The sequence below is a fragment of the Triticum dicoccoides genome, chromosome 7A, assembly GCF_002162155.2.
Source record: "Triticum dicoccoides isolate Atlit2015 ecotype Zavitan chromosome 7A, WEW_v2.0, whole genome shotgun sequence".
NCBI lineage: Eukaryota > Viridiplantae > Streptophyta > Magnoliopsida > Poales > Poaceae > Triticum > Triticum dicoccoides.
Window position 1 is genome coordinate 552,197,595 of NC_041392.1, and position 72,089 is coordinate 552,269,683.

The following is a 72,089-nucleotide window of genomic DNA, read 5'->3' on the forward strand; positions in this document are numbered from 1 at the left end:
GCAACGCCCTCTGGCAGGGAGACGAATGGCCACAAGGCCTGGGAAACACCTTGCATCACCTGCCGAACTTGTTCGTGCAGATGTGAGAGCTCGGATAGAAGATCAACCGCAGACCCAGGCATTTCCTCCGCAAGACGACCCGTCAGCATACCTACAGACATAACGCTGTTAGTCGGCTTCTTCGCTAAACTCCATCAAAAGGACTCGTTCAAGCACTTACTGAAAATGTCGCGCCGAAGCCGCTTATTCTCCTTCTCGGAGTCTGCAAGCTGGGCTCGAATGTCTTTTAGTTCCACGCTCAGCTTGATATTGGCGTCTTGGAGATTGTTTTTCTCCCGCCTAACCTCAGTCAGCACGCGTTTGCCAGCCTCTAGCTGTCGCACAACATGCTGGTCCTCCGAATTTTCTCCAGATTCATCTGCAACGTCTATTGTTAGATCTGCAGCCACGCCGCACACTATATGTTAACCATCATTCTTTAAAGTAAATGTTACCAATGGGAGACTTTTTCGGTTCCTGCAATGCGGCAACAGCGGCCCGCAGTTGGGTCTTGCATTCCTCCAGCTCCTGTGACAGCCTAGTATTCTTCTTTGTAAGAACATGCACAATAAAGATGATCCTTAAATCAATTCTGCTAACTGTTTCAAGTCTCAGGGGCTACTGATACATATAAATCGCCAGATTTACTTACCCGTACATCCATTACATACTGATCCGTGGCTCTGGCTAGACCATCTTGAGCAGCACGGAGTTATGCCTCTCAAGAATTGAAGGCATCAAATGCCTCTGGTGAGAAACAAGCATCATGGAGTATGGCCCGGCGGCGCCTATGATTCATGGCACTTTCCACTTCTGAGTTTGTAGCGGATAATCTATCTGCATCCTCTGTAGGGGGATTATCCGGCGCCCGCCCCATATCGGCTTCCGCCTCTACGCCCAGTCCTGGCGCCCGACTGGTGGAAGCGTGATTAGTACCATCGTCGGACATATTCCGGCGAGCATTTTTTCTGTTAAAGAAACACGGGTGTCATTACATTTCGAGAATGACGACAACCACGAAGCGGGGTTTTTGTTATACCTTTGCGCCGGTGTCTTCGTCCTGACCGCCTTCGTTTTTGGCCTACCCGGCCTCGGCGCCTCTTTTTGGCGAGTTGTTGCGGGTTCGGCAGGGCGTCCCGAATGCCTTCCCTGTAAAAATGCCATATGTATATGGTGGGTGAAGTGTCTAAAGGGGATCCTAGTTTTGGGAGTTGGGATTTTTGGTTTTTCTTACGTGCGATGCAGGAAGCAGTCCGGGATAGTCGGCCGTAATGGCCACCATGGCATCATCACAACTTAACTGATAGAACTACCGGTCTGTCAGCTCCACGAATATAACCGGATCTTCTTAAAGTTCGGAGTCGAAGGCCCGGTCAGGGTCCTCTGGTTGTGGAGAAGGGCTGCTGACCTCCTTTATGGCTTTTCGCAGTTCCTGCCGCAAAGTGGCAAGGTGAATACTTACGACAAATAATGCGGGAAAAATGGGAGTATGGTGATATAACTTACCCAGCTTGGAGGATTGTACATGGATAATTCGTCCCGTGGCTTGATGCGGATGAACTCCTCTCCCTCTCCCTTGAACAATTCGGACAGAATTTTTGCTAAAGCGATAGCATTGTCCGGACCCTTACGCCCGCAGCGGGTGGCATCATCCGCCTCGTTAAAACACCACAAGGGGTGCCCACGATATTGAAGTGGTTGCACTCCCCGCATTATGCAAATCGACATAACTTCGATTACTGTCAATCCTGATTGAGCCAATGCTTTAATCCGGTTCATCAGGTAGAGGACTTCTCCATTGTCTTCCACCTGGGGGCTCCGTGGGCGCCAACTTCGGCATTTCTTCAGAGGAGCATTGCTGAACTCAGGAAGACCCCGCCGAACACGGTCCGGAAGGGGAACGTCCTCCATATAAAACCATTCCGGAGGCCAGTCTTCGGACGACTTCTTCGGGGTACCGGACAGGTATCCGGTATCAGTGATGCACCATATTTTGGCTCCGCCCACTTGATAAAGTGATCCCCTCTGTGTGCGACGGACGAGACAAAATAGTCTTTTCCACACCTTGAAGTGAGCCTCGCAGCCCAGGAACAACTCGCAGAGAGCAACATAGCCGGCGATATGTATAATGGAGGCAGGGGTGAAATTGTGTAATTGGAGGCCATAGAACTCCAGGAGCCCGCGGAGGAACGGATGAATTGGAAATCCAAGTCCCCTCAATAGATAGGGGACAAGGCATACCCGCTCCCCCATAGGGGGTTGGGGAAGCTCTCCGCTTGCTCCCCGCCATTGTAGGTGGCGAGCCCGGCTCGGACGGGCATCATATATGCCGGAGGGAGAAATCCCTTGGTCTGCAGTTCGACCAATCGACTGTGTGGGACTGAACACCTCTCCAAATCACCGGGCTTAGGGCTATGGGGGCGGGAGGAGGAGCTGCGGAGGTTGGCCATGCTGGAATGGATCCTTCCGAAACGCGCTCTGATGGATTCTCGCTGGGGGAAGGATGGTACGGATCGGATCTAAGAATCCACATCCCTTTAATAGACAATTTATTTGTCTAGCTAGGGGGGCGAATTTAAAAACGCCCTGGCACCTCGTATTCATTCAACACGTGGGAGATAGCCCTTATTGGGCACAGAAGCCAAGAGGTCCGAACATTTATGGGACCAGACACTGCTTTACAAACACTCGAAAATTGGAGAAGAACCCACCCTGCAATGCCGAAGACAACACTGCGTGCCGGACTCATCGTCATTGAAGCCTGGTTCAGGGGCTACTGAGGGAGTCCTGGATTAGGGGGTCTCCGGACAGCCGGACTGTTGGACTATGAAGATACAAGATTGAAGACTTCGTCTCGTGTCCGGATGGGACGCTACTTGGCGTGGAAGGAAAGCTAGCAATATGGATATGTATATCTCCTCCTTTGTAACCGACCTTGTGTAACTCTAGCCCCCTCCGGTGTCTATATAAACCAGAGGGTTTAGTCCGTATGACAACATACAATCATACCATAGGCTAGCTTCTAGGGTTTAGCCTCTCCGATCTCGTGGTAGATCAACTCTTGTAATACTCATATCATCAAGAATAAATCAAGCAGGACGTAGGGTTTTACCTCCATCAAGAGGGCCCGAACCTGGGTAAAACATCGTGTTCCTTGCCTCCTGTTACCATCCGCCTTAGACGCACAGTTCGGGACCCCTACCCGAGATCTGCCGGTTTTGACACCGACAGTCCCCTTCCCCCCTCTTCACCGCATACTATATGCTCTTGCCATAATATATGTACAACCCAGAAGAATCCTCATCGATGATGAAATTAATTAACCTCTCCCGATGTAGGTCAAAGTGATGCATGCATGCATGCATCGACGATGGCCTCGTGGGCCCACAGATGGAAGCATCACACATGAGTGTCCTAGCTAGGATATATATGCATGTGGCCCAAAAAGGTGTTGTGTGATGTTTGAATAACCAATTTCACAATTTTGATGTGGCACGTGCCTCGGTAACCAAAAAGTCCCGACACTGAGTGAGGTGTACTTGTTCACGCACGCGTACGTATAGTATATATGCTAGTCCCCTCCCACCTCTTCGACGCGTACTATATACCACCATAACACAAACAAAAAAGATTCTACCTTGCTGGTCAAATTAACCTCACTATCGGTTGTTCATCAAAGTGATGGACGATGACCTTGCGGGCCCACAGAAAGCGTCACACACGAGTATCGAGTGTCGTGTAGGACAACCATCGACTGCATGTGGCAAAACATTTATTTATGAAAGGGTTGTGTAATGTTTTAAATAACGATTTCACGACTCTGATGTGGCACCAGCCTGCCTAACAAAACAACCAACCCACACGGTGGCTCACAACTCATAGTGTACTACGAGCCACCCGCCACCCCCAGACGCACACCCCCCCACACACACTATGAATCCACCGCAACTACGATGCATGTTAAATTAATTATCCCACGGATGGACGTTTTAATTTCAAAAAAGTCACAAAGATCATTAAGACGTTTTAGTACATTGATTGATCGATTTTCTATGGGTATAATGTGCAAAATCAAATTTGAGCTGCATGCACACGTGACAGTGCACCTGAAAGGACTGCAAAAACACATGTGTCTCACTGGGTGCATGTTTACTCCCTGTGCAACAAATTTCAAACATTGAGAATCTTGATTTTTAAATTCTAGTACATCGAAAACTTATTTCAAGTTCATGAAACTTATCGTGTTGTCATATGGACACCAATACAAAGTGGTATTGTACTTTTTTGTCAAATTTGAGAGTAGTTTTGATGTAATCTTTATCTAATTACAGACGGAAGATTATTAATAATTAGGAACCAATATCCCAAACGGATTATTTATTCGAACCGTGAGCATTAGACCAACAATGGATACGTGCCATGCTTCGTTTAAGCAATAAAGTGGCAGCATTAATCATCCAAATAGAAAAACAATATATGTGACCCTGCGCGACTCATGTGGCATGCGAGCAGGCGTGAGTTGATGGGACGCATGCGGGCAGTCTGCTGCGCAGGCAGATGGGGAGGTGTGCGTGCAGGTATGTGAATTGACGGAGGCATGCCTGCTGCGCAGTGTCATCGGGTGGCGTGCGAGTAGCTGTGTGAAACTTTGGTAGGCATGCCAGCAGTCCAGTGCGCGGGCTCACCGGGAGGCGAGCCATCGGTTTGACCGCCGCCCGCCTCTCTCCCACAAGTCCCACTACTCCATATTAATGGTGCGCCCTCCCCCATCCTCGCCACACACAAACAATCCTCCCTCTCCGCTTGCATCCTCGACGCCGCTCTCAGTCCTCAAAGTCGTCAGTGTATGAGGATGCCGCCGAAGCGCCCCATCAAAGGGAGTGGCGACGCCGGGGCTGCTAAAGCACTGGAGCATGGCCTGGAGATGGAGACAGAGGTTGCCGTCACCGCCGGCAAGTTATCGCTACACCCTGACGTCGTCGACGGCATCGAGCTTCCACAGCCGGAGGCGGAGTTCCACACCGACTCCGATGACCACTCCAGCGACGACTCCGACGACCAGTACGGTGACGACTCTGACGACGACGGACAGCTGGTTAGTCATCTATACCCATTTATGTGTCAAATAGATCATAGGGTTTCTCTAGTTACTCCTGCCTCCCCCTTTTTGGAATAGAAATCCTGTGGTTATGTTCTCCCAATCCATGAAATCTGAGTAAGTTTTGTTAGATCCATGTAGTGTATTGATTGTTTGAATGGTACATGTGATAAGTGATTAGTTGTTTCATCTGTGCAATTGATTTCTGCTAGTAATCCGACTATGGTTAGTGTTTGTGCTAATAATTCCTAGCCAGAACTTGACAATTGATTTTGAATGACCTACCTATGTTTCTGCCATTATTTTCTTCAAGATTGGTCTGTACATAGATGACTGTGCTTAAAAATTGAACCATAATCTCTGGATATGTATAAATAAATAGCCATAAATTCATAATCCTACTCCACGACATGTAATCAGTGATTTGATGCCAAATTTGTTTTACTATTTGTATATGTGTTGTCTGACGATGTGGACAACGAGGATCAAGATGCCCAGAGGAGGTACAAGACGCGAATCCTGAGGGAGCTTTATGCGGGAATGCATAACAGACGTATTAGGACCTGGAACGGCGGCTATGGATGCCCATTTTGCCACCACAAGATTCATGACGCGTATCTAAGTGTTCTGGCGCATGCAATAGGACGGGCCATTGGCTCCTTCAAGCAGAAGTATTCTCGCAGGGTGGCGCATGGCGCGTACTAATAATCCCCAAGTGCAGGGAATCATCATAGCAATTTACAAAGGTGGAAGTGATAAGTATGGATTGTCGAACCCACAAGGAGCTAAAGGTAAGATCAATATTCTCTCAAGCCCTATATGCCACTGATAAGACTCTACGTACACCGAACGTTTGCTTCCAACTAGAAACGAGAAATAAAACTACGTTGTGGGTATGAATTGGATAACTTTGTATGATATCGGAGAGCTAAAATATAAAAGTAGGTGATGTTATCATAAATTTAGAATATATTACTAAATATTATAAATAGCGAGTGTGGAATAATGGTGGATCGGTGTGCGGAATTGTCCTAGGCAATTGTTAACAAGACCGGTAATCACTATTGCAGTTTCATATGAGGGAGAGGCATAAGCTAACATACTTTATCTTCTTGGATCATATGCACTTATGATTGGAACTCTAGCAAGCATCCGCAACTACTAAATATCATTAAGGTTAAAACCAACCATAGCATTAAAGTACCAAGTCCTCTTTATTCCCATACGCCATGTCCCGCTTATCCGTGTTTATGTTTTAGTCACTCACGCAACGTAGACAAAAATCATACCATGGACATATTGCAACACCCTACAGCGGGAATCCCTCACTCTTGAGCAACACGGAGGGCACCATAGGACAGCACCAAAGTAAAACATACAACTCATACCAATCTAGATCATCAATCAACCCAAAGACAAAGGATATCTACTCAAAACATCATAGGATGGCAACACATCATTGGATCATAATATGTGGCAAAGCACCATGTTCAAGTAGGGATTATAGCGGGGTGCGGGAGAGTGGACCACATAAAAGAGATGAGGGTGATGGTGATGATGGTGATGTTGATGAAGACGATCATCACGGTGATGATTCCCCTCTCGATGGCACTCCGGTGCCACCAAGAGAGAGAGGAGGAGAGGTTCTCCCCCTTGTGCTTCCTCCTCCATGGCCTCCCACCTGAATGGGGAGAGGTTCTCCCTCTGGTCCTTGGCCTTCGTGACGATGATGGCCCCTCCGGGATCCTCCTCCATGCCCTCCGGTGATGATGGCCCCCTCCAATAGGGTGCCAGAGAGGGCCTAGATTGATTTCTCGTGTCTACAGAGGCTTGCGGCGGCGGAACTTCCGATCTAGGTTATTTTCTAGAGGTTTATATATTTATAGGAATTTTTGGTGTCGGTCTCGCGTCAAGGAGGTGCCCGAGTCGTCCACGAGGCAGGCCCACGCGCCCGGGGGGCATCCCCCACCCTCGTGGACGGCCCGGGACTCTTCTGGCCCAACTCTTTTACTCCGGAGTCTTCTTTTGGTCCATAAAAATCGTCAAATATTGGCACGTCAATCGAACTCCGTTTGGTATTCCTTTTCTGTAAAACTCAAAACAAGGAAAAAACAGAAACTTGCACTGGGCTCTAGGTTAATAGGTTAGTCCCAAAAATCATATAAAATAGCATATAAATGCATATAAAACATCCAAGGTTGATAATATAATAGCATGAATACTTCATAAATTATAAATACGTTGGAGACGTATCAGCATCCCCAAGCTTAATTCCTGCTCGTCCTCGAGTAGGTAAATGATAAAAGAGATAATTTATGAAGTGTGAATGCTAGCAAGTGCATAAGTTTCATCAATGATAATTCCAATCACCTTTTATAGCATCATTATATATCATAATAGTAGCTCATTTTCATAAAAAAATCATGATCAAGTAACAAGCTATTCACATGTTAAAGTATAGATCATAAACTTTCTTGAAACTAACAAACTATATTCTCAGTCATCAAACAATTGCAATTCATCTTATTTTCAGGAAGGGTCTATGTCAGAGCTTTGATTTAGAAAACTCCACATACTCAACTATCATTTAATCTTTCACAATTGCTAACACTCACGTGATATTTATGGGTTCAAAGTTTTAATCGGACACAGAGAAAGATAGGGGCTTATAGATTCGTCTCCCAACCTTTTACCTCAAGGGTAATGTAAACAATAATAGTTCATGATAACTTACATCCAATTGGATATATATATATATCAGGATCTTTCCAACACAATGTGCTTGCCAAAGGATAAAATGTAAAAAGGAAAGGTGAAGATCACCATGACTCTGCATAAGGGTAGAAGATAAAAGTAAAAGATAGGCCCTTCGCAGAGGGAAGCAGAGGTTGTCATGCGCTTTTATGGTTGGATGCACAATATCTTAATGGAAAAGAATGTCACTTTATATTGCCACTTGTGATATGGACCTTTATTATGCAGTCCGTCACTTTTATTTCTTCCACATCACAAGATTGTATAAATCTTATTTTCTCCAAATTAATAGATCATACATATTTAGAAGGCAATTTTTATTGCATGCACCAATGACAACTTACTTGAAGGATCTTACTCAATCCATAGGTAGGTATGGTGGATTCTCATGGCAAAACTAGTATAAGGAATGTTTCGAAGCACAAGTAGTATCTCTACTTGGTGCAAAGAATTTGGCTAGCATGAGGGGGAAAAGCAAGCTCAACATGTTGGATGATCTAAGACAATATACTTTATTTCAGATATAAGAAAACATAACCCATTACGTTGTCTTCCTTGTCCAACATCAACCTTTTAGCATGTCATATTTTAATGGGTGCTCACAATTACAAAAGACATCCAAGATAGTATATTTATATGTGAAATCTCTCTTCCTTCAATATTCTTTCATGAATTGTTCAAGTGACCAATTCTATGTTTGCTAACTTTCAATAAGTTTACTACTTATACTTATTCTATGTGAAGTCATTACTCCCCATGGTATAAGCATATGAAACATATAAATATCAGATTTATGATATTAAATTATTCAACCATTTACTCATAGGATATACGTGAAGCACGTGAGTAAATGACAAACTACTCCAAAAGATATAAGTGAAGGACACTGAGTATTCAAATAATTAACTAGCCATGGGAGGATTCTTTTTCTTTTAAGATTTCAGATCCAATGATTTTATTCAAACAGCAAGTAAAATTGAAAATACGCTCCAAGCAAAACACATATCATGTGACGATTAAAAATATAGCTCCGAGTAAGGCATACCGATAGTTTTTGAAGACGAAAGAGGGGATGCCTTCCGGGGCATCCCCAAGCTTAGGTACTTGAGTCTTCCTTGAATAATACCTTGGGGTGCCTTGGGCATCCCCTAGATTAGGGTCTTTCCACTCCTTATTCTCCTCATATCAATATCCCACCCAAAGCTTGAAAACTTCAATCACACAAAACTTAACGGAACTTTGTGAGGTAGGTTAGTATGATAAGGAGTAAACCATTCATTTTGGTACTGTCAAAGACAAGGATCATAAATGTTCTCACACAATGCATATTGTACCATATCATTTCTAAAATTTATATTGAGAACTATAAGCCATGGAAACTAGAAAACAAGCAAACTATGCAATGAAAACAGAATCTGTCAGAAACATAACAGTCTGTAATGATCTGAACACCAACCATACTTCTGCTACTCCAAAAATTCTGAAATAAATTGGTGGGCGTGAGGAATTTGTCTATTAATATTCTGAAAAAAGAATCAACTCAATCGCACTCTTCTGTAAAGAAAAGGCAGCTAATCTCGTGAGCGCAAAGTTTCTGTTTTTTACAGCAAGATTACATTAAATTTCACCCAAGTCTTCCCAAAGGTCTTACTTGGCACTTTATTGAAACAAAAGCTATAATACATGATTAATACAGTAGCTTAATCATGATAACACACAAAAACATTAAGGGTGAATATTGGGTTGTCTCCCAACAAGCACTTTTCTTTAATGCCTTTTAGCTAGGCATGATGATTTCAATGATGCTAACATAAAAGATAAGAATTGAAACATAAAGAGAGCATCATGAAGAATATGACTAGTATATTTAAACCTAACCCACTTCCTATTCCTAGGGATTTTGTGAGCACATGATTTATAGGAACAAGAATCAACTAGCATAGGAAGGAAAACAAGTATAATTTCAAAACTTTAAGCATATAGAGAGGAAACTTAATATTATTGCAACTCCTACAAACATGTATTCCTACCTCATAATAATTTTCAGTAGCATCATGAATGAGTTCAAAAATATTACCATCACATAAAGCATTTTTTTCATGATCTACGATCATAGAAATTTTACTACTCTCCACATAAGCAAAATTCTTCTCATTCGAAATAGTGGAATCATTACTAACTAAAGTTGACACTCTTCTAGATCCACTTTAGATTATAGCATTATTCATACCCAAAATATATAAGTGAAGTTCATGGAGCATTCTACAATTAATATAGACTAACCAATATCCAAGCTCAAAATATATAAGTGAAGCACACGAAGCATTCTATAAAACCATACTCAAAAGATTTAAGTGAAGCACAAAGAGCAATTCTATAAGATCATACTTAAAAGATATAAGTGAAGCACATGAAGCATTCTATAAACCAGTGAAGGGATATCTCATACTAGCATGGTTCTTGAAGGAAAAACAAAAAACATAAAGGACACAAATCATGTGAACAAAGCGAAAACCGAGGTATACCGATAATTGTTGAAGAAGAAAGATGGGATGCCAACCGGGGCATCCCCAAGCTTAGATGCTTGAGCATCCTTATAATATTTACTTGGGGTGCCTTGGGCATCCCCAAGCTTGAGCTCTTGCCTCTCTTTATTATTCTCACACCGGTAACTCCTTGTTCTTCGAACACTTCATCCACACAAAACTTTAACAAAAACTTCGTGAGATCCGTTAGTATAATAAAGCAAAACACTACCTTTATGTACTGTTGCAAACTCATTCCAATTTCATATTAGAACTATATATACTGTATTCCAACTTCACCATGGTTCATACCCCCCGATACTACCCATAGATTCATCAAAATAAGCGATCAACACATAGAAAACAGAATCTTTCAAAAACAGGACATTCTATAGTAATCTGGAGGATTAGGAAATTTATGTAACTCCAAAAATTATGAAATAAATTTGAAAATTTGAACAATTTGAACATAAGTAATGTGCAAAAAGTTTCATACCCATTAGACTTTCCAGTAAAAAAATGTAAAATCACGCGCTACAGCCAAAGTTTCTGTTTTTGTTCTGCACATAGTAAACAAGCAATCTAATCATCCTAAAACCAAAGCTTGGAACATTATTTTTATAATACAATGGATATATATATAAGGGGATAATTATTTACAGAGAAACTGCCATGAAAAATTCTACATTGTTTCCGTGAGCATGAACACGAGTGCTCAAGGTCGACCCTCACTTCTTCAATGCATAACTTTCCAATCACTTCTATTTTTGAAAAACTTTTTAGGCATGAGAGGCAAGTAATTTTTTTTGTATTTTCATTCTTTAAAAAAATTGTATGTTTCACCCAAAACTAAACAGAAACAAAAAAAGGAAAAACAAAATCTACTTAGTGAAGAAAGCAAACAAGCACACACAAGAATATCGACCCCACGCTATTGCTCCCCGGCAACGGCGCTAGAAAATAGCTTGATAATCCCCAAGTGCAGGGAATCATCGTAGCAATTTCCAAAGGTGGAAGTGATAAGTATGGAGTGTCGAACCCACAAGGAGCTAAAGGTAATATCAATATTCTCTCAAGCCCTATCTGCCACTGATACGACTCTACGTACACCGAACGTTTTCTTCCAACTAGAAACAAGAAATAAAACTATGTTGTGGGATAACTTTGTATGATATCAAAGAGCTAAAATATAAAAGGATGTGTTGTTATCATAAAGTTAGAATATATTACTAAATATTATAAATAGCGAGTGTGGAACAATGGTGGATCGGTGTGCGGAATTGTCCTAGGCAGTTGTTAACAAGACCGGTAATCACTTTGCAGTTTCATATGAGGGAGAGGCATAAGCTAACATACTTTCTCTTCTTGGATCATATGCACTTATGATTGGAACTCTAGCAAGCATCCGCAACTACTAAAGATCATTAAGGTAAAACCCAACCATAGCATTAAAGTATAAGGTCCTCTTTATTCCCATACGCCATGTCCCGCTTATCCGTGTTTGTGTTTCAGTCACTCACGCAACACAGACAATAAGCAAACCATGGACATATTGCAACACCCTACAGCGGGAATCCCTCACGCTTGCGCAACACAGAGGGCACCATATTACAGCACCAATGTAAAACATACAACTCATACCAATCTTGATCATCAATCAACCCAAAGACAAAGGATATCTACTCAAAACATCATAGGATGGCAACACATCATTGGATCATAATATGTGGCATAAAGCACCATGTTCAAGTAGGGATTACAGCGGGGTGCGGGAGAGTGGACCACATAAAAGAGATGAGGGTGATGGTGATGATGGTGATGTTGATGAAGACGATCACCGCGGTGATGATTCCCCTCTCGATGGCACTTCGGTGCCACCAAGAGAGAGGAGGAGAGGTTCTCCCCCTTGTGCTTCCTCCTCCATGGCCTCCCACCTAGATGGGGAGAGGTTCTCCCTCTGGTCCTTGGCCTTCGTGATGATGATGGCCCCTCTGGGATCCTCCTCCATGCCCTCCGGTGATGATGGCCCCCTCTGGCAGGGTGCTAGAGAGGGCCTAGATTGATTTCTCGTGGCTACAGAGGCTTGTGACGGCGGAACTTCTGATCTAGGTTATTTTCTGGAGGTTTCTATATTTATAGGAATTTTTGGCGTCGGTCTCACGTCAAGGAGGTGCTCGAGTCGTCCACAAGGCAGGCCCACGCGCCCGGGGGGCGCCCCCCACCCTCGTGGATGGCCCGGGACTCTTCTAGCCCAACTCTTTTACTCTGGAGTCTTCTTTTGGTCCATAAAAAATTGTCAAATATTGGCACGTCAATTGGACTCCGTTTGGTATTCCTTTTCTGTAAAACTCAAAAACAAGGAAAAAACAGAAACTGGCACTGGGCTCTAGGTTAATAGGTTAGTCCCAAAAATCATATAAAATAACATGTAAATGCATATAAAACATCCAAGGTTGATAATATAATAGCATGAATACTTCATAAATTATAGATATGTTGGAGACATATCACATACGCAGAGTACCTGGAGAAGCTTCAGGATCGTGTCGGGCGCATGTGAGATGAGATGTGGGATGGATAGAACTATGTACGCTTGAGTATGATTAATGACGGTTGAACTATGTACTTATGGTTTAACTATGCTTATGTATGTGTACCCTTATTATCTATGTCTGAGTATGTTAAATATTTTGCCAAATTTTGGTAAAAATTACAATGGGGGACCAATAAACTAGGACGGAGGTAGCACGACAATCACACACGGTTCCCAAAATTGGAACCATGTGCAATGAATTTCATTTTGCCTGCTACGTCAATCACACACGGTTCGCTATAGCAAACCGTCACCCCCAAAATTCTTTGTGGGACAGAAAACCATCACCACCCAAGTCAAAAAAGAAAAAAGAAAACCCTCACCATCCCCACGTCACAAAAAACCCCACCCCGCCCGCCACCCCCTCGGCCCCTCCGGCACGTTCCCCATTCACACCTGCACAAGCTCCGTCTATGCCATGGCACCGCCTATCGCGCCGGTAAACACTTAGCTCGATGCCTGCCGCCGCCACCAGGCTGCTAGCAAAGCCCACCGCATTTCGCCACTTCCGCTTGCCGCCTATCGCCATCAACTTTCTTGACGCTGCTCGCTATCGACCCAGCTTCACTCGGTTGGGGAATCTGCCGTATTGAGGGTTCTTTCTCATGGACGACAAGGTAACTAATTTAACGAGATATTATCTCATCTCTTATCCCAGTTCATCTGCCTCCTTTAATCACCCGGCGGAAATCGCCGTGAATTCATTTTTATTCGAGCTGATTTGAGGGTTTTCTTTCATTCATAGAATGTACAGTGCCCCGACACTTCAGGACTTGGCGACCGCCGCCAGAGATTCCATCTCATCTTACCAGATAACTTGAGGACGCGCACAGTATGTTCAATCTCACCCTAAATCGGTTGGCATGGCCTACTTTCCTGAACATATTCTAAATATTGCTACATTTGGATAAAAGGTGCCACACACACCATATATGTCTAAGGGGATTTTTCCCCTCTTCTGTCTATATTAGGCAAATTAATGATGTATTGTTCTTTCGATTACTATCATATTTCCATGACATCATGTTTACCCTATCTGTTTAATTATAGACTTTTGTCCTTCGATTTCAACTGTTGTACAGTTCTTTCAATTTGGCCCATATTTGCATGTTACCATATTTTCTTTAACAACCCTACCATGTTCTGCAGGACATCCCTCGCTATGCAACAGATAATGTAGTGCACAAATTTTCCCTTTACATACATCAAGGCTCCACGAATGTCATACTGCACACAAACCATGGATTTACAACCGTTGTTATTGTAAGACTTGATGAACGTGGTGACTCCTATTTTGGCACTGGCTTTTGGAATGAAATTGCAAAGTTTTATGTACTGAAAGCTAGCACTAAAATTGCACAGAAGGGCCTGATCATGAGATATATGCTAACTTCCCTGACAAAATCATCCATCCAGACTTTGTTTGAAGTAAGTTTTCTTTTCAACTATCTGCATATGTTGACTTACCCAGCAAAGCCAAATGAATTGTGTAGTATTTAAGCAACCAATTGCTATTCCCTTTTCTTACTATATCCCTACCTAATAACTTCTAGTTACCAATACACTTTTCTATTGCCTTGTTTTAACTAAATATTCCCTGTACTGCCATTTCTATCAGAAACCGCCGCTGACAAGGAGACTCCGGAGGTTGAGAACGGGGCTGCCAACAAGCGGAGGCAGGGCGAGCTAGAACCGCAAGCGACTCCAGCATGCCTAGACTTAATCAGCAGCCTCCTCGATGATATGTTGAGAGTCATCATCTCCCTCCTCCCAATTAAATATGGGGCACGGACAACCGTCCTTTCCCGGCGGTGGTGCCCCCTATGGAACTCCAACCCTCTCGACCTCATCGACACCGACGAGCTCTGCCATGGCTATCGCAAAAGCTTGGATGCGTTCTCCAAGATCCTTGGCAGTCACCTTGGCCCAACCAAAGGCCTTAGAATGGGAAAGTTTCATTCCAACGGCAAGGACCGAGCCCAGCTTGACAACTGGTTCTGATCCCCCGCCCTAGATCAGCTCGAGGAGCTCACTTTTGATGATGGGCATATGTGGTCGCTGCCAATGTCTGCACTCTACCTCGCACCCACGCTGCGCGTCGCCAAGTTCAGGAATTACCATTTCCCGCCCCTTAATGACGCACCCACTCTTATTCTACCACGACTGAAGCAGCTCGAGCTCGTCGTCGTCTGCCTCTCAAAGGGTAACATGGAGCGCCTGCTTTGTGGCTATACTGCACTTGAGTACCTTCGTCTTCAGGTGATCAATGGGTTGAGTACCTTCCACGTCACCTCCATGACTCTCCGGACTATTTATGTGTGTTGCTGGTGCGGCAGGAAGACATCACAAAAGGTGGACCACGGTATGGTCATCCAGGACACACCTGCACTTGAGATATTACTTGTAGTTGATCAAGAAGGTCCAACAAGAATCAATGTCATTTCTGCGCCGAAATTGAAAGTGGTGAGCTACTCGTCTGACAAATACTCCGAACTTGTTATTGGATCCACACCCGTTCAGGTACGACAACCGCCTTCTACCTCCCCTTCTACAAATTAACATTATTTCTGATTTTGAAGATGTTTGTTCATCTGTAATTCAGAAAATGATTCCGACAAGCTTGACCCCGAAACTGCGCACAATGAAGGTCTTGGCACTAGAATCTATCGGGCCCGACCTGGAGCTAGTTTTCAGTTTCCTGAGATGCTTTCCGTGCCTGGAGAAGCTATATATCGAGGTGAAGTTCCTTTCCTGTTAAATGTTAACCATAAGAGAGTTCAATTTGTGACACCTTTTTCCAAGTTTACAATGACAATGTACTACAATTTCTCAAGGTTCTTTTGGAGGATTTCAGTACATACATGCCCCCCTCGATATTAGTCGCTTGATCCATATGGTTACATTCAATAAGCATTTCTCCTTTGGATTCAACTGTACTAGTTTTCTTAGGGAACTTTTCATCCACTCCAACCTCTTGTGAAGAAGGCTACATTTTTCTAGAATGTAATCAAATGCCCATGTTAATCATGTCAGATCAAGATGGCATGTTAGTGCATTTTACAAATCCTGCAAACCAAATAGCTAGTCTTGTAGTAATGTTCAAAACTGCATGTAGGCACTAACATGTTTTCTTCTTTTGCAAATAAGATTAGGCCCAGTGGTGGATAACGTGATACAATATAACAATCACATCGAATGCCTAGATCTGCATCTCTCAGAAATTACTTTGAACTCCTCCTGAGGGACCTTTACTGGAGATTATATTCGCCAGGTTCTTTGTTCTCAGAGCAAGGGTGTTGAAGGAAATGAGGTTTGCCCTACATTTATTTTGCAAAAATGAATGGTTTGTTGATCAGCGCCGGCGCCTGTGGCAGAATGGAGTAGGCTCCAAAAATGCTGAATTTCATTTTGGAACTTCAGATGACAGAGTAATTGGAAGTCATCGGGTCAACCCCATACATGACTTCTCAGGGTTGACCCCTTTGCAAAAATTGTGCGGTTTCGAAGCCATACTTAGAAGCGGTGATATTAGTTTGAACCTCTCTGATATCCATGTTCAGCGCATCAGCGCAAGCATTTGCAGATGATGAGCTGAATTTCATTCCTAATATCAGTTTGAACCTTGTAATCTTCGAATTTGAGCCATATAACTCTGGAATTTGAACCTTGTAACATTTCAAGCTTTTGTGGTACAGTCGTTGAAATGGCATCGTATGAGACTCGTATATTGCTAGCACTATTTTGACATTAATATGAAATGGTCTTAGATTTTATTAACCATTCTCGAATCAGTTTACCTTGTCGATCTCAAAGAACACAATCTGTATAGCTAACTCGACTGCAATCTTCGACCGTGTGCACTGTAGAGCGCAGAATTAATTATCGCACTCGAGTGTCCATCATCACCCTTCTATGTAACTTTGAGCTCATCACCCAAGGGTAAACTTATGTCAGAAGTCATTCCACACACTTCGTTTTTACAAAGCTTTTTGCCAATAAACGCCCATGATTTGTCCCTCTTCTAGCTGACGCATGGCCAAACGAGCCGGGCGGGAAGCTTCCGCAGAAAACAGCGTGGTAGCGCGGGAATAGGCTCTTCGAGCCCACGCCTGGGGTGCGGTGTTGTCAAGTGTGCACTAGATTCTGGAGTCCTTCGCTATGAATGCCGTGACAAGACATGACGATTATAGGCCGACCAGCCCCCATTTATTGTAGCGGCCATTTAACCTACCCTTGTGTCTCTTCAACCTTTCGATCGTGCCCCACCATTGCAAGAAGCACATCCACCATGAGAAATTCTTAGAGGGTATCCTGCACGGATCTAATGGCGCTCCAAGCGGCTGCCGACGACGAGCAATAGTTCACCGTGCGTGTCGTGGTGGACACCCACAAAAGGTTCATGGACCTCTTGGTGGTGTACACCAACGACCCGGTCTGGGCGGAGCACTCCATCCACATCATGGAGCTGTTGCTTGCCGAGGAGAAGTACAAGGTGGTCGGGTTCGACCTCGAGTACACCCGCGCTCGTGTCAGGTCTCGTCCCAAGGTCATCGTCACCCAGATGTGTGTGTGCCACCGTGTCCTCGTCTACCACTACTACCTGGCCACAAGGCCTTGCGAGCGTTTTGCCAGGTTTGTCAATAGCCCCCACTACATGTTTGCTACGGTGGACATCACCAACGATGTAAAGGCGCTCGAGAATTCGGGCATCGCCTGCCAGAATCTTGTCGACATCCAGGGCCAATACAAGATCAGGGGCAGCAAGGAGCATGAGAAGGACTCATAGGTTCACCTCGCCGAGGCCATCATCGAACCCTACTACAGAGACATGAAGGATTCGTGCAACAAGGACACGCATGCCTGGCACTCGGCCTGGATGGAGAAACTCGACAAAGCTCATGTCGTGTACACAGCCAAGGAGGCGTACATGAGCTACGACATGTACAGGCGGATCATTGACATGAGGAAGTCCCTCCGTCCCCAAAACGGCCAGGGATCCAGCCAAAAGCAGAGCAATGGCAAGCGTCGTCACAACAATAAGTAGATGATTAGATCGTCATTTCTCCTACTTTAGTATGCATGTAATTGCTTTCTTTGGTGTGTGGAAATGTTATGTGTGTAGTCACTTGTGTAATTATATGCTTAATTTGGTTATGCAATGCTGTCTTTTTAAGTATATATGTTGATGTTGTAGACAGAGCGTAGATGTTGTGCGGACAAAGAAAATCACATCGCACACGGACTAAACAATGGAACCCGGTGATGTTTTCATCAATCACTCACAATTGTATACCACCAATCATTTGCTCACAACACACACAGCTTGTTAGCAGTAATCGTCTGTGTTGTTATCGGTCTTCGGACACGTCTCCGATTAGAGACTTGTTTGCCTCGTATCACACACATCGTGTTCATTTGAACCGTTTCTGTTCATATGTCTCAACACAAATAGTTCATCCGAGTGAACTGCATGTTGTATATCGCACACACCTTTGATCTGGCTGACCGTTTCTTTTGTGTTGCCTAATCACAAACAATTCATCCGAGTGAACTGTCTGCTGTGTATCGCACACGCCTTCATCTGGTTGCCCGTTTCTTTTGTTCCTCCTCATCACAAATAGTTCATTGAACTGAACCGTATGCCCTTCATCGCACACGCAAATAAAACCTGAACCGTGTTTGATGCATCCGTCATCGCAAACATTTTATACATTTCTGATGGTTTTCATACAGCATCGTTTGCGATTATTACATCGCACACAGTTTCTCGAAGGGTCTCTGATCGTAGCGTCGCGTTAGCAGCATCCTGCAGTAGTGTATAGATTTGGTTTGGCCAACTAGATTGGTTTTTCTTGCAACGGGAGAAGTGCTTAGCTTTGGGTTCAATCTTGCAGTGCTCGATCCTAGTGACAGAAGGGGAACCGACACGTATTGTATTGTTGCCATCGAGGATAACAAGATGGGGTTTTCATCATATTGCTTGAGTTAACCCCGCTACATCATGTCATCTTACTTAATGCGTTACTCTGTTCTTTTGAACTTAATACTCTAGATGCAGGCAGGAGTCGGTCGATGTGTGGAGTAATAGTAGTAGATGCAGAATCGTTTCGGTCTACTTGACACGGACGTGATGCCTATATTCATGATCATCACCTTAGATATCGTCATAACTTTGCGCTTTTCTATCAATTGCTTGGCAGTAATTTGTTCACCCACCATAATAATTTCTATCTTGAGAGAAGCCACTAGTGAAACCTATGGCCCCCGTGTCTATTTTACAACATATTAGTTTTTCATCAACTTGCCAATTTCTGTCGTCGTTCCCTTACTTTGCAATCTTTTACTTTCCATTCCATAAACCAAAAATATTACCATTTATCCATCTCTATCAGATCTCACTTTGCGAATAACCATGAAGGGATTGACAACCCCTTTGTCGTGTTGGTTGCCAGTTGGTGTTTGTTTGTGCAGGTATTCGGTGGCTTGTCAAGTTGTCTCCTACTGGATTGATACCTTGGTTCTCAAAACCGAGGGAAATACTTATACGACTTTGCTGCATCACCCTTTCCTCTTCAAGGGAAAAACCAACGCAAGCTCAAGAGGTAGCACAAGGCTTATTATGATGTGCATTACCTAGAGGGCCCAGAGATACCTCTCCGATACTCGGAGTGAAAAATCCTAATCTCGGTCTATGCCAACCCAACAAACACCTTCGGATATACCTGTAGAGCATCTTTATAATCACCCAGTTACATTGTGAAGTTTGATAGCACATAAGGTATTCCTCCGGTATCTGGGAGTTGCATAATCTCATAGTCAAAGGAATATGTATTTGACATGAAGAAAGCAATAGTAATAAAACTGAACTATCAATATGCTATGCTAACTGATGGGTCTTGTCCATCACATCATTCTGCTAATGATGTGATCCCGTTCATCAAATGACAACACATGTCTATGGTTAGGAAAGTTAACCATCTTTGATTAATGAGCTAGTCTAGTAGAGGCTTACTAGGGACACAGTGTTTTGTCTATGTATAGACATATGTATCAAGTTTCCAGTTAATACAATTCTAGCATGAATAATAAACATTTATCATGATATAAGCAAATATAAAATAACAACTTTATTATTGCCTCTAGGGCATATTTCCATCAGTCTCCCACTTGCACTAGAGTCAATAATCTAGTTCATATCGCCATGTGATTTAACACCAATATTCACATATTTATGTGATTAGCACCCATAGTTCACATTGCCATGTGACCAACATCCAAAGGATTTACTAGAGTCAATAATCTAGTACACATCGCTATGTGATTAACACCCAAAGAGTACTAATGTGTGATCATGTTTTGCTTGTGAGAGAAGTTTAGTCAACGGGTCTGTCACATTCAGATCCGTATGTATTTTGCAAATTTCTATGTCTACAATTCTCTACATGGAGCTACTCTAGCTAATTGCTCTCACTTTCAATACGTATCTAGATTGAGACTAAGAGTCATCTGAATCGGTGTAAAAGCTTGCATCTACGTAACCCTTTACGACAAACTCTTTGTCACACCTCCATAACTGAGAAACATTTCCTTAGTCCTCTTTAGGTACCTAAGGATAATTTTGACCGCTGTCCAGTGATCTACTCCTAGATCACTATTGTACCCCCTTGCCAAACTCATGGCAAGGTATACAACAGGTCTGGCTGATGAAGCTATGTACCTAGGGTAGGGTCATGGACCTGTCCCAACTGCCCTACCCAAGGACATCTCTAGAAGAAATCACCTTTCAATCGACTTGGAGGTGTTCCACTCGACAGACTCGAAGACACTCGACCAAGAAGCAATCACTCGACCAAGATCCAACCACTCGACGGCCAGGAGACCTAAAGTCGCTCTGCATGCTAACGGTCGGTTATTAAGTAGCCTTTATGGTCATCATAGCACTTTATTAGGAGCGTTACCAGTAACGCCCAACCTTAATGTATTTAAAACCCTGCATAACTGAGGGCCGGAGGGGTCCGGCGAACTCTATATAAGCCACCCCCTCCTCAGGTAAAGGGTTCGCACCCCTATAAACCATACACGCATAATCCAATTGACCGCCTCCGGGCTCCGAGACGTAGGGCTATTACTTTCTCCGTGAAGGGCCTGAACTCGTAAACCTCGTGTGCTTACAACTTCTCCATAGCTAAGATCTTGCCTCTCCATACCTACCCCCCTACATTACTGTCAGACTTAAAACCACGACAGTTGGCGCCCACCGTGGGGCCGGTGTTTTAGCGATTTGTTGGAGGAGTTGCGATCTTTTCCGATCCAAATCATCATGGTTTCTGGCGGAGTTTTGGTGGAGGGCCACGAGATCTGTCTCGGCCGCTCACGTTCATCGCCAACGACTCCGCTTGGCTTCAGGAGGCTCCGCTCGACGTGGACGCTCTCCCCGTCCGCGGGGCAACGCACTTTAGCGCGGGCGTCCGCGGCGTTCTCTTGCGGCAACCGTCGACCCCCTACCGGTCGGCTCCTGTGTTGTCCTCCCTCCATGTTTCCCGCCGGCGCAAGCGCTCCGGTCGGTCGAGACTTCAGCGGTGGGTGAGACATGCGATGGCACGCTAGTCGCCCACCCCTCAAGTCGCGGTGATCGAGCCCGACGAATCCCTCTATGGCCTGTTCGATCTGTCGACTGGCTCCGCAGAAACCGCATCCAAGTGCGACAGTAGTGATCCGGCGGTGGAGGTTCTGATGGTCGATGGACCGCCCAGTCCTCCCAGTTTTCCCCGCACAGATGGAGGCGCAGGTGGAGGCGACCCATCGCATCCCCATGAGGAATATCTTCCCGAGCCTCTCACGTCGCTGCAGAGAGAAGAACTTCGTTGCCGGAACATGGATGCACTGCACACTCCTATCGTTGGAGAAACCCCCGAGGCTCGTGCCTTGGAGGACGCGCGCCTGGCAAACTTGGCCGAGCGCACTCGACTGGAGAACCTCCAGCGAGCACTCGACGAGCATGCGCGACAACAGGTTCCAGAATCCAGTCGACGTCAGCTCTTTCCTCCCCCGCAGGTATATCGAACTCCGATTCAGAATTTAGCAGCTGCAGCCCATATAGCAGAGTCGATTCAGCCTTCCAAGTCAGAGGCTGGTAGAGGCTTGCTGCAGATCAGAGCGTTACTCCGGGCAGCAGGAGACCAGAATTCCGTTGTTTCTCAGTCGCAGAACAGGATTCATAGCAGATCCGTTGCTGCAGACACAGTCCAGTCGGCTCATAGCCCAAGATCGCCCCTGAGGCGTGAGCGACGTGGGGATTGGCGTAATCAGTACGGGAACTGTGAACTATATGATCGCCGATTCGATCATGACAATCAATGTCGAGTGCCCACCCCTCCTCCGAGGAGCGGGTCGTATGCGCCTCGACAGCAGGATGACAGGCGCCCTCATAGTGTTGGCCGAAGGATTCCAGTCGACCCTAGGGAGCCAGGCTTTGATGCGAGATCCATTCTCATTCAAGGTTTGGTCGACAGGAACAGAGCTCACCGAGAAGGTCACGACAGAGATGCTCCTACCAACAGCAGAGTACATGTTTCGGGGCCAGAGTGCTTTAGTAGAGCCATCAGGGCCGCTGTGATTCCTCCCAACTTCAGGTTGGCGACTGGAGTCAGTAAGTTCACTAGCGAGTCCAATCCCGATACTTGGCTTGAAGACTACCGAGTGGCCGTCCAGATTGGCGGCGGCAATGATGAAGTGGCCATGAAGCACCTACCTCTCATGTTGGAGGGCTCAGCCAGAGCGTGGCTGAACCAGTTAGCACCCAGGAGCATTTACACTTGGGAAGATCTAGCCCGAGTGTTTATCACCACATTTGAAGGAACATGCAAACGACCGGCAGGGCTGACAGAACTGCGGTCTTGCGTGCAGAAGCCGAATGAAACCTTGAGGGATTACATCCAGAGATGGATCACGTTACATCACACGGTAGAGAATGTGCCTGACCACCAAGCAGTCTGTGCCTTCAAAGAAGGCGTCAAGTACAGAGAACTGAATCTGAAATTCGGTCGAACCGGAGATATGTCTCTGAATCGGATGATGGAGATTGCCACCAAGTACGCTAATGGTGAAGATGAGGATCGACTCAGGAGTGGCAAGCTCAAGTCAGTCGCTCAAGAAACCGGAGGAAATTCCAATAGGAAACAGAAGCGGAAAGCCAAGCCAGCTGCTCCTGGGGAAGCCTTGGCTGTAACTCAAGGAAAGTTTAAGAGGAAACCCAAAGGACCTTGGAACCCCAAGAAGGTTAAAGACCAGGACGGAAATGATGTGTTGGATTTACCATGTCACATCCACACCAAGAAAGATGAACAGGGTAATTTCATTTACCCGAAACATACCACTTGACAGTGTCGACTCTTGATCCAGCAATTCCAGGGCAAGCAGCCCAAAGATAAGGAAAAGGAGTCGGACAAAGTTGAAGACAAGGAAGATAGTGACGATGGATACCCCCAGGTCAATTCCACCCTGATGATTTTTGCTGATGTTGAAAGCAAAAGTTGACTAAAAATTATCAACCGAGAGGTGAATATGGTTGCTCCGGCGACACCCAGTTATCTGAAGTGGTCTCAGACTGCCATCACATTCGACCAGTCCGATCATCCAACGCACATTGCCACCCCTGGGAGGCAAGATTTGGTGGTCGACCCAGTTGTTGAAGGCACTCGACTGACCAAAGTCTTGATGGATGGTGGCAGTGGTTCGAACATACTATATGCTGAGACGTTGAAAGGGATGGGCATTCCGATGTCCAGACTCAGTACCAGCAACATGAGTTTCCATGGAGTCATTCCTGGAAAGAAGGCTGAGTCACTCGGCCAGATTGCTCTTGATGTGGTTTTCGGTGATTCCAAGAATTACCGCAAAGAAAAGTTGACGTTCAAAGTTGTAGATTTCCAGAGCGCGTATCACGCTATTTTGGGCAGGTCGGCTTATGCACGCTTCATGGCTCGACCATGTTATGTGTATCTCAAATTGAAGATGCCTGGTCCCAAAGGTGTGATCACTGTTACGGGCAATCGGAAGAAAGCAGAAGAGTGTTTTCAGAAAGGTTCAAAGATCGCTGATGCTCAGATGGCAGTGGTAGAGCTGCAAGAATACCAGAAGACTGCAGACCCGAGTGATTTGTTGCGAGCCAAGAAGCCCGCTATAGAATCAGCTTTTCAGTCGTCTGGCGAAACGAAGACAGCTCACATCCACCCGACCGATCCCAGCGCTGCTCCAACTCATATCTCAACAACACTCGACTCCAAATAGGAAGAAGCGCTCATCCAGTTCCTCCGTGAGAATTGGGACATTTTTGCATGGAAGCCTTCTGACATGCCCGGTGTTCCCAGGGAGCTGGCTGAGCATCGCCTACGAGTCGAGTCAAAAATAAAACCTGTCAAAGAACATCTCCGACGGTCCGCCGTCCAGAAGAGAAAGGCTATTGGCGAGGAGGTGGCTCGGCTCTTAGCAGCGGAGTTCATCCGAGAGATCTACCACTTCGAGTGGCTCACCAACGTTGTCATGATCCCCAAGAAAGACAAGTCACTTCACATGTGCATTGACTTTAAACATATCAATTGGGCCTGCCTGAAAGATCATTTTCCTCTCCCCCGCATCGACCAGATAGTCGACTCGACTGCGGGATGTGAGCGACTATCTTTTTTAGATGCCTATTTCGGGTACCATCAGATCCGTCTGTATGGACCTGACGAGATCAAAACAGCTTTCATCACGCCATTCGGGTGCTTCTGTTATGTTACCATGCTGTTCGGCCTCAAGAATGCCGGAGCCACAGTCATGAGGATGATTCAGAAGTGTTTGCTCACTCAAATCAGTCGGAATGTGGAAGCATACATGGATGATATTGTGGTCAAGTCACAGAAGGGTTCCGACCTGTTGACTGACCTTGCTGAAACCTTTGCCAACCTCAGGAGGTATGATATCAAGCTTAATCCATCAAAGTGCACATTCGGAGTTCCTGGCGGAAAATTACTCGGTTTTCTCGTTTCCGAGCGGGGAATCGACGCCAATCCAGAGAAAGTCGGTACTATACTCCGAATGAAAAGTCCTGTGTGAGTGCACGACGTCCAGAAGCTTACTAGTTGCTTGGCCGCTTTAAGTCGATTCATATCTCGTCTCGGTGAAAAGGCATTGCCTCTTTACCGATTGATGAAGAAGTCCGATGAGTTCGAGTGGAATCCCGAAGCTGATGTAGCGTTTGCAGAGCTCAAAGCTCTGCTCTCCACCCAGCCGGTGCTTCCTGCTCCAATCAGCAAGGAGCCTTCAAAGTTCAGCACCCAGTATATTATATTTTTGAAGTTTTGACCCCATCGAAGCAAAGATATCCTCATTATCAGAAGCTTGTATATCGGATTTATATGACCATAAAGAAATTTGCTCACTACTTCTCTGATCATTCCATTACAGTCGTCAGCGACGCTCCATTGTCAGAGATCCTGCATAACAGAGATGCAACTGGTCGAGTGGCAAAATGGGCGATTGAACTCCTTCCTCTAGATATCAAGTTTGAGGCAAATAAAGCTATCAAGTCCCAGGCAATAGCAGATTTCGTCGCCGAGTGGATTGAACAGCAACTGCCGACTCAGGTTCACTTAGAACATTGGGCCATGTTCTTGATGGTTCCAAAATGCTGAATGGTTCCGGTGCTGGGGTGGTGTTGGTCTCCCACCGAGGAGATAAGCTCAGATATGTCCTTCAAATCCACTTTGATTCTTCCAATAATGAGGCAGAATATGAAGCACTTTTATATGGGTTGCGCATGGCCATTTCACTCGGCGTCCGTCGCCTCATGGTCTATGGCGACTCAGATTTGGTGGTTAATCAGGTGATGAAGGAATGGGACGCTAGAAGTCCAGCCATGACTGGTTATTGCAATGCAGTGAGGAAGCTGGAGAAGAAATTCGAGGGGTTAGAGCTTCATCACATACCCCGACTGAAAAACCAAGCAGCTGATGATTTGGCAAAAATAGGTTCCAAAAGAGAAGCCATTCCCAGCAATGTGTTTTTGGAACACATCCACACACCATCAGTTCAGGAGGATCCCTTCACCGAGGAGACTCCACAGCCAAAAAGTGCCACGGATCCGACTGAAGTCGAAGTTCCAGCTGTGGTCGACCTAATCATGGAAGTCTTGGTCATCACTCCCAACTGGACAATACCGTACATCGCGTACGTCCTAAGGAGAGAACTCCCAGAGGAAGAAGAAGAGGCTCGATAGATCGTCCGTCGATCCAAGGCCTTTACAGTCATAAAGGGACAGTTGTATAGAGAAAGCGCGACTAGAGTCAGTCACAAGTGTATAACACCAGAAGAAGGTCAGATGATCCTTGATGATATCCACTCGGGAACCTGTGGTCATCATGCGTCCTCTCGGACCATTGTGGCTAAAGCATACCGAGCAGGTTTCTACTGGCCAAGGGCCAATGAAATGGCAAAAGAGATAGTCGACAAATGTGAAGGATGTCAGTATTACTCCAATATGTCGCACAAGCCCGTGTCAGCTCTGAAAACCATTCCACTCGTCTGGCCCTTCGCTGTTTGGGGGTTGGACATGGTTGGACCACTGAGAACGGGCAGGAGTGGCTTCACTCATGTGCTAGTAGCAGTCGACAAGTTCACCAAATGGATTGAAGCTAAGCCTATCAAGAATCTTGATGCTTGCACTGCTATCAGTTTCATCAGAGAGTTGATATTCAGATATGGAGTTCCGCACAGCATCATCACTGACAATGGGTCAAACTTTGATTCTGGCAAATTCAGGGCCTTTTGCGCCTCTCAGGGCACACGAATCGACTATGCATCGGTCGCTCACCCCCAGTCGAATGGACAAGCGGAAAGAGCAAACAGCCTAATTCTCAAAGGACTAAAACCTCGATTGATGCGCGATCTCAAGCACGCAGCAGGTGCATGGGCCGACGAGCTTCCGTCAGTTCTTTGGGGATTGAGGACAAACCCGAACCGATCGACCGGAAGAACCCCATTCTTTCTGGTCTACGGAGCTGAAGCAGTCTTGCCGAGTGACATGCTCCACAACGCCCCCCGAGTCGAGCTCTACTCTGAAGAAGAAGCAGAACAAGCCCGGCAGGACGCAGTCGACCTCCTGGAAGAAGAAAGAGAAATGGCCATGATCCGATTGACCAGATATCAGCAAGACTTGCGTCGATTCCATGCCAGAAATGTGAAGAGTCGAGCCTTCCAAGAAGGAGACTTAGTCCTCCGAGTGGATCAGCAGAAACCACACAAACTCGCTCCTACTTGGGAAGGCCCCTTCATAGTCACCAGAGTCCTCCACAATGGAGCGTACCACCTCTATAATGTCGATCGCCAGATTGATGAGCCACGAGCCTGGAATGCGGAGCTGCTCCGCCCCTTTTATACTTGAATTCTCACTCGGATGAGATGTAATAAGAAAAACTCTTGTAGTTTATTTATCAAAGACAAGAGCGTTATAATTTTCCGAGTGATTGTATTGTTTTTGTTTGCGTGAGAAATCCCCCAGTGGATGGCTTAGCCGCGAATCCGTTTCGCCTAAGTTTGTAAAAATAATCTCCTACCGAGTGGCGAGCCAACCTCCCACTCGGGGGCTTAGCTGCGAACCCGTTTCGCCTAAGTATTTGAAAATCCTACCGAGTGGTGAGCCAGCCTCCCGCTCGGGGGCTTAGCTGCAGTCCAGTACTCGCCTAAGTATTTGAAAATCCTACCGAGTGGTGAGCGACCCTCCTGCTCGGGGGCTTAGCTGCAGTCCAGTACTCGCCTAAGTATTTGAAAATCCTACCGAGTGGTGAGCGACCCTCCCGCTCGGGGGCTTAGCTGTAGTCCAGTACTCACCTAAGTATTTGAAAATCCTACCGAGTGGTGAGCAAACCTCCCACTCGGGGGTTAGCTGCAGTCTAGTACTCGCCTAAGTGTTTGAAAATCCTACCGAGTGGCGAGCCAGCCTCCCACTCGGGGGCTTAGCTGCAGTCCAGTACTCGCCTAAGTATGAAACACATCTCAATCCTCAAGGACGATGAGGTGCAGGTCGACTGCCGCCTTCTCCTTGAGAGCTTCGCCACAAATACAACATGCGCTCCATCCCGCTCTGTAGTAACGAGGTGCAGGTCGACTGCCGCCTTCTCCTTGAGAGCTTCGCCACAAATACAACGTGCGCTCCATCCCACTCTATAGTAACGAGGTGCAGGTCGACTGCCGCCTTCTCCTGGAGAGCTTCGCCACAAATACAACGTGCGCTCCATCCCACTCCGCAAGGATGACGAGGTGCAAGACTACTGCCACCTTCTCCTGAGGAGCTTCGCCACAAATACAATGCGCACTCCATCGACGACCCGCAAAGGCAACGAGGTGCAGGTCGACTGCTTCCTTCTCCTTCAGAGCTGCGCTACAAATACAAAAGTTGTCTCGAATGAAGAACGAGTTCACTCGGCGGGGGATTCATGAAGATATTCAACGATAAACCAAGTTCAGATAAATCCTAAAGGTTCCAGACCACAGATTGAAGTACTCGGGCATTCAGCCCGAAAGAGTTTAACGGTTACAAAAACCACTCGGCATGCCGAGGCAAATTTAAGGTGAGGCATAAAAGTTTGTTCACTCCACGGGAGGAGGACTAGCAGGCTCGACGAACTTGTCTAAGTCGACACCATCGGCGATCCGAGTGGCTGCAGCGATGAAAGTCTCCATAAAAGATCGGAAGTCATGCTTTTGGGTGTTGGCGACCTTGATTGCTGCCAGCTTATCTTGTCGCACCTCCTTGCAATGGACGCAAACCAAAGACAGAGCCACATCAGCACCACACCGGGTAGAAGATTTCTTCCACTCCTGCACTCGGTCAGGGATTTCGTTAAGTCGAGCCATCAGGGACTCAAGATCATTCTGGAGCGTGGCCTCTGGCCAAAGTGTCGGGTCGATCCGCGACATGGCGACCTTCAGTCGAGCCAAGTAGTCCACGACACCGTCGATGCGGGATTCCAGTCGGAGCAGATTCATGGCAGTTTCATCTTTCACGGGAGAATTGATTGGGTCCAAACCTGGCTCAATCCGCCCAGTCTCCTCCTCGAAGTTCTGGCAAAACTCTGCATTCACGATCCAAGGATAAGTCAATTTTCGTACGCTGAGTCGTCACAAAAAAAATCAGTCGGAACAAAATGTGCACCTTCAAGCTTGATGAACAACTTCTTGGCAAGGCTCCTCAGATAGCTCTCCAGATCGTCCCTCCTGCGAGCGATGCCTTCCATCTTCTCGCACAGGTTGAGATTGTCCTTCTTCCAGCGCGTGCACTCCTTGTTGGCTTCGTTCAGAGCAGATTTCATCTTGGTATTCTCTTCTTCCAACTGGCCGACCGAAGCCAGTTTCTGTTCAGCCAGAGCGGTTCTGTCGTCAGCTTCCTTTTGAGCAGGAGCCAAATCCTGATCCTTCTTCACCAGAGCTTCTCTCGGTTTTTCTGCAAAGAAATGATGCTTGATTCAGAAAGAGCAGAAGGGTACTCAAGCCTAAGACAGACCAATCGACAAACTCGTCTTACCAGTGGCGCCGTCCTTGACCTTTTGGAGCTCTGTCTTGGCCAGCTCCAAGTCAAGGTTCAGTTGGATCTGCTGTCTCTCCAAGTCAGCAAAGCGAGCTCCAAGATCACAAGATTTCTGAAATCAAAGAGGAGAAGTTATTTTACAGTGAAAAATGACAAAGACAATAAATACTAAGACTATGGTCGACTGCCCGCAGTCCACCATAGTCTCGGGGACTACACCCAGTGGGTGCACTTTGCGTGCCCCCACCGGTTCTAATCCCACTCGACTGGCCTGCCGGAGTCGAGTGCAGGGAGTAAAAAAAGAGAGGAGAGAAAGTAGAACTAAGACCACAGTCGACTGCCAGCAGTCAACCGCGGTCTTGGGGACTACACCCAGTGGGTGCACGTGCCGTGCCCCCACCGGTTCTGATCCCACTCGACCAGATCGAGTGGAAGAGACAGACTACCAGTTCGGTTTACACTCGACAAAATACAAAGACTACAGTCGACTGCCAGTAGTCCACCGTAGTCTCAGGGACTACACCCAGTGGGTGCACTCAGCGTGCCCCCACTAGTTCAACAATTCAATCGACACACCCAGTGGGTGTACAGATGCAAAGATTTTTGGAAAGAATCTTCGGATAGCATATCCTAACATAACAAGCAGTGACCAACTAACCTAAACGTTGCTTTGGAGAGCCGAGCTGGCGTCATAGGCGGCCTGACTGGCATCCCACACCATCTTCATCTTCTCCATCATGATGCCCGACTGGCGTATGGCTTCCCTGGCAGCATTCACTTCGTCCTCTGGGACATGATGGGTCGCAAAAACTGAAGGTGGGTCGACAGGGGCCTGAGCAGTCGACGAAGAAGGCAAGGCACTCGACAGTGGCACGACAAAGGTAACAGAACCCCGATTGGCATCGCCAGTGTCCTGAACGACTGGTTCCGCCCTCGGCGTCGACTGTGACACCTTGCTCGCAGGAGCTTGCCTATTCTTCCTCATCAAAGGCCTCTTGGGCTCTTCATCATCATCGGGGAGGTCGATAATGTTGGGAGCTGTGTAGAGTTCAATCACCAAAATCACATCACCCAATGGTGCACATTGCAGTTGAGTCGACCGAATAAAGACAGAATGGCAGAAATCATACCCAGATTGGAAGTGACCACATCCTCCATTACCTCATCCTCGTCCCTGTAAGCTGAGGTCCCGGAAGTAGCAGCGCTGCCAGTTCCAAAGTTCGTCTGGTTAAAACAAGAAAAACAAACAGCACGGGGCGTCGAGTGAATACAAAGGGAGACACTCAGCAGAAGCGACGGGGATGTCAATCTTAATCTTCGGCAACGCCTTCCGAGTCTTCGGCTCTGCAACTTTGGGATGCTTTGGTGCTTTTTCGGTCGGGGTCGGTGAAGAGGTTCGAGAATGCTTTGAACACTGACCAGCCTGAGCAGTCGCCTTTTCGTGGGCGCTCGGTCGTTCTTGGTCAAGCTTGGATCGCCTTTCCCTGCGAGGAGGTGACTCGACTTCTTCTTCGTCACTTGGGTCGTCGCTTTCTCCGTCCCCATCACCATTAGAAGTCCATTCGCCACTATCGCCGCCGCTCACCTCTCCTTCCAGATCTTGCTCTTGCTCTCCGTTGGGCATTGAATACATTTTGATAAGGGCCTGAAAGAAAGCAGGAAGAATAAAGTCAGTCGACGCGGTATAGACAGTTGCGCGAGTGAATTCAGATTACAATCAAAAGCTTAGAATCGGACCTTCTCTGGTACATGGGACTGGTCGAATGGAGGAACTCTCCTGGCTCCCCTGGGATTGTCCTTGTTTCCGGTCATGCCCGACAACCACTTCTCCAGTGTGTCATCATCGACCTCCTCCGGGTGAATCTGAGTGGAGTCGTCAAGACCCGAATACATCCACATCGGATGGTCTCGGGCTTGAAGAGGCTGGATGCGCCACTGGAGGAAGACCTCCAAGAGATCCATACCGGTGACCCCGTCACGGATAAGCTGGACCACTCGCTCGACCAGCACCCTCACCTGCGCCTTCTCCTCCGGGAGCACCTTCAAAGAGGAGGGTTTCCTCACTTGGTCCATGGTAAAAGGAGGGAGGCCAGTCGACTGCCCTGGCGTCGGCTGGTCTTTGCAGTAGAACCAGGTCGACTGCCATCCGCGAACCGAGTCGGGAAGAATCATGGCCGGAAAGGAACTTTTCCCTCTCATCTGAACACCAAGACCCCCACACATCTGAATCACTTGGGTTCTCTCATCACTCGGATTGGCCTTTTTCACTGTCTGAGAGCGACAAGTGAAAATGTGCTTGAACAGACCCCAGTGAGGCCGACAACCCAGGAAATTCTCACACAAAGAAACGAAGGCGGCGAGATAAACGATTGTGTTCGGAGTGAAGTGGTGGAGTTGTGCCCCAAAGAAGTTCAGAAATCCCCAAAAGAAAGGGTGAGGAGGCAAGGAAAATCCACGGTCGACGTGGGTGGCAAGGAGAACGCGCTCACCCTCCCGAGGTTGCGGCTCAGATTCCTTCCCCGGAAGCCGCGCCGATTCGTGGGGGATCAGCCCCCCTTCGGCTAGGTCGTCGAGATCCTCTTGAGTGATCGTCGAGTGGATCCAGTCGCCCTGGATCCAGCCCTTCGGCAGGCCGGTTCGCGAGGAAGATCCACCCCGACTGGTAGCCTTCCCCTTCGCCTTTGTCGTCGCCTTCTTCGCCTGCTCCAGAGCCGCCATCTTCTCCTTCCCCATCGTCACCGGCGAGACACGTACGGACCGGTGGCGCTGGGGCAGAGCGAGCGCGACGAAGGAGCGTGAAGAGGAGAAGAGATAATGGGGACGCACTGTTCGAGAGATCCCGGTCCGACGCCTTATATGAGGCCGCTTCCGAGTGGCTGACTGGTAGGCCCGGGCGGCCCTATCAAATCCTGTAACAATCGCGCGCACGATACGTGGCGAAAAAGGTGGCGTGGGGATCGAGGCGGCTCCGCCCTATCCCATCCGATTACTGCGGCCTCCCCCCTCCCACGCGCTTCCCAAAATTCGGATCCCACAAAATCCGCGGGCAGCAGAACAACTTGTCAGACCAAAGATCTCCTCTGCACCATCACTTGGAGCCTTTCAAGTAAAGAAACTCACTCGACAAAAAACTAAGAATGGATCAAGGCGACCAAAAAAGAAGTTGCTGTCATCACTCAGGTTCATTGATCCGAAAGCAGACGTGCTCATAGCATGAAAAATGAGTCGGGGAAATTCTCAACTCCTTCCCCACTCAAACCTCGATCCATTCGGGGGCTAATGATGAAGCTATGTACCTAGGGTAGGGTCATGGACCTGTCCCAACTGCCCTACCCAAGGACATCTCTAGAAGAAATCACCTCTCAATCGACTTGGAGGTGTTCCACTCGACAGACTCGAAGACACTCGACCAAGAAGCAATCACTCGACCAAGATCCAACCACTCGACGGCCAGGAGACCTAAAGTCGCTCCGCATGCTAATGGTCGGTTATTAAGTAGCCTTTATGGTCATCATAGCACTTTATTAGGAGCATTACCAGTAACGCCCGACCTTAATGTATTTAAAACCCTGCATAACTGAGGGCCGGAGGGGTCCGGCGAACTCTATATAAGCCACCCCCCTCCTCAGTGTAAAGGGTTCGCACCCCTGTAAACCATACACGCATAATCCAGTCGACCGCCTCCGGGCTCCGAGACATAGGGCTATTACTTCCTCCGAGAAGGGCCTGAACTCGTAAACCTCGTGTGCTTACAACTTCTCCATAGCTAAGATCTTGCCTCTCCATACCTACCCCCTACATTAGTGTCAGACTTAGAACCACGACACTGGCACACAGCATGTCATACTTTATAGATCCTATGGCTGAGTGATATGCCTCCAACATATCTATAATTTATGAAGTATTCATGACGTTATATTATCATTCTTGGATGTTTTACAATCATTTTATAGCAGCTTTATATCATTTTTTGGGACTAACCTATTAACCAAGTTGAAAGGATCGATATGGTTGACTAGAGGGGGGTGAATAGGCAACTAACAATTTTTAATTTTTCTTTACCAAATTAAACTTTGCGTCAAAGTAGGTTGTCTAGATGTGCAACTAGGTGAGCAACCTATATGATGTAACAACAAAAAACAAACAAGCAAGCAAGAGAAGTAACACTAAAGAGCTTGCACAAGTAAAGGTAAGAGATAACCAAGAGTGGATCCGGTGAAGACGAGGATGTGTTACCGAAGTTCCTTCCTTTTGAGGGGAAGTATGTCTCCGTTAGAGTGGTGTGGAGGGACAATGCTCCCCAAGAATCCACTAGGGCCACCGTATTCTCCTCACGCCCTCACACAATGCGAGATGTCGTGATTCCACTATTGGTGCCCTTAAAGGCGGCGACCGGACCTTTACAAACAAGGTTGGGGTAATCTCCACAACTTAATCAGAGGCTCCCAACAATACCACAAAGCTTCACCACAATGGACTATGGCTCCGTGGTGACCTCAACCGTCTAGGGTGCTCAAACACCCAAGAGTAACAAGATCCGCCAGGGATAGGTGGGGGAATCAAAAATCTCTTGGTGGAAGTGTAGATCGGGGCCTTCTCAACCACTCCCGAGCAAATCAACAAGTTTGATTGGCTAGAGAGATAGATCGGGCGAAAATGGAGCTTGGAGCATTAATGGAGCTTAAGAGGGAAGAGGTAAGTCAACAGGGAAGAAGGGGACCCCCTTTTATAGTGCGGGTGAGGGATTCCTGGATTAGGGGGTATCCGGACAGCCGGATTATATCCTTTTGCCGGATTGTTGGACTATGAAGATACAAGATTGAAGACTTCGTCTCGTGTCCGGATGGGACTCTACTTGGCGTGGAAGGCAAGCTAGGCAATACGGATGTGTATATCTCCTCCTTTGTAACCGACCTTGTGTAACCCTAGCCCCCTCTGGTGTCTATATAAACCGGAGGGTTTTAGTCCGTAGGACAACATACTATCATACCATAGGCTAGCTTCTAGGGTTTAGCCTCTCCGATCTCGTGGTAGATCAGCTCTTGTAATACTCATATCATCAAGAATAAATCAAGAAGAACGTAGGGTTTTACCTCCATCAAGAGGGCCCAAACCTAGGTAAAACATCGTGTCCCCTGCCTCCTGTTACCATCTGCCTTAGACGCACAGTTCGGGACCCCCTACCCGAGATCCGCCGGTTTTGACACCGACAATGGTGCTTTCATTGAGAGTTCCTCTGTGGCGTGCAGTAAGGAAGGATGCCTCGTCTCATTGTTAAAAGCAACATCACCGCCGGGGGAGCTCTGGCTGTCGGCCAAACTCTCCGGCTAGGAAGTTTCGTCATGACTGCCTGTTCGACCGCTGCACCGACGATGACTTCTCGGGTCATCAAAAACAGCCTCCATGTCGGCTCGGAAGTCGCCGAGCAGATGGATCCAATGGAGCTCTCTTCCCTAAACGAACTCTTGGATCGCATTGCCGCCTTGGGAATCGCTACGAACTATGATCGGATTGGGCTTAAACCCGATCAAAGGGAGATTAACTCTCCACCGGTCACCCATCACGTTGCAGTGGTGGAGGAACAATGCGGCAACTCTTCCTCTATTTTGAGGACTAACTATGTCCGGATTCCTGAGCTCTCCGAGCCAGATACCCGCTTACGAGAGGACATTACCCAAGCCCTGAACCTAGAATCAGGCAGCGGGCCAAATTTATCGGCTAACACTCCAGAACCCGAACTTCCAAGATTGGAAACTCCTCAGCCCCTGGGTCTTAGATCGGGTAGGGATTCGGACTCAAATCCACACACCCACCCAGACATAAACGATCTTTCCCACATCAGGCAAGAGCCCCATGAAACAATACATCATTATTGGGCCAGATTCCTCCTTGTGATGAACAAGGTTAAGGAGTGTCGCGAGGAAGATGTAGTCTCACTTAACGCCTTAAGTCGCCGTGACATATCACGCTTCGCTGACTTGGCATCAATAGTACGAAAGTACTGTGCGATGGAAAGCGCCTGGAAAACCAAAAAGAAATTTTGGGATAATCCGGCTCCGAATATACACCCAGTCCGAAGTAAAAGGGTGCACTATCATAAGACGCCCGAGCTAGTTGCAAAGAAACAAAAAAAAACCTACATGGCATGGAACCGTACTGGAGGGATGGCCTAACGGATCCTGCATAATTCACAGTACAATAGATACAATACCAACACACAGCCTTAGAGCATGTTGGATACTCCGGCAGGTGGCCAAAAGTGGCGAGGATCTTCTTATCCCAAATGCCACAGAGCACCATCCCGTGGATAATAAAACAGTGTTAACAGTCTTTGAGACCTTTGTGTCACATAATAGGCGCAAGCGAACACTCCGTAGCATGGCCAAAATCTGCCACATAGCAATAATAAATCCATGGAGTGACACGGCTACTACCTTCTGTAGGATCGAAAGTATGTCTAGAGGGGGGGTGATTAGACTACTTGACCAAATAAAAACTTAACCTTTTCCCAATTTTAGTTCTTGGCAGATTTTAGCTGTTGTAGGACAAGTCAAGCAATCATCACACAATTCAAGCAATCATGCAAAGAGTATATTGGCAGCGGAAAGTAAAGCATGCAACTTGCAAGAATGTAAAGGGAAGGGTTTGGAGAATTCAAACGCAATTGGAGACACGGATGTTTTCCCGTGGTTCGGATAGGTGGTGCTATCCTACATCCACGTTGATGGAGACTTCAACCCATGAAGGGTAACGATTGCGCGAGTCCACGGAGGGCTCCACCCACGAAGGGTAATGGTTGCGCGAGTCCACGGAGGGCTCCACCCACGAAGGGTCCACGAAGAAGCAACCACCCACGAAGGGTCCACGAAGAAGCAACCTTGTCTATCCCACCATGGCCATCGCCCATGAAGGACTTGCCTCACTAGCGGTAGATCTTCACGAAGTAGGCGATCTCCTTGCCCTTACAAACTCCTTGGTTCAACTCCACAATCTTGTCGGAGGCTCCCAAGTGACACCTAGCCAATCTAGGAGACACCACTCTCCAAGAAGTAACAAATGGTGTGTTGATGATGAACTCCTTGCTCTTGTGCTTCAAATGATAGTCTCCCCAGCACTCAACTCTCTCTCATAGAATTTGGATTTTGTGGAAAGAAGATTTGAGTGGAAAGCAACTTGGGGAAGGCTAGAGATCAAGATTCATATGGTAGGAATGGAATATCTTGGTCTCAACACATGAGTAGGTGGTTCTCTCTCAGAACATAGAGTTGGAATTGTGTATGTGTTCTGATGGCTCTCTCCATGAATGAAGAGGAGGTGGAGGGGTATATATAGCCTCCACACAAAATCCAACCGTTACACACAGTTTTCCAATCTCGGTGGGACCGAATCAACAAACTCGGTCGGACCGAAAAGGTAAACCTAGTGACCGTTAGAGATTTTCGGTGGGACTGACATGCAACTCGGTTGGACCGATATGGTTAGGGTTTGGGCATAACGTAATCTCGGTGAGACCGATTACACAAACTCGGTGAGACCGAGTTTGGTAATAAGCTAACAAGAGAGTTGGTCAGGTAAACTCGGTGGGACCGATTTGCTCTTTCGGTGAGACCGAAAAGTTACAAAAGGGAAACAAAGAGTTTACATTGCAATCTCGGTGGGACCGATTCGCTCTTTCGGTGAGACCGAAAAGTTACGAAAGGGAAACAGAGAGTTTGCAATCCCATCTCGGTGAGACCGAGATCCCTATCGGTAGAACCGAATTGCTAGGGTTTGGCAGTGGCTTATGACAAGTGAAACTCGGTGGCGCCAGATAGAAAGAATCGGTAGGACCGAGTTTGGCTTAGGGTTTAGGTCATATGTGGAAGTGGGAAAGTAGTTGAGGGTTTTGGAGCATATCACTAAGCACATGAAGCAAGAGGCTCATTAAGCAACACCTCATCCCTCCTTGATAGTATTGGCTTTTCCTAAAGACTCAATGTGATCTTGGATCACTAAAATATAAAATGAAGAGTCTTGAGCTATTGAGCTTGAGCCAATCCTTTGTCCTTAGCATTTTGAGGGTTCCACTTTCACATCCATGCCATGCCAATCATTGAGCTTTCCTGAAATAGTCATCTTGGAATAGCATTAGCTCAATGAGCTATATGTTGTTATGAATTACCAAAACCACCTAGGGATAGTTGCACTTTCAATCTCCCCTTTTTTGGTAATTGATGACAACATATAGATCAAAGCTTCGACAAATGATAATAAGCATGAAATATATCATCGCTTTGAGAAGTATGTGACAAGTAAGAGCTCCCCCTAAATTTGTGCATATTTAAAATTTGCTTTGGACTGCAAATGCACAAAGAGTTAGAGTCATGGGCTACTCTTCCATGTCACATACATCTTGGTGGAGCGCTTAAAACGATAAGAATGAAATACATGCACTCATCACCAAGAATAGTGAATGATTACATAAGATAGATAAGATGATAATATTAAGCAAACATTAAGTGTAGCTTATGATCAAACACATGATCATCAATGTCTCACGAGCAATGACATAGTATCTCACACAAAATCCAACAAAGTTCGAAAAACCACCAAATAAAACAAGAGAGAATAAAAGCAACACTCTCTCTTGAAGCCTATGATCTATACATTTTCTCCCCCTTTGGTAACAAGTTACCAAAAAGTTCCTAGAAAATGCATAGTGCTAAGTCGACACTTAGGCTTGATCTTCAGGTGGTGGTGGAGTCCGGAGCACTCCAAGGACGAAGCCTTCTGTAGACGTGGTCGGAGTCGAGGCTGAAGTGGACGCTGGAGCTGGTGGAACTAAGGCTGTAGCTGGTGCAGACGTGCTGGCTCTGGGGTCAGCAACTGGCACTGCAGACGACCTCGGACCTCGTGGCACTCTGGCAAAGGCATCAGTTGTAGTCTTGCCTCTCCTCTCCTGCATGTCATCCTGGAGCTGCTCCGCTGCAGTCTGAATCTCTGTCACTTTGACATCCAAGTCATAGAACTTTTGTTCCATGATCCTCTCTAAGCTTGCCTGGTTCTGAGTTAGGGTGGCTAGTCCTTGCTCAATCCGCAGGGTGGATGCAATCAAGTAACCAAGCTGCTCTTGTTTGGTTTTCAGGAAATATTCAGATGCCTCCTCTTGAGTAGGCATCTTGGCAGCTTTCTCCTTCCTCGCCTTCTCCTTCTTGGCTTGTGCTTGGGCAGATGATGGTTCATTCTCATTCATCACAACTTGGTTGTCCTCAAAGTCTGGATGAATAGGAAAGTGTTCATTGTCCAACAAGTATATGCCTGTGCCCATCTTCGAGTTGATTAACTCCTGAATCTGAGGGGCATAACCACAGCTCCTCTTCTGATCTGCTGCAGTCCTCTTGATAGTTTCTACTATGAGGCTCATGACCTTGAATTTTTGAGGCACATCAAATACATGAAGCAAATTGATTGCATGGCCTCTAATCATCTTGTGATCACCTGACTTGGGCAACAGAGTGTGCCTAAGGATCCAGTTAATGGTTGGCAGCCCTGACAGAAGATAATGCATAGACCCAAACTTGAAAGTATCAAGTGCCTCGTTTGGAATTTCCTTGTACATATTGGACATAGAGTCGTGGTCCATCTTCTTCTTGGCATAGATATCCAAGTTATCCTCATGCTCCTCTAGGGCATTGATGAGCTGTGCCCACTCAGCAACAGTAGATTGGTACCTCGTACCTTCAGACATCCATGTGATCTTTCCATCTAGGTAGAAATGTGTTGTGGAGTAGAATTGCATAATGAGTTCCTCGTTCCACTTTGTGAGCTTCTGCCCAACAAAGTCTGCTACTCCACAAGCATTGAAGCTGTCATACACTCCAGGGTAGTGTTCTTCATTGTCCTTGATGTACTCCCAATTGACCCATCTCATGTCACAAACTATGGGCTTCTTGTCCAACAAAACTGTCTCATAGAAGTCCTGTTGTTCCTTAGTGTGGAACCTATAATCAATAGCAGTTCTTCTCCTTGAAGCATATGGATCTGCTTCTCTCCACTTCCTCGGCCCTGAGTCTCTTCTGAGCTTCATGTCCTCAGCCACAAGATGAGCATCATTATGGTCTGGGATCTTGGGCTTGAGCTTTCTCAGAACGTGCTCTTCATCATCTTCTTCAGCAGCTTCAGGCACTGGGGCCTTGTTCTTCTCAGTTGCAGGTATGCTCCTCGTATTTCTCTTTGGGGCAGACTTGGGCTTGGAGGCAGCTTTGGGTTCTCCTTTGGGCTTGGATGCAGCAGCCCCTGTCCTGATAGCATCACCCATAAGCTTAGGTGCCTTAGGTGCTGGTGCAGCAACCTCTTCTTCTTTCTCTTCTTCCATGATGGAAGCCTTTCCAAGCAATCTGGCTCCGGTCTTCTTGACCCTTTCCTTCCTTCTCTTTTCTTCAACAGCAATTGGCTCAATGGGAGTGGGCTTCTCAGTTCAAGCTCTGGCCTTTGACATAGGCTGCCTGCCTGCTGGCCTTTTGATCTTCATCCCTGGTTTTATTCCCTGTGCTGGCTCAACTCTCTTGGAAGTTGCTTCCTCTTCTGCCACATAATCCTCATCTTCTGAGTCTGAGGTTCTCTTCTTTCTCTGTCTTGTGGCAGCTTTAGGCAGATTGCTAGGGGTGCTCCTGCTGCCATCATCTGAGGAACTTGAGGGACTAGTGCCCTCACTCATCTGCACTTGCTGCTCTGACAAGTTCTGGCTATCACTTTGGTCTGACATGATGCAAACTCTGACTGCTGACCCTGTGAATAGGTTATAGATGAGATAGAGTGGATAAGCATCACAAAATGCAGAGATTTTTGCAAAAGAATAATTCAAAAACTTAGTTTTAGTTTCCCACTGAAAGCATCTCGGATCTACCGATTTCTAAACTCGGTGATACCGAAGCAGTTTTGGCACCTAAACTAGTGTACTCGGTCAGACCGAGTCACCGTTCGGTGGCACCGAGACTGCTAGGGTTTCATAGAGTTCAAAAATCGGTCACACCGATAAGTAATTCTCGGTCAGACCGAGTCTCACTTGTGCTATGGCATAAGCCAAATCGGTGGGACCGAGTTTTTCAACTCGGTGGGTCCATGATGGTTTCGGCAGAAACCTAACCCTAAAATTTTCAAATTAAACCTAATCTACGAGTTCATTGACTGGATAGAAGTTTAACAAACGTGGCAAGAATCATGATGATCACAATGTGCTAAGAATCGGATTGGGGAATAGCACAAAGATCGAGTCCATACCCTAGTTCGGCGGAGACTCACTACGGCGGCAACGGCGGGGTTGAATTTCCGTTGACGGCGACGGAGACCAGCGACTGGAGGCGGCTGGCAGCGAGGAGACGATCCGGATACCAAGTTGGCAGAGCAGGCTATCGCGTGGGCGAAGGCGTTCGGAGAAATTTCCAAATTTTTGCCCGTGACTATATATAGCCCGACCCTGTCGGTGTGACCGAGTGGAACAACTCGGTGGCACTGAGATGCAAAACTGTATACAGTTGTTGCAACTCGGTGTGACCGAATGGTTCAAATCGGTTGGACCGGGATCGAAAACCTAGATCAACTTAATGATCTCGGTAGGACCGAAGGTAGGGTATCGGTCAGACGGAGAATCATAAAGAGGTTTTGGAAGTTTAAGTCTATGACGAATCGGGGACTCCGAGCGCTCCTCACACAGAGTGGTTCGAATCTGACTTGATCAAATTTTGTGATGTAGCATGAATAGAGTTTGAGACGAGAAAAGCATAGATAGCTAGAGGAGGTTCTTAGGCATTCTTGTCCATCCACTTGGCAAAAGGAAATAAAACCAAACAATCAAAACAAAAAGTGGATGTCCTCGAATGAGTAAAATATGCAACCAGCATGCTCACACAATAAGATGGCAAATGAAATATGTGACAAGGCATGCACAACCAATTCTAGCATATATCAAGCAATTTGCGATGACAAGGTCATCTATATATGAGTATATTGACTTAGGAGTCAAGTGAGAACACTTGATCATAGGTCATACTCATCGTTTAAGCTCAAGTGGGGTTACCACTTTTACATAAAGCATTGTTGTGTTCACATCTTTAGAGTTGCTTTAGCTCAAGTCTTAGAGTAAAGCTCCCCTAGATGTGATACCCACCCTTAGAGGGATGAACTAACCTTGGGTTTTGTCGATGATGACTTCATGTAGATGTTGAAGATGTGGATGCTCAATGTTGATGTAGATCACTTGGAGCTATCCATTTGAGTGAATTGCACTTTCAATACCTACATGGGTTAGTCCCACAAGGAACAAACAAGGATATCCATAGACATAGAGTGATGCACACACAAGATGATGTCCATGAAAACTTTTAGGTTACCTTGTCCCTTGTCTTACCAACAAGAGGGTTTGTGACTCCTTGAACTAGTGCAAGATGTGGAAGTTGATTGCACTTGTTGTTGCCAAAATGATAAGAGTGAAGTATGTTGGCGGAGTCACCCTCAAGAACTCTCTAGTTCTTCTTCTTTTGTATCCACACCATCTTGATGGGAATCCTTGGAGTTGTAGTCGTACTTGATGAAGTGGAACTTGAAGTAGTCTTGGGAATCCACTTGACTAAGGTCTTAGGAGCTTCTTCAAATGCATCAATTTCCACTTGAAGCTTGTTCTTGCCTTTTTGCTTGTAGTCTTGTGGTGGAAGATCATCTTGAGCTTGTGTCCCCTTGAAAGAAGTATCATACTTCTCTTGTTGAGGAACAAACTTTGTCTTGGGGTATTGATCTTCTTCCCACTCAACTCCATTGGCATTGAACTTTCGTTCAAAACCAACACCTTGATTCTTCCGGTGCATTCCTTGCTTGCGCACAATTTCCTCGAATTGCTTACTCCCGGCAAGGCTTTTGTACACTCCTTTCTCTATAATTCCCTTCAATAAGCTATTTTCTTGCTCAAGTGTAACTTGGCTAAGAGAATCATTAGTGGAATCAAGAGAACTACTAGAAGTAACAATATTGGATTTAGCATGATCATTGTTACTGCTAGAGGAAGAATCTTTCTTGTTCTTGTTACTAGACTTGACTTGAGGCATGTAAGTGGATAAGAGTAAACGCTTGGCAATGTAAGAAGAACTTTTCTTGCGGAGATCATCATTGATTGCTTTTAAGAACTCATGCTCTTGCTCAAGATTGAGCTTTTCAAAGCATAATTTCTCATGAGCTCTTAAAAGTTCTCGATGATCTTCGAAGATAGTTTCATGAGCTAACTTAAGAGTGTTTAGTTCTTTAGTTAGAGCCTCAATCTTCTCCTTATCATTGTCATTCGTTTTATCTTGATTAGCATGATTAATTGACGTTTCATCATAGTATTCATCACTAGAGTTGTCAACAAGCAAGTCATCACCTAATAAGTCATCTTCATCACTATTGAAATCAACATACTCGGGGTGTGTTACCTTAGGACCTTTGGCCATGAAGCATCTTCCAATTCCTTCATTTGGTGAGTCAAATATGTCGTAGGAGTTGGTTGACATAAGTGCTAGACCGGCAACACCTTCATCTTGAGTATCTTCGGAGTCGGAGTGATAACTTCTCTCGGAGTGGCTGTCGGAGTCGGAGCCGGATACCCATTCACCAACATGAGCTTGATGTCTTCGTTTTGTGTAGCTCCTTGATGATTTTTCCTTCCTTTCCGAATCCTTGCTTCTCCGTGAGTATCTTGGTTCATAACGATCATCTCTACTCCTTCTCTCTCTTGGTGGTGATTCTTTGCTTCTTCTTTTTGGAGAATCTTCTCTTCTCTTGTAGGGAGCCGTACACTCATTGGAATAGTGTCCAGGTCTTCCACAACTGTAGCAGTTTCACTCTCGACTAGAAGATCTTTTGTTATTGTAGGACCTTGACTTGAAGCTTCTATCTTTGCTTCTACTCTTGTAGAACTTGTTGAAGTTCTTCACCATTAAGCTCAATTCTTCATTGAAGTTTTGTTTCTCACTTGATGATGTAGGGGCTTCACATGAGGCTTTGTAGGCACCACTTGATTTGTTGTGAAGTTCCTCTTTATCCTTAAGTGACATCTCATGAGCAACAATTCTTCCAATCACCTCCGTTGGCTTGAGATCTTTGTAATTGGGCGTCATTTGGATCAATGTGCACATGGTATCATATTTTCCATCCAAGGCTCTTAGAATCTTCTTGATGATGAATCTATCGGTCATCTCTTCACTTCCTAAGCCGGCAATCTCATTTGTGATGAGAGCAAGCCTAGAGTTCATTTCAGCGACACCTTCACCATCCTTCATTTTGAACTTGTCAAGTTGACTTCGAAGCACATCCAACTTGGATTCCTTGACGGAGTCGGTACCTTCATGCATATCAATCAAAGTGTCCCAAATTTCCTTTGCATTCTCAAGACGGCTGATTTTGTTGAATTCTTCGGGGCACAATCCGTTGAAGAGAATATCACAAGCTTGAGCATTGTATTGCAACATCTTCAACTCATCCGCGGTAGCTTCACGGTTTGGTTCTTTCCCATCAAAGAAGTCACCTTGCAAACCAACACACACAATAGCCCAAACGGCGGGGTTATGTCCAAGAATATGCATTTTCATTTTATGCTTCCAACTAGCAAAATTAGTACCATCAAAGTAAGGACCTCTACGGTGATAATTTCCCTCGCTAGACGCCATACTCTCCTAGGTTGTGAAACCAAGGCTATGACCACCAAAACCTATGGAGATCAAAGCAAATGGAGACCAAAGCTCTGATACCACTTGTAGGATCGAAAGTATGTCTAGAGGGGGGGGGGTAATTAGACTACTTGACCAAATAAAAACTTAACCTTTTCCCAATTTTAGTTCTTGGCAGATTTTAGCTATTGTAGCACAAGTCAAGCAATCATCACACAATTCAAGCAAGCATGCAAAGAGTATATTGGCAGCGGAAAGTAAAGCATGCAACTTGCAAGAATGTAAAGGGAAGGGTTTGGAGAATTCAAACGCAATTGGAGACTCCGATGTTTTTCCCGTGGTTCGGATAGCTGGTTCTATCCTACATCCACATTGATGGAGACTTCAACCCACGAAGGGTAATGGTTGCGCGAGTCCACGGAGGGCTCCACCCACGAAGGGTAATGGTCGCGCAAGTCCACGGAGGGCTCCACCCACGAAGGTTCCACGAAGAAGCAACCACCCACGAAGGGTCCACGAAGAAGCAACCTTGTCTATCCCACCATGGCCATCGCCCACGAAGGACTTGCCTCACTAGCGGTAGATCTTCACGAAGTAGGCGATCTCCTTGCCCTTACAAACTCCTTGGTTCAACTCCACAATCTTGTCGGAGGCTCCCAAGTGACACCTAGCCAATCTAGGAGACACCACTCTCCAAGAAGTAACAAATGGTGTGTTGATGATGAACTCCTTGCTCTTGTGCTTCAAATGATAGTCTCCCCAACACTCAACTCTCTCTCATAGGATTTGGATTTTGTGGAAAGAATATTTGAGTGGAAAGCAACTTGGGGAAGGCTAGATATCAAGATTCATATGGTAGGAATGGAATATCTTGGTCTCAACACATGAGTAGGTGGTTCTCTCTCAGAACATAGAGTGGGAATTGTGTATGTGTTCTGATGGCTCTCTCCACGAATGAAGAGGAGCTGGAGGGGTATATATAGCCTCCACACAAAATCCAACCGTTACACACAGTTTTCCAATCTCGGTGGGACCGAATCAACAAACTCGGTCGGACCAAAAAGGTAAACCTAGTGAGTGTTAGAGATTTTCGGTGGGACTGACATGCAACTCGGATGGACCGATATGGTTAGGGTTTGGGCATAACGAAATCTCGGTGAGACCGATTACACAAACTCGGTGAGACCGAGTTTGGTAATAAGCTAACCAGAGAGTTGGTCAGGTAAACTCGGTGGGACCGATTTGCTCTTTTGGTGAGACCGAAAAGTTACAAAAGGGAAACAAAGAGTTTACATTGCAATCTCGGTGGGACCGATTCGCTCTTTCGATGAGACCGAAAAGTTACGAAAGGGAAACAGAGAGTTTGCAATCCCATCTCGGTGAGACCGAGATCCCTATCGGTAGAACCGAATTGCTAGGGTTTGGCAGTGGCTTATGACAAGTGAAACTCGGTGGCGCCGGATAGAAAGAATCGGTAGGACCGAGTTTGGCTTAGGGTTTAGGTCATATGTGGAAGTGGGAAAGTAGTTGAGGGTTTTGGAGCATATCACTAAGCACATGAAGCAAGAGGCTCATTAAGCAACACCTCATCCCTCCTTGATAGTATTGGCTTTTCCTAAAGACTCAATGTGATCTTGGATCACTAAAATATAAAATGAAGAGTCTTGAGCTATTGAGCTTGAGCCAATCCTTTGTCCTTAGCATTTTGAGGGTTCCACTTTCACATCCATGCCATGCCAATCATTGAGCTTTCCTGAAATAGTCATCTTGGAATAGCATTAGCTCAATGAGCTATATGTTGTTATGAATTACCAAAACCACCTAGGGATTGTTGCAGTTTCACCTTCAATGCCAGTGAAGAACCTAAATTCCGAACAGCCCGAGCACCAGCTGCACTGGTCCTCAGTCCAATTGTGGATGGCTTCGACTCACCAAAGTACTCATGGACGGCAGCAGCGGATTAAACCTCATCTATGAGGAAACTCTTGAAAAATGGAAATAGACTGGAACCGCATTAAGCAAAGTAGCACAACCTTCAGGGGAATCATACCCAGTCGGGAGGCACGATGCGCTAGTAAAATCACACTAGATGTGGTATTCGGTACGCCAGAGAATTATAGGTCCGAAGAAATTACATTTCAAGTGGCCCCGTTCAGAAGTGGATACCACGCCCTTTTAGGACGTGAGGCGTTCACGATCTTCCAGGTCGTACCCAATTATGGGTACATGAAGCTCAAAATGCCCAGGCCCAACGGTATCATCACCCTCGCTAGTGATCCGGACATAGCACTCCGATCCGAAAACAAAACAGCCGCACTGGCCCTCGAGGCATTATCCGAATCCCTCTCGGCCGAGGAGCTAACCACGCTACGCTCCACAGTGGACAGGGATGACGTGATACTCGATAAGAGATCCAAGTCCACCTCTTTTAAACCAGCGGATGAAATAGTCAAATTCCAAGTCCACCCAACGGACCCTACAAAAACAGCCTCCATCGGGGCATAGTTAAAACCCGTCGTGGACGCCGCACTACGAGAGTTCCTGTGCGAGAATTGTGACATATTCGCCTGGCACCCCTCAGACATGCCAGGAATCCCACGCAGGCTGGCCGAGCATAGCCTCAATATCATAAAGGGATTCAAGCCGGTCAAGCAAGCTCCTCGGCGTTTCTCCGAACCTAAGAGACAGGCCATGGGAGAGGAACTAGCCAAGTTATTGGAGGATAGATTCATCAGAGAGATAAAACACCCGGACTGGCTAGCAAACCTGGTGATGGTACCAAAGAAGGATAAATCCTGGCGCCTTTGTGTCGACTTCAAGGACCTCAATAAAGCTTGCCCAAAGGATCCCTTCCCCCTCCCCCGCATCGACCAAATTATCGATGCTACCGCAGGACACGAGTCATTGTGTTTCCTCGACGCATACTCCGGTTACCACCAAATCAAGATGGCGGAGTCCGACCAAGCCGCAACGGCATTCATCACACCATACGGTCCCTTCTGTTTCAGCACAATGCCTTTTGGGCTCAAAAACGTCGGCGCAACATATCAGCGCATGATTCAGACATGTCTGGAGAAACAAATCGGCAAAACAGTAGAGGCATACGTAGACGATGTGGTCGTCAAAACCAAACACGTCGACTCTTTGATAGACGACTTGAGGCTCACATTCGACAACCTCTGAACATACGACATTAAGCTCAATCCGGAAAAATGCATTTTCGGCGTACCAGCCGGAAAACTCCTGGGTTTCATTGTCTCCAGTAGATGTATTGAAGCTAACCCAGCCAAAATCCGAGCTTTGTCACAGTTGGCTACCCCAACAGACCTCAAACAAATCCAAAAGTTAACAGGATGCATGGCAACCAACCCAATCCAATAGGAGAAAAGGCTTTACCCATTTATCTCCTGCTTAGGAGAAAAGGCTTTACCCCTTTATCGCCTCCTCCGGCGCACCGAACACTTTGAGTGGACGGACGCTGCCATAGCCGGATTGGAAGAAATAAAGGCCATTTTGGCAACCAACCCAATCTTGGCCGCGCCAAACATCGGCGAACCAATGCTGTTGTACATTGCAGCAACCCATCAGGTTGTAAGCGCAGTGCTTGTCGTCGAACGAGAAGCTGACAGACATAAATTCCCTCTTCAAAAGCCGGTATACTATGTATCCACTTTCCTCACTCCATGAAAATCACGGTACCCACATTATCAAAAGATAGCCTATGCGGTATTCATGGCATCCCGGAAGCTGCGACACTACTTTCAAGAGTGTTTGATTACAGTAGCCTCGGAAGTACCACTTAATGATATTACAAACAACCGCGACGCTATGGGCCGGATTGCCAAATGGGCTATTGAGCTCCTCCCGTTCGACATAACATACAAACCTCGATGAGCCATTAAGTCGCAAGTATTGGCCGACTTTGTCACCGAATGGACGGAGGCTGAACTCCCTAAAGAGTATGGCGCATACTCCAATTGGATCATGCACTTCGATGGTTCTAAAATGCTGGCTGGTCTAGGGGATGGCGTCGTCCTGACGTCCCCAACCGGGGATACCGTTCAGTACGTACTACAAATATTGTACACAGACTCCAACAACGCAGCCGAATATGAAGCCCTGTTGCATGGTCTTCGGATGGCAGTCTCCATGGGCATTCAACGCCTGGAGGTGCGTGGGGATTCAAACCTTGCAATATCCCAAATAAATGGAGACTTTGACGCCAAGTATCCGAAAATGGCGGCCTACCGAAACACCGTCCTAACAATGTCAGCTCGGTTCGAGGGGCTCGAATTTCACCATGTGGCTCGGGAAAACAATCAGGCGACGGATATCCTCACCCGCATCGGCGCAAAACGCGATGCGGTCCCCCCCCCCCCAAAATCTTTCTGGAAAGGCTGTTCAAGCCATCCGTAGTATGGGAAGAGGACACCAGTAACCATAGTCCGGACCCGGCCAAAATGCCCGATACCGAGTACTCTGACACAATCGGAGGCCCCGCCACCAAAATCACACCTTCAGCCCACGTAATAATGGCCATTATAGCCCCGTGGATAGAACCATTCCTGGCCTACCTAACTTGGCAGGAACTTTCAGAGAACCAAAATGAGGCACGCTGCATAGTGCGGCGATCTAAGGCCTACAGGGTCCACGAGGGAGAATTGTATAAAAAAAGCACTACCGGAGTCCTTCAAAGATGCATCTCCGAAGAGGAAGGGCGAAACCTCTTAGCAGAAATCCACGCCGGACTCGGCGGTCACCACGCCGCAACCCGGGCTCTTGTAAGCAAGGCCTTTCGTACAAGATCCTATTGGCCAACGGCCCGGGCAGATGCACAGGACTTGGTCCAACGTTGTGCCGGCTGCCAGCTCTTTGCAAATCAAAGCGACATGCCACCCACCGCCCTTCAAACAATCCCCATTACATGGCCCTTCGCGGTCTGGGGGCTTGACATGGTTGGACCCCTTAAAGGGGGAACCCACAAGAAAAAATACCTACTGGTCATGGTGGATAAATTCACCAAACGAATAGAGGCCAAGCCTGTTAAAACAGCCAAATCCGGACCAGTGATAGACTTCATATCTGGGGTCCTACACCGTTATGGCGTCCCCCACAGCATCATCACTGACAACGACACAAATTTCACAACCGATGAGGTAAAACTCTGGTGCGGCAAAATGGGCATCAAGCTCGATTATGCTTCAGTCTATCACCCACAAACCAACGGGCATGTCGAGCAGCAAACGGCCTTATAATGAGCGGCATTAAACCCAGATTAGTGCGTTCCTTAACGGAGTCTAACATGCACTGGGTAGAGGAGCTCGACTCCGTACTCTGGGGGCTGCGGACCACGCCGAATCGTAGTACCGGATACACACCCTTCTTTATGGTGTACGGCGCAAAGGCAGTCTTGCCCTGTGACATAATTCATGACTCACCTCGAGTGCGCATGTACGAAGAAAGAGAAGTCAAGCTCGATCGGCAGGACAGTCTAGACACCATGGAGGAGGAGCGCGACATAGCCAAAGCCCGTTCCGCATTTTATCAGCAACAGGCTCGCAGATACCAAATAGAGAAGTACGGGCCAAAACTTATAATGTTGGCAAACTAGTTCTACGCCTGCCGGATAAGAAAAAGAACAAGCTCGAGCCCAAATGGGAAGGTCCCTTCATTATTGACCAAGTTCTGACCGGCGGAGCGTACCGACTGCGGGATGCATCGACTAGTCAACTCGAGCCGAACCCATGGAACGCGGCCAGGCTCCGAAGATTCTATGCCTAGCGCCAGACCCTATGTTCGTCCCCTCCCTTTGTCCATTTTTTGCATGTACATTATCTGTCTTGTTTTCCTATCTTCTTTCTGTTATTATTTCTCTAGGCCTTTAAGGGCCAACTTGTGCCTCGCTTGCACATTATAGATGCGCTATCCGCGCTCATAATACCTGGGGGCTTCTTTCACAGAAGCTTAATTATTTACCTGGGCCTCAGGCCCCGAACATGTGTCATGCTTCTGCCTGTACCTTTTTTCGCCATTATATGCATCGATATGACTTAAGTTTTGGCCAAGCTGGGTTGCCTGGCTCTTGTATTTATGCCCTACGTTCCCGTTAATTCGGCTAGGGCATAAGGGGAGCACCTCTGCGATTGTTACTATCGGGTTAGCCGAACGTGTACCTCAGACTGGGTGAAGCCGAAAGCTAGCATTCTTAAGGGAATATTCGATCGGTGAACAAAAGATGATCTTTATTTGTTGTCCATATCTGCCCCCAGATGTTTTTCCTGCGTTTCCTATCGCAGTCCGGACATGCACTTTAGGGCATGCTTACCCAAGGAAAGGAACCCTTAACAGAACTATTCTCCCTAGAAGATGTTTCTTACTACCCATGTAATATAACATAACTAGTTGGGCACTTGTCTATTCAAGCACTTATGACCCCTATGCCTGGTCTCCACGCATGCCCCGGTTCTTATATAACTGCACGGGTATTCAAATACACTCTGGACTATCGGGTCCCGAGGTTGAAGCGAAAAGGTCCGCCAAGACAAATGATCTACAATCCGGCTAGAAGGCATTATACATGTCACTTTCATTACATAGTCATGCAGACTGACTAAATTCCTCTTCTATATGATCCAATAAGCAGTCTAGCTTACAATCCTATTGGGAATAATTTGCGGCTAATTCTACTTGCCCATAAACTAAGCTAATGGGGATCTCTTTTCCGTCGGGCCCCACAGGTCCGACCTCGGCCATGTGATTTAGGTCTGCCTTGGTATACCGCGTCTTCACCATGGCCCAGGCTTCTCTGGCACCGTATCGGCAGGCTGATATCTTCCATAATCGGAAGCGCCGCCGTGTTCCCTTGAGCTTCTCCGCAAGCTCTGCAACGCCCTCTGGCAGGGAGACGGACGGCCACAAGGCCTGGGCAACACCTTGCATCACCTGCCGAACTTGTTCGTGCAGATGTGACAGCTCGGATAGAAGATCAGCCGCAGACCTGGGCATTTCCTCCGCGGGACGACCCGTCAGCATACCTACAGACATAACGCTGTTAGTCGGCTTCTTCGCCGAACTCCTTTAAAAGGATTCGTTCAAGCACTTACTGAAAATGCCATGCCGAAGCCGCTTATACTCCTTCTCAGAGTCTGCAAGCTGGCCCTGAACGTCTTTTAGTTCCATGCTCAGCTTAATATTGGCGTCTTGGAGATTGTTTTTCTCCCGCCTAACCTCAGTCAGCACGCGTTTGCTAGCCTCTAGCTGTCGCATAACATGCTGGTCCTCCGGATTTTCTCCAGATTCATCTGCAACATCTGTTGTTAGATCTGCAGCCATGCCGCACATTATATGGTAACCATCATTCTTTAAAGTAAATGTTACCAGCAGGTGACTTTTTCGGTTCCTGCAATGCGGCCACAGCAGCCCGCAGTTGGGTCTTGCATTCCTCTAGCAACTGTGACAGCCTAGTATTCTTCTCTGTAAGAACCTGCACAATAAAGATGATCCTTAAATCAGTTCTGCTAACTGTTTCAAGTCTCGGGGGCTACTGATACATATAAATCGTCAGATTTACTTACCCATACATCCTTTACATACTGATCCGTGGCTCTGGCTAGACCATCATGAGCAGCTCGGAGGTACGCCTCTCCAGAATTGAAGGCATCAAATGCCTCTGGTGAGAAACAAGCGTCACGGAGTACGGCCCGGCGGCGCCTATGATTCATGGCGCTTTCCACCTCTGAGTTTGTAGTGGATAATCTATCTGCATCCTCTGGAGGGGGATTATCCGGTGCCCGCCCCATATCGGCTTCCGCCTCTATGTCCGGTCCTGGCGCCCTGCTGGTCGAAGTGTGATTAGTAACATCACCAGACATATTCCGGTGAGCGTTTTTTCTATTAAAGAAACACGGGCGTCATTATATTTCGAGAAAGACGATAACCACGGAGAGGGGTTTGTTATACCTTTGCGCCGGTGTCTCTGTCCTGGCCACCTTCCTTTTTGGCCTACCCGGCCTCGGTGCCTCCTGTTGGCGCGTTGCTGCGGGTTCGACAGGGCGTCCCGAATGCCTTCCCTGTAAAAATGCCATGTGTATATGGTGGGTGAAGTGTCTAAAAGGGGATCCTAGTTTTGGAGTTGGGATTTTTGGTTTTTCTTACGTGCGATGCAGGGAGCAGTCTGGGATAGTCGGCCGTAATGGCCACCATGGCATCGTCGCAGCTTAACTGATAGAACTGCCGGTCTATCAGCTCCACGAATATAACCGAATCATCTTCAAGTCCAGAGTCGAGGGCCCGGTCAGGGTCCTCTGGTTGTGGAGAAGGGCTGCTGACCTCCTTTATGGCTTTTCGTAGTTCCTACTGCAAAGTGGCAAGGTGAATACTTACGACAAAGAATGCGGGAAAAATGGGAGCAGGGAGATATAACTTACCCAGCTTGGAGGATTGTACATGGAGAATCCATCCCGTGGCTTGATGCAGGTGAACTCCTCTTCCTCACCCTTGAACAATTCAGACAGAATTTTCGCTAAAGCGGCAGCATTGTCCGGACCCTTATGCCCGCAGCGGGTGGTGTCATCCGCCCCGTTATAACACCACAAGGGGTGCCCATGATATTGAAGTGGTTGCACTCCTCGCATTATGCAAATCGACATAACTTCGATTACTGTCAATCCTGATCGAGCCAGTGCTTTAATTCGGTTCATCAGATAGAGGACTTCTCCATTGTCTTCCACCTGGGGGCTCCGTGGGCGCCAACTTCGGCGTTTCTTCAGAGGAGCATTGTTGAACTCAGGAAGACCCCGCCGAACAGGGTCCGGAAGGGGAACGTCCTCCTTATAAAACCATACGAAAGGCCAGTCTTCGGGTGACTTCTTCGGAGTACTAGATAGGTATCTGGTATCGGCGATGCGGCATATTTTGGCTCCGCCCACTTGATAAAGTGACCCCCTCTGTGTGTGAGGGACGAGGCAAAATAGCCTTTTCCACAGCTCGAAGTGAGCCTCGCAGCCCAGGAACAACTTGCAGAGAGCCACATAGCCGGCGATATGTAGGATGGAGGCGGGGGTGAAATTGTGTAATTGGAGGCAGTAGAACTCGAGGAGCCCGTGGAGGAACTCCAGGAGCCGCTGCTTTACAAACATTCGAAAGATGGAGAAGAACCCGCCTTGCAATGCCGAAGACAATACTATGCGCCGGACTCATTGTCATTGAAGCCTGGTTCAAGGGCTACTGAGGGAGTCCTGGATTAGGGGGTATCCGGACAGCCGGGTTATATCCTTTGGCCGGACTGTTGGACTATGAAGATACAAGATTGAAGACTTCATCTCGTGTCCGGATGGGACTCTACTTGGCGTGGAAGGCAAGCTAGGCAATACGGATGTGTATATCTCCTCCTTTGTAACCGACCTTGTGTAACCCTAGCCACCTCTGGTGTCTATATAAACTGGAGGGTTTTAGTCCGTCGGACAACATACAATCATACCATAGGCTAGCTTCTAGGGTTTAGCCTCTCCGATCTCGTGGTAGATCAACTCTTGTAATACTCATATCATCAAGAATAAATCAAGCAGGACGTAGGGTTTTACCTCCATCAAGAGGGCCCGAACCTGGGTAAAACATCGTGTCCCCTGCCTCCTGTTACCATCCGCCTTAGACACATAGTTCGGGACCCCCTACCCAAGATCCACCGGTTTTGACACCGACAAGGGGCAACAATCCAACCGTAGCCCCACTAAACAGACCCGCAAAGGGCGGTACTACCGCGGGAGACAGCGGTACTACCACTCCCTTCGGCGGTACTGCCGCGCAAAACGAAAGGCGAAGGGAAAGAGGGAACCGGACGGTTCTACCGCGGAGGAAGGGCGGTACTGCCGCACTATGCCGCAGCGAGGTACCACACAATCCGACACAGAAAAAGACCCCTCGAATCGACGTGGTAGGGACCTGGCAAGCCAGCGGTAGTACTGCTACAGAGGCACCGGCAGTACTACCGCTGCGGAGTGGTACTGCCGCTTGTGACCCCTCAGCGGTACTACCGCTGGGTACCACGGTACTACCGCTGGGACCCAGACAAAACCCACAAGAAGAGAGAATATCTCTCCATAGAAGCGGAAGGGCTCGGAGGGGAGAAGCGGATGTGTACGTGATAATTCCACCCAAGCAATACCAAAGCGGACCCCCTCTTGATAGTATGGTGCCCTCTACGCAACAAGTCCACCGAGAAAGAAACGAAAGAGCTACACCATCTTGAGTGACACTCCGAGGGAAAGAAATCATCTCGTGCCAAGAATGAATCTCTGAAATGCTCAAAGCACACGATTAGTCCGCTAACACATTGTCATCAATCACCAAAACCACATCGAGAGAGAGATATGCCTCAACAATCTCCCCCTTTTTGGTGGATTGATGACAACTAGGGATTTGCACAAGGAAAAGGTATAAAAGAAAGGATACTTAGAACTACAAAATATAGACGGGCTCCCCCTGAATGTGTGCACCTAGTTAGTGGAGCCTTTGGAATGCAAGACACACACATTCAGATCAACACTCCCCCTATATTTTATAGTCCAACAATTCTAAGCACAAGATATATGAGAGCAGGGTATAAAACAGGATAAGCATGCAACTCATAAGATATATACTACAGTACTGAATAGACATAAATAATAAGGTAGCGATAGGGTAGCATATGTCTCACACCATATGTCTAGAACTTAGGTCTTACTGGCACCAAACCAAACCAAACAAGGACAACAAGAAGACACACGAGAAAACACAAGACACAAAGACACACTCGCAACACGGCAACACAAATCCCTAAACTCTCTCCCCCTTTGGCATCGAGGCACCAAAAGGGCAAAGAGCGACGCTACGGCTCCAGGTGATGGCAAGCTGAGGATCTCGAACATCACATCTTAGCGTGATCGTCTGCATCTTCGTCGTTGGTCGGAAACTGCTCGGTGTCTGAATTGGTCCAAGGGCAATGCTGGTGAATCCATTCCTCCTCTTCAGTGATCTGTCCCTCAGAACCACTAACAACGGTTGCACCCAACTGACGCATGAGCTCCTTGTGTTGCCCCCTGGCCTTCTTCTCCGCCACATGAGTCATGTACTGGCCGTGTGACTCCATGCAGAAGAGCTTCCTCATCTTGTGCTTGAGTTTCTTTGCCCAAGAGGGCTCTGTCCCAGACGGCTCATAGTCCTCATCGTTAGCATCAGCCTCAGCCTCAGTCTTAGTCTCCATGGCAGTGGCAGCAGTAGATGGGCCCCCGGGTTTAGGCACTGGGGTGCCCCAATTGTCCTTCTTCCGTAGATGCTTGATCTCATGAGAAACCAAGTCTCCAGTTTCCAACATCACTATGGGATAGACACATGCCCAGGCCTTCTCAATGAGCCTCATGATGAATGGACCATATATCAGGCACTTGCACTCAGAAATGGCAGAGAGAAGTTTAGACCACATCACATGAGAAATGTCCAGGCTCTCTCCAGTGTTTGCTTCCTTCTCATGCTGGCAGAAAGAAGCATGTCCACAAGATAGCAGTGGACCATATCCAGATTCCCGATGCGAGGGAAGAGAGTCTCATAGAAGACACGATGAAGAATGTCCAGATAGGCAGGCAGCTCATAGGTTTCCTTCTTAGTCACTGGGTTAACCTTCACAGTACAGTAGGGCCAAAGGGCTTGCTTGTGAGTGGATGTAGCATTGCGGTGAGGGCGGAAGCCGACTGGAGTCTCAAGCCCATGATCTTCCACATCAAGTAACTCCATGAAGGCCTGCCACTTGACGGAAAGCAATTTGCCATTGGTCATCCAAGTCAGAGTTCTGTCAGCATCAGTTACAAGATGAACGGTAGCAAAGAATTGAACCACCAAATCTGCATCAAAATCCTTGTTGAACTGCATGATCCTGAGAATGTTCAGCTAAGAACACATCTGAAGGGCTTCGCCAAAGTACTCAGGATCCTTCTCCATAGCATCCGTGTCGATGGAGCGTACATCAACATAGAGATTCTTCTTGGCCTTGATCATATCAAAATAGATGGAAAAATGAAAGTGGTTCCAGAACGGGCGGTTGACCAAAGTGGGATCTTGGTCTTCCTCATAGGGGTTGCAGCGACGCTTTGCCCAAAACTCCTTGACAGTCATCTCAGTCATAGTCTTTCCCTTTGGCTTGTTGGCGGATCTCTTCGACTGCTGAGGTGGTCGTGGAGCACTGGAGGATGCGCCTGCTGGTGGAGGTTGAGTACTAGAGGAACCACCTGCTGGCTCTGAGGTGCGGTAGCGCTTTGACGTTGCACGCCCGGGGTTGACACGGCGGACCTGCTGCTCAGGATGATCATCACCTGGAACCAAACACACGACCAGAAGAAACACACGAAAGAAGAGAGCATAAGCTACCAAACGAGACAAAGAGGATCAAGGTGAGGTAGAAAATATTGGAACTGGGCATCCGACGGTAGTACCACCATCTACCCGCAGCACTACCGCTCGTGCGGCAGTACCGCTCATGCGGCAGTACCGCTCATGGTGAGCGGCAGTACCGCTCGCGCGGCAGTACTGCTCAGAATGGGGAACAACGGTTTTCTACTGCCGTGGTCAGATCCGGCACTACCGGGATGCCAAATTCAAAAATTTATCCTACCAAACATCAATCCAAAGAACATAGAAGCAATCTCCATCCACCACAAGCCTCTTCATTGCCAAAAAACTAGAAAACAATGCCTATTGCCCCTAAGAACTAGATGCAAGATCTAGGCAAAGAGAAACCGAGAACGGAGGCAATACCGGCATCCATGGCTGGAGGACGAGATGGAGAATGACTCCACCGGAGGAAATGGAGAGAAGCGGCCGGAAAACGGCGGCCAGCCGGTGCCCTCCCGCGGCGAGGCGTCACTGGAGCGACGAGGAAGACGAGCGAGTGGGGGCGAATGGGTATGGGGAGAAAATAACTCCCCCGCCCCGATATAACCCCCAGCGCCCGCCCCTCAGCGGCAGTACCACTGGTGAGGGCGGTAGTACCGCTTAACCCTCATAAGCGGTAGTACCTACCGCAGCGGTAGTACCGCTCAGCCTCAAAGAGGACTAGGAAAAAAGGGCTTAACTCTCGAAAAAGAACGAAAAGAAAACGGGAACAAAACACACACACACACAAAACGACAAAGAGAACGAGAAACACACACCTCTCTAAGAGAGGGTGGTGGCCGAGGCCACCTATGTTTGAGTTTAGAGGTATGGCGCCGCGAAGATTTTAACCTTGGGCCCATGACCATCACTCATCTTTGAAGCACAAGTGCCATAAAGAACTGGCTAATGTGAAAGAGTTTGGTTAGTTTATGCATTATGAGGGGAGGGAAAGTTCATTGAGAGAATAACACTCCCCCTATGTCCATGCCTACACCTAAACTAGACAACACGTTGAGTAAGGTGGGGTGTGCAGGGGTTCAAGTTACATTGCTCGAATCAATGATATTTAGCTCATGCCTTAACTCGCGAAATCTTGCTTCATCCAAAGGCTTCGTGAAGATATCTGCAAGGTTATCATGAGTGTTGACATAGTTGATCTCGATCTCCCCTCGCCTAATGTGATCCCGGATGAAGTGATACCTAATCTCAATATGCTTTCTCTTGAAGTGTTGCACCGGGTTGAGGGAAATCTTGATGTCACTTTCATTGTCACACCAAAGAGGCACTTTTTCACAAGTGACACCGTAATCCTTTAAAGTTTGCCTCATCCATCAAAGTTGTGCACAACAACTACCGGCAGCCACATACTCCGCTTCCGTGGATGAGAGAGACACACAACTTTGCTTCTTGGAAGACCAACTTACCAAAGAGCAACCAAGAAACTGGCACCCTCTGGAAGTGGACTTCCTATCCACTTTGTCTTCCACCCAATCCGAGTCCGAATAACCTACAAGCTTGAAATTTTCTCCTCTTGCGTACCACAAGCCAAAGTTTGGGGTATGAGCCAAATATTGAAAGATTCATTTGACCGCCACATAGTGAATTTCCTTAGGTGTGGCTTGAAACCGTGCACAAATTCCCACACTCAACATGATATCCGGTCTAGATGCACAAAGGTAAAGCAAGGAGCCAATCATGGAGTGATATACCTTTTGATCCACCGCTTTACCATTGGGATCAATGTCAAGTTGGCACTTGGTGGGCATGGGAGTGGACGCCGGCTTGACATCACTTAGCTTTAATCTCTTAAGCATGTCTTGAGTGTATTTAGCTTGGTTGATGAAAGTTCATTCTCTCCTTTGCTTCACTTCGAACCCAAGAAAGAACTTCAACTCTCCCATGGAAGACATCTCGAACTTTGAGGTCATGAGAGCGGCAAATTCCTCATTGAACGCTTTGTTAGGGGAACCAAAGATAATATCATCAACATATAATTGGCACACAAACAACTCACCTTTCACCTTCTTAGTAAAAAGAGTGGGGTCGATTAGCCCAACTTCAAAACCTCGGTCTTGTAACAACTCGGTAAGGTGGTCATACCATGCACGTGGGGCTTGTTTAAGTCCATAGAGTGCCTTATCGAGTTGATACACATGATAGAGAAAGTAGGGATCCTCGAACCCAGGGGGTTTCTTGACATAAACCAATTCATTAATAGGACCATTAAGAAAAGCACTCTTCACATCCATTTGTTGTAACTTAAAGTTATGATGAGAAGCATATGCAATCAACATGTGAATGGATTCAAGACGAGCAACGGGAGCAAAGGTTTCACCGTAGTCGATACCCTCGACTTGGGAGTAGCCTTGTGCTACCAAACGAGCCTTGTTGCGAATGATAATCCCATGGGCATCTTGCTTGTTCTTAAATATCCACTTGGTTCCAATGACATTGTGGTTCCCCGTCGGTCTTGGCACCAATCTCCACACTTTGTTGTGCTCGAAGTTGTTGAGTTCTTCATGCATGGCATTGAGCCAATCCGGATCTTCGAGCGCCTCATAGACCTTGTGGGGTTCGACACAAGAGACAAACGCATGATGTTCATAATAGTTTGCTAATTGTCTATGAGTGCTTACCCCCTTTCTTAAGCTTCCAAGCACATTCGTCATGAGATGATCCTTGGTGGAGAGCTTGGAAGCAACCTTGGCAGCACGACGCTCCAATTCCTCCTTGGGGGTGATACAAGGAGTGGTCACTTGATCATCTTGAGCGTCGTCTTGAGCTTGTTCTTGATCACGTGGGACTTGATCTTGAACTTGCTCGGGGGAGGGAGCTTGACCTTGGGCATCACTTGATGTTACAACACCATCTTGAGATTGATCTTGCCCTTGATCTTGTCCTTGAGGTTGAGGGCCCTCACTTTGTTCTTCGGAAGCGTGTGGGTCTTGGGTTGGTGAAGGTTCCACTTGAGTAGAACATTATCCTTCTCCTTCGGCCACAAGGGGTTCCTCAATGGGTAGGATATGACCAATACCCATTCTTCTTATGGCTTGGGGAGGAATTTCATCACCTACATCACAAGTACCACTTTGCTCCACTTGGGAGCCGTTATTCTCATCAAACTCCACGTTACACGTTTCCTCAATAAGTCCTGTGGACTTATTGAGAACATGGTAAGCATGAGAGTTTGTAGCATAACCAACAAATATGCCCTCATACGCTCTAGCCTCAAATTTAGACAAACGGACACCTTTCTTGAGAATGAAGCACTTACACCCGAACACTCGGAAGTACTTGAGGTTGGGCTTGTTACCGGTGAGTATCTCATATGGAGTCTTGTTCAAGACCTTGCGGAGGTAGAGCCGATTAGATGCATGGAACGCGGTGTTGATGGCTTCGGCCCAAAAGTTGTATGGAGACTTGAACTCCGCCATCATGGTCCTTGCCGCATCCATCAACGTCCGGTTCTTCCTCTCCGCTACACCATTTTGTTGAGGGGTATAGGGTGCGGAATATTGATGCTTGATTCCCTCATCACTCAAAAACTCATCCAAGGTGTAGTTCTTGAACTCGGAGCCGTTGTCACTTCTTATTGTCAAAATATTTGCATTGTGTTGTCGTTGAGCTTCATTTGTAAAGTCGATGACGGTTTGTTGGGTCTCGCTCTTCCTCTTGAAGAAGTATACCCAAGTGTATCTTGAATAGTCATCCACAATCACCAAGCAATACTTTCTACCCCCAAGACTATCAAAGGATGGAGGTCCAAAGAGATCCAATTGAAGGAGCTCCAAAGGCCTCTTTGATTAGATGATAGTCGTGGGAGGGTGAGCCTTCTCATGTAGCTTTCCTTCAATGCAAGCACGATCTTTGGCAAAACTAACATTTGTTAGTCCACGGACATGGTCCCCCTTGAGAAGACTTTGCAAAGATCTCATATTGACGTGGGCTAAACGGCGATGCCAAAGCCATCCCACGTCAACTTTAGCCATTAGGCATGTCGCGGTATTAGTGGGTCTCTTCGAAAAGTTAATCACATAGAGACCGTTCTTGACATGCCCAACAAAGGCTACTTTAAGAGTCTTGCTCCACAAGAGGGACACAGAATCAACATCAAAGAAAGTGGCAAAGCCCATGAGTGCTAGTTGATGAACGGAAAGTAAATTGTATGCAAGGGACTCAACAGGCATGAGCTTCTCGATCGTAAGATCATGAGAAATGACAACTTTGCCGAGTCCCAATGCCTTAGAAGACGAGGCATCACCCCACTCAACATTGGTGGGCATGGATGGAATCTTTTGCACGTCCACCACCAAGTCCTTGCTTCCGGTCATATGATTAGTAGCTCCACTATCGAGCAACCATGATCCCCCACCGGAAGCAAACACCTACAAGAGATCAATGCTTGGTTTTAGGTACCCATTTTGTAATGGGTCCTTTGATGTTAGTAACAAGGGTCTTAGGAACCCAAATAGACCATTCAATGTACTCATAAGGAGAACCAACAAATTTGGCATAAACATGCCCATCTATAGCGCGACAAAACACATAAGAAGGGTTAAAGTTGTCGGCCTTGTTGGGAAGGGGAGCGTTTCCCTTCTTGGCACCACTACCCTTCATGGAGTTTTTCTCCTTCTCCTTAGTAGCACCATCACCCTCCCTCACAAAGGTTTGCTTGAGAGGAGGAGGTCATTTGGCCTTGTCATTCTTCTTCTCGTTCTTGGACTTGGACATGTACCCAATCCCTTCCTTGTCCACAACTCCCTTTTGGTTGGTCAAGAGGTCGTTGAGGCTCTTCTCGCCTTGTATGCATGACACAAGACCTTTCTCAAGTTGCACCTTTAGCTTAGCGTTCTCCTCAACAAGATGCACATGCTCACAACACGGGTTAGTAGCATTTGCATTATCAAGTAACATCATACGAAGAAAGGTGGCTTTCTCCTTGGTTATCTTTACTTGGAGTTGATCATGAGACTCTTTGAGGGTAGCATGAGCACCCTTCGAGACCTTGTGAGCCTTGTCAAGTACATCAAACTCCTCTTTGAGTCTAGCAAGATCAACCCCAAGTTTGGCCTTCTCGGAGTTTAGCACACGATAAACCACAAGAGCATGATCAAAATATTTCTTTAACTTAGCATGATCATCGTTGTATGACTCCTCAAGAGCCAAACGAAGACCACGCTCTTCCTCAAGAGCATTGGAAAGATCCGAAATCTCATCGGCATAGTCACGACTATGCCCCTCCATCTTAGAGATGGCATCTTCATGAGACTCGATCACGTCATTGGCTTCACCAAGTTGTTCCAAGAGAGCAACAAAATGCTTCTTGGACTTACCCTTGAGTTTATCCATAAAGGACTCAAACTCATTTTTCTCCACATTAGATCCCTCACATTCATCAATGCAATCCGTCAAGGAAGGATTATTAATGATGGTAGTTTTGATGTTGGGAGTTACCTTGTTGGTGGCTTTAGCCATGAGGCACTTGGCGGTGATGTTCTCATTGGGTGAGTCGATGAGAGATAGTCGTGGAGTTTTTGCAATGGCAATGGAGGCCATGGCAACCTACTCACCATCTTCATCATCATCATCATCATCATCATCATCCTCATGGTACTCTTCTTGAACCACCAATGCCTTGTGAAGGGTTTTCTTGATGAAGTTGCTCTTGTTGGGGAAAGACTTGGATTTGTCCTTTCGAATGAGCTTGCCACCATTGTCTTCCCTCTTCTCATACGGGCACTCCGCAACAAAATGACTCACATTGCCACAATTGTAGCAAGTCCTTACACGTTGGTTGCTCTTCGTGCCACTTGAGTTGTTCTTGTTGAAGTTTGGCCTTGAGTTTTTCTTACTCCAAAATTGCCTTGAAGCAAGTGCCATGTGTTCTTGATAGGCATACTTTATATCTTCGGGGTTGCTTTCCTCTTCTTCCTCTTCTTCTTCTTCAACGCAAACCTTGGCCTTCAATGCAAGGTTGGGCTTCTTTGCCCTTTGAGAACGAAGCACCGCATTGTCGGCGGTCTTGTCCAAGATGTTCATAGCCACAAACTCATCCAACACTTCACTTGAGGTCAAAGTGTGGAAGTCCGGCCTTTGACGAATGACAGAGGACATGGCCTTGTGGTAAGGCATCATTGCCTTGAGGAATTTTCGCTTGATCCAATTGTCATCCGTGTCCTTGCTCCCGTGATCTCGGAGTGAGACCACGAGCTTGGTTACTCTCTGATAAAGCTCACGAGGTTCTTCATCTTCTTTCATTGCAAGCTCATCGGCTTCATCTTGCACTACTTCATAGTTGGAGTGTTGAATGCTTGCACTATTAATGCATCTTTGGCCAAGGCGAAGGGCCGAAGGTGAGGTAGATCTTCGGGTGGAATTGCATCTTGAATGATAAAGAGAGCATTCTCATTGAATTGATTATCCGCGGCTTCTCGAGGGGTGAAGTTGCTTAGATCATGTGGATGGAAACCTTCTTCAATGATTCTCCAAAGATTAGTGTTCACATGATTTAAATGATGCTTAAAGCGATAAACCCAAGAATCAAAGTCCTCATTTTTCACAATCTTAGGGGGAGGACCGACATGATTCAAATGAGTGGAAGGAACCGGTCCACCATAAACAAGTGGTGGTTCCACATGAGCAAAGATGTCGGTGCCATTCTTACCACTAGAAGAAGGAGCCTTTTCACTACTAGCTTCCCCCTTGTCGGAGATAGCATCCGTCACCTTGTCAGTGGGAACACCCACTTTCAACGGTGCGGTGGATAGTTTAAGCCCTTCAATGAATTTGGTAAACATGCTTTCAACCTCGGTCGTCATGGAGGTTTTCAATGTCTCCAAGGCCACATTGAACTTCTCACAAGAGACCGAGGTTCCCCCATCGCCCGTAGACGAGATCGGATTCACACCGGAGTGTTCCTCCACACCATCTACGGTATCAACCATACTCTTCGGACGGCAAAGTCCTTAGTAAAGAGACGAGGCTCTGGTACCAATTGAAAGGATCGATATGGTTGACTAGAGGGGGGTGAATAGGCAACTAACAATTTTTAACTTTTCTTTACCAAATTAAACTTTGCATCAAAGTAGGTTGTATAGATGTGCAACTAGGTGAGCAACCTATATGATGCAACAACAACAAACAAGCAAGCAAGCAAGAGAAGTAACACTAAAGAGCTTGCACAAGTAAAGGTAAGAGATAACCAAGAGTGGATCCGGTGAAGACGAGGATGTGTTACCGAAGTTCCTTCCTTTTGAGGGGAAGTATGTCTCCATTAGAGCGGTGTGGAGGCACAATGCTCCCCAAGAAGCCACTAGGGCCACCGTATTCTCCTCACGCCCTCACACAATGTGAGATGTCGTGATTCCACTATTGGTGCCCTTGAAGGTGGCGACCGGACCTTTACAAACAAGGTTGGGGCAATCTCCACAACTTAATCGGAGGCTCCCAACAATACCATGAAGCTTCACCAAAATGGACTATGGCTCCGTGGTGACCTCAACCGTCTAGGGTGCTCAAACACTCAAGAGTAACAAGATCCGTTAGGTATAGGTGGGGGAATCAAAAATCTCTTGGTGGAAGTGTAGATCGGGGCCTTCTTAACCACTCCCGAGCAAATCAACAAGTTTGATTGGCTAGAGAGATAGATCGGGCGAGAATGGAGCTTGGAGCATTAATGGAGCTTGAGGGGGAAGAGGTAAGTCAATGGGGAAGAAGGGAACCCCATTTTATAGTGGGGGCAACAATCCAACTGTTGCCCCACTAAACAGCCCCGCAGAGGGCGGTACTACCGCGGGAGACAGTGGTACTGCAGCTGGGTTAAGCGGTACTACCGCTCCCTTCGGCAGTACTACCACGCAGAACGAAAGGAGAAGGGAAAGAGGGAACCGGACGGTACTGCCGCGGAGGAAGGGCGGTACTGCCACAAATGAGCGGTACTGCCGCACTACTGCGCAGCGAGGTACCGCACAATCCGACACAGAAAAAGACCCCTCGAATCGACGTGGTAGGGACCTGGCAAGCCAGCGGTAGTACTGCTACGGAGGCACCGACGGTACTACCGGTGCGGAGCGGTACTGCCGCTTGTGACCCCTCATCGGTACTACCGCTGGGTACCACGGTACTACCGCTGGGACCCAGACAAAACCCACAAGAAGAGAGAAGATCTCTGCATAGAAGCGGAAGGGCTCGTAGGGTGAGAAGTGGATGTGTACGTGATGATTCCACCCAAGCAATACCAAAGCGGACCCCCTCTTGATAGTACGGTGCCCTCTACGCAACAAGTCCACCGAGAAAGAAGCGAAAGAGCTACACCGTCTTGAGTGACACTCCGCGGTAAAGAAAACGTCTCGTGCCAAGGATGAATCTCTGAAATGCTCAAAGCACATGATTAGTCTGCAAACACGTTGTCATCAATCACCAAAACCACATCGAGAGAGATATGCCTCAACACCAGTGCCCAGTGCCAGTTGTTGTTTTTTGCTTGTTTTTTACATTGCAGGAAATCAATATCAAACAAAGTCCAAACACCGCAAAGTTTTTGTGAATTTTTTATGGATCAGAAGACTCCCGATGGGCCAGAGTAGCACCCGGGGGTGCCTCGAGGGGGCACAACCCACCAGGGTGCGCTTGGAGGCCCAGGCGCGCCCAGGTGGGTTGTGCCCACCTCGGTGGCCTCCTGCACCCCCTCTTCGCCCTATAAATTCCCAAATATTCCAAAAACCCTCAGGGTTAACCTAGTCCAGACGTTACGCCGCTGCAAGGCTCTTTAGCCACCGAAAACCAATCTAGACCCCGTTCCGGCACCCTGCCAGAGGGGGGAAATCATCTCCGGTGGCCATCTTCATCATCTCGGCGGCGGCCACGATGAGGAGGGAGTAGTCCACCCTCGGGGCTGAGGGTTTGTAGCAGTAGCTATGTGTTTAATCTCTCTCTCTCTCTCTCGTGTTCTTGAGATGTCACGATCTTGATGTATCGCGGGCTTTGTTAATATAGTCAGATCATATGGTGTTTCCCCTCTCTATCTTGTGTGATGAATTGAGTTTTTCCCTTTGAGATTTCGTTGTTATCGGATTGAATACTTTTATGGATTTGAGAGCACTTGGTATATGTCTTGCATATGAATACTCGTGGTGACAATGGGGTATCATATTGATTCACTTGATATGTGTTTTGGCACTCAACTCGCGGATTCCCGCAGTGACATTGGGGTAATCTATGCATAGGGGTTGATGCATGTTCTCATCTTTTGTTTCTCCGATAGAAATCTTGGGGCACTCTTTGAAGTTCTTTGTGTTGGATTTAGTATTATGAATCTGAAATTATTTGGTGTTATTTTAGTACGAACTCTTGGATAGATCGATCAGAAAGAATAGCTTCGAGGTGGTTTCGTACCCTACAAAAAATTTCTTCGTATGTTCTTCGCTAGATAGGAACGTTGGAGTGATTCTTCATTGCACGTTGAGGGATGGTTATATGATCCAATTATATTAGCATTGTTGAGAGATTGCACTAGCGAAACTACGGACCCTAGGCCTCATTTTGAAGCATTGCAATACCGTTTTTGTTCCTGTTTACTATTTGCTACCTTACTATTTTTATTTATTCAGATTAAAAAAATATTTCTACCATCCATATTACACTTTTATCATCATCTCTTTGCCGAACTAGCGCACCTATACAATTTGCCATTGCATTAGGTGTGTTGGGGACACAAGAGATTTCTTGTATTTGGTTGCAGGGTCATTTGAGAGAGACCATCTTCATCCTAAACCTCCCACAGATTGATAAACCTTAGGTCATCCACTTGAGGGAAAATTTGCTACTGTCCTACAAAACTCTGCGCTTGGAGGCCCAACACGTGTCCACAAGAATAAAGTTGCGTAGTAGACATCAAGCTCTTTTCTGGCGCCGTTGCCGGGGAGGTTAGTGCTTGAAGGTATATCTTTAGATCTTGCAATTGATTCTTTTAGTTTCTTGTTTTATCACTAGTTTGGTTTATTTAATAAGACTATATAAAAAATGGAATTGAGGTTACATCATATTATTAATCATCTTTATAATATCTTTCTTGAAAATGATGGTTCGGAAAATTGTGCTCAATTGTTAAAAGAAGAAGTCAATAAATTGTTTGGCACAAAATATTTGAATGATGAGCATGATTGCAATGTTGTTAGTATGAATTCTTTGAATACCCAAAATTCTAATGGTGATTGCACAAGTCATGACAAAAATGTTTCTTATAAGCATGTCAATTTTTGTGGAGTGCATAAAGTTTGTGAAGACGTGCCTTATAGGGAAGATAGATTCTGCAAGAAGCATAAACATGATAGAACCAATTCTTTGCTCAAAGTGATAGATGAATTTCCTACAAAATTATGTTGTCTTTGTCCTATTACTTGTGAACTTTGCAATAAGCACTACTAGGAAAAGGCCTACTAATGGCGCACCGGTTTTGCCTACTAATGGCGCATCACCGGTGCGCCATTAGTAGCACGCCACTAGTAATTTTTACTAATGGCGCACCACTGGTGCGCCATTAGTATCTGGTATACTAATGGTGCACCATCCAGTGCGCCATTAGTATATAACACCATGCGCCATTAGTGTGCCTCCCAGGGGCCATATTTAACCATGTGCTTTGGCACACTAATGGCGCACTGCGGATAGATGCGCCATTAGTATACTTGGCATACTAATGGCGCACTCTGTCTTGATGCGCCATTAGTATCCTTTGGCATACTAATGGCTCACTCCGTATTGATGCGCCATTAGTATCCTTTGGCATACTAATGGCGCACCTTGTGGTGATGCGCTATTAGTATGAATATTTGGTTTTTTTTACTTTTCTGATTTTTGCGCAGGTTACAAAATATATTATTTGACAGAATATAGACAGTAGCACACAGCAATAGCAGATTCATCGAATACAATAGAAGATTAGTCTCCGAATACAATTCATCATATTAGTCTCCGAATTCAAAAGACCGAACAAAGATAAAACATTACAAGTCTCGAGACTGCGAGTATCGAGTTTGTCTTCACATTACAAGTCGATATCAATCATCTAAACTACCATCACATAGAAGAGAGCTGCGATCATCATGATGAGCATCATCGCGATCAAACTGGTCTTCATCCGGTTCCTCCAACGCTCCCTCCTCTCTCCCGCTAGATAGCGGGCGTATCTAGATTCGGCCTCCGCCCTAGTCGTGTACCCTTTGTAACTATTACCGCTGAAACGGTGAACCTGTCTCCGACACTCCTCCCAGTCGTCGTAGACTCCGGGAACCTTACCCTTGTACACGACATACGACGGCATTTCTATGCACAAGCCAAACAACAGACAATACATACATAAGCAATATATAAGTATGCAACAAAAGGATCGGAAGAGAAAAGCAAGACACTAATAGCATGATTCATGGTCCTACTAATAAATAGCATCGATTACATCTAAGTTGAATGACTGTCCAAACCAAAGAGACATACAATTCATTAAAGTTTAATTACAACATGAGCCAATCAATGTTTCAGAACTACACATCACTACTTTCGACTCGACTCATGGACAGGAGCGTGGATGAAGCCGTCGTCTATCGTGATGGCCATGAAATCGCAGTCGTTGTCAGCCTGCATTTGTAGCATTCCGTCTATCTCAATGTTGGACAGTTGATATCTGAGGAAGAACTGCCCCGAGGTATGAAGGACATCTTGATGGATGATGTTCGCAAACTCCAACTGGATGCGAAAGAATTCTTGACTGATGTCCGTGTCCTGGATTGCCGACAAGCTCGTGGCCCAATCTTTGAGATTATTTGGTAGCAGAAGGTGATGATGGTCCCTTACGATCGCCCGCATGTGATGGAGGGCGTAGTAGGCATCCTTCTGACCGCCAGGCGGCTGCTTGACGCAGCAGAACATTGTATTGTGGGTGAACACGTGCTTGCCATACTTACGAACTGCCCTGATGAAGGTGCCTCCAGATTTGGCGTAGCCAGGGAGAACATCATCAAGAACTTTCTTGATATTTGTGTAGTCTATCTTGGAGTTACGGTTTAGGTCAAAATACGTGGCCATGGAATATTTCAGGCTTAAGAGGATGAGTGTGCAATGTGTGTCACTGCACAGAACACGGAATGTTAGAAAAAAAGAATGATCGAAATCTAAGAAATCATATGTTACGGGGCGGTTAAGGGATGACTTACTCGGGAAAGTAAGGCACAAGGAAGTTATCCTTATTTTGTTTTGCCAGAATGACGTCTTTGAGGTGTGAACTCGCGACTTGGCGGTCCCCAGCGCTGCTCAAGTGCTTGGCACGCATGTAGAAGGGGTCGACGATCACGATGTCCGGGGTCTTGTCTCTAATGATCCGCATCTCCATACTCAGCGAAAACAGCCGAACGAAGGTGTAGTGCAGCAGATGAAGGTTGAACATAGCAAAGATGTCATCAAACCGCAGGACAATCGTACCCCTGATGGCGCCATCCACAAAGCTCTTGCCCTCTGGCACCTTGGCCACGAAAACCGGGTATGCCACATCATTCTCTCTAAGACGCCGCTTCTCCAAAGAAAGAACACTATCGTGCAGACTCCGCATAGCACCGGTTGCAGCACTGAGCATATTTGCCGGTAGCATCGCCCTACCCGCCACATGCACCCTCCTCGAGATATCCTTAGGTGAAGGTGGCCCGTCCTGAGCACGGATCGTACTCGGTGCCGGCTGGCTCGCACCGGCGGCCTTTTTAGTCGGCCGTTTCCGTCCCTTGTTCCTGATCTGCTGTAATGGGACCAAGTTCTGCTCACAGACCGCCTTCTTGAGCGTGTTGGGGCTGATAATATTTGGCACCTCCGCTATCTGAGGCTCGGTGAAGGCGGCAGCTGGAGGCATCTCCTGAGAACTGAACGCCAGACGACGCCTGTTGCAATTGGGTTTCTCCATCGTACCAGCTAGATCGCGGTCGTCTTGTTTGGGTTCTTGAGAAGGAGACCCGCAAAACTCGTCACCGTACCCATGTTCGGCAAAGTACTTATCGACGTTGGTAAATGTACCATCGTCGTTGTCATCATCGTCCGGATCCTATGCCATATGCATGTCCGGATCCTGTGCCATAGGGATGTCCGGCATGTCCGGTAGCGTTGCGGCGTTCTTGCCATGGCTTGGCGCCGGCATGACTGGCGGTCTTGTCTGTGGGGTGGTGTCCCCCGCCCCCAAACGAATCTGGCTCTTCGGCCAAAGCAGGGGCCAGCTTACGCAGGCGCTGAGGGTCATCTCATCTTCTTCGTCGGCCCCAGCGGGTCGAATCGGAGGTAACAGCTCGTCGCAGCCTGGCAGCACCCGAACCACTTCAACCCTATACATTGTGGGTGGCATCGGATTACCGTGGAACACGGGGTTGCCTGGTTGAACAATTCTTCCCTTGGCGACATCGACCAACTCGCCGCCCACGAAGTGCAGGAGAGTGCAAGGAATGTTGGCGGCGCCCTGCGAAAACATGTAGGGCGTCAGGGATGCCAAGTCAAAGGCAAGGAGATGAATTCCTCGACCGAGAGGCTTAGTTACCGTGAGGCCGTCGAGCTCGGCTAATGTCGAGGCACCGCCAACGGCGGGCGTGCAACTGACGGAGGGGCCGCTTGCTGGCAAGGTGCCGGCCGGCGTACACCCGGGTGCATTAAGCTCCAATGCCGGCGTTGGAGACACCAATACCGCCGCCGCCGGAGACACCAATGGCGCCGCCGCTGTAGACACCAATACCGCCACTGCCGAAGACACCAATGGCGCCGCCTGCGCGTTGTGTGAGTTGCTGGCCATGAAGCTGGGAATCAGGGGCGGCCCCTGTTGGCCACCCGCAATCCACGTCGTTATCCCATGAATCAAGGTAGGCATAATGTCGGTAAGCGTCGATCCCAGTTGTTGTTGCACTTGCTCTTGGACCATCTCCGGAATCCGCGCCACTTGCGCCTTGAGTGCTTCAACCTCGCGCGACTGGCTTTCCGAGTTGGTCTTTTTATCCTTTCGCCCACCAGCGCCATAGTATGACGACCATTTTGTGGACAAGCCTTTGCCGGCCACACGATCAGCTGACGTCGGCTTATTGAGCTTATCCCTGTTTTTCATTATGTTCAATGCCCTATTCAAAGGGGTGTCGAAAGGGGAGCTCTGAGACGACCCCGCGCTACTGCTTTCTTTGTCCTGCGGGAAGGAATGTGAACCATTTAGAAATATTGGGGATTAATTAGAATGCAACCATATGGAGCTAATTACGCGGGGGTGTATTCCTTACCAGAACAAGCTCAAGCTCCTTGGTCTTCGGATCCGTGGTAAGCTCCTTTGTTACCGGGTCCTCCTTGTACCGGGCCTTGAGAAAGTTCCTGGTCTGCTTGTCACTGTATTTCTCGAAGCGGGGCGGTAGGCCTTGCTCGGCATGCTCCGCGTCCTCCTTGTCCCATACAGACTCCGCCACTCTGTAACCGCCGGGACCGAGTTGGTGGACCCCTATGTTCAACTGCCGCATTTCTTTCCCCCACTGACTTGATTCGGAGGTTGTGGGGCTCTCGCACTTGATCTTGAACTCCTTGTAGTCATCTTCGCTCATCAAAGGATATTTTGCCTTGATCTTCTCATAACTATCACCTTTGTCAATCATTGCCTTCACCGTGCTTTTCCAAGTAGACAGGGCCGTGCTCATCGTCGTGAGGGCGGCACCGTTCACTTTATTACCTGAGAGGCGTGTGTTTGCGAACTCAGCGGGGAACTTGTATCGTTCGTGCAGCTTCGTGAAGAGGAGGCTGCGCAAATTCCCTTGGTCCTTATGCCTTAGGTTCTCGGTGTTGATCGAGGCGGTGCTGTAGAGAATGCACCCGAGCTGAATCGAGTACCCCTTGACTACGTGTTTGGGCGCCGTCGGATGCCCATCGGAGTTCACTTCAGTAAATTCCTCCCTGACGGTGCCGAGCACGTTCGGGGCTGGTCCTTCCGTTGCCTCTTCAGTTGGCTGCCATCTGTGTGTGCGCCGCCATCATCAGTGGTGGCATCCGCGATGCCATCATCAGTGGTGTCATCCCCGACGCCACTAGGGGTTGTGTAGTCAGGATCGGTGTCTTCCGCGGTGTCCTCATAGCGGTGAGGTTCTTCCTCCAACTCCTGGGACAGCTCCCAGAATTGCTTGCCGCCCGAACCGCCGGCCTCATCGTTGTGGGCCATGTTTCGCTCTAAATAGGAAAAAAGTTTGGTCAAAAAGTTGGTTATTGTCAAGGAACAAGATCATGGTCTCATCATTTAGGGTTTGTCGACACCAAGGCATCCTAAAAGCTAAGCTTTTATCATTTAGGGTTTGTCGACGCCGAGGCACCCTAAAAGCCTAAGCGTACATCATTTAGGTTCTCATCTACACCGAGGCACCCTATAGAAGCCAAGGTTTCATCATTTAGGGTTTGTCGACTC